Source organism: Pinus tabuliformis, chromosome 4_1, assembly GCF_031772625.1.
Source record: "Pinus tabuliformis cultivar Carrire ecotype Pingquan chromosome 4_1, CPIR1, whole genome shotgun sequence".
Classification (NCBI taxonomy): domain Eukaryota; kingdom Viridiplantae; phylum Streptophyta; class Pinopsida; order Pinales; family Pinaceae; genus Pinus; species Pinus tabuliformis.
Genome location: NC_142303.1, coordinates 130777267 through 130849355, shown reverse-complemented (window position 1 = coordinate 130849355; position 72089 = coordinate 130777267). Strand labels below are relative to the sequence as shown.

Genomic DNA, 72089 nt, shown 5'->3' with positions numbered 1-72089 from the left:
TTTCTTGAATGGAGATCTAAAAGAGAATGTTTCTATGTCCCAGCCTGAAGGATTAGTTGTAAAAGGACATGAACATAAAGTATGAAAACTTGTGAAATCCTTGTATGGCCTCAAACAAGCACAGCGAGCCTGGTATGAAAAACTAACTGAGCATCTTCTGAAACTCAATTTCAAACATTATGATCTTGATGATGCAACTTTGTTTATCAAGAAGGTTGGAAAAATAGTTGTATATCTTGTGGTATATGTAGATGATCTTTCGATAACAAGGAACAATGAGAGCTACATTGCATCCATAAAGAAGGAATTGAGGAAAGGTTTTGAAATGACTGATTTGGGCTATGTTCATTACTATCTTGGTATTGAAGTAACTCAACATCCGAAGTCCATATTCCTTTCTCAAAAGAAGTACATTGGAGATCTGTTGAATAGATATGGCATGACTGAATGAAATCCTCTAACTACTCCAATGGAACAAAACTTAAAGTTCACATCCATTGAAGGAAAAGAATTTGAGGATGCAACAAAGTATAGACAGCTTGTAGGAAGTCTCAACTAACTAACTACTACCAGACCAGACATTTTGTTTGCTGTAGGAATCCTCTCCAGGGTTATGCAAAAGCCTTGTGAGGGACATTGGTCTACTGCAAAAAGAGTTCTAAAGTACTTGAAGGGAACTCAATACTTTGGAATCAAGTATACACAGGTGGGCGACTTCAGCTTGATTGGATACTCTGATTCAGACTTCGATGGATACAAAGAAACTGGGGTATCTACTTCGGGTTATGCTATGAGTCTTGGATCAGGAGTTGTCTCCTGGAGATCATGCAAACAATCAGTTCCAGCAGATTCCACAACAGAGGTAGAATATGTGGCAGCAGCTGAGGCAAGAAAAGAAATTGTGTGGCTCAGGAAAATTCTTGAAGATTTGCAGGTAAAACAAGTACAATCGACTCCACTCATGATTGGCAATAAAGTTGGCCAAGAACCCAAAGTTCCATGATCGAATGAAGCACATCAATACAAAATATCATCTGATTCAACATCATGTTGAGGCCAAAACAATCCATCTTCGCCATTGTTCCACTAATGAGCAAATTGCAGACATCTTCACCAAAGCGCTTGGAAGACAAAAGCTTGAAAAATTCAGAACGATGCTTGGACTCACCAACATCCCTTCAGATTAAGGGGGGGAATGTTGACACCTAATCATAGGGATTGGGTGAACAAATGTAATTAGTGTAAATAAATAATAGAGGAAATGGAGAGGCATCGGGAGATGAACTGAACAGTCACTCCCTCTTGTATATAATAATAAACAACCTAAATGAATAATACGATTACATTTGAGGAGTTACCTCCTAGTCTGACAAATTTTTATTTTTACATTTTTCATTTCACGTGGTTTATATCTCACAAAACATATTACTTATTGAACAGTGAAAAAAATGGCCAAAAATAATGAAAAACAAAGAGGTAAACTTTGATGATATATATACAAATCAACTTTCATGAGATAGCATTTGAATAAAACTTATTATACAAATTTATATAGTTAAAATGATATATTTTTATGTCATAAAATATTTTCTCTCAAATATACTTTTATCTATTATAATTTTGTTTTAATTTTCTTATATTAGATTATAAAAGTTTTTTATAATGTTCTGATGGTGGTTCCAAAAAATGAATTTCTAGATAATAATAATAATAAAAATATTAAATTATAAAAATAAAAGTTGTAATGTTAAAATAAAAATTAAAGCAGTTTTATAGAATTTTTTTTCTTTTCTTTTAAGTATAGCTTTATTTATTTTTCTTTTAAATATAGTTTTATTTGTTTTAATTTTTATTATACTAGATTATTAAATAAATTCTATACAATTAAAATAAAAAAACAAACTAAATATGGTAGATTATATATTTTTTCCAAATATAATTTTATTGGTTTTAATTTGCTTATATTAAATTATAAAAAGTTTTAAAATCAATGAAAATTTATTGGTGTGCTTTATTGAAGCTCATTCAAATTATTACTTTTTCCACTTAAATTTAATTCTTCCATGTAACATGATAACAAAAATTTAAACTAAGTTACTAATCGATATGAATAATAAAAATGTCCATTACGAGAATTGCCATCTTGGCTTGAAAAGAAAGTCACAATGGGAAACACAGTCGAGATTATCCAAATTAATTTCGAGTTGCTTTGCAGCTGTCAAAACTGAACATCAAATTAGTACAATGAACAATTTGGTTGTCCAAATACACTGTTCCGTTCTGGCCCTTTTAAGGTAAGCCAGAACAGAACCCAACCCCAAAATCTAACCTAATGATACAATTCAAATGAGGATGGGGAAACTAAATTCGTCGAATTCTTCCAACTCGTCAGTCTTGGGAGGATTACATAATGTGCTACACTCGCCCACATTTGAAGAATTACGACACTCGTCAGGGTTTGGAGAGTTACATGGTGTAGTCCTTGTATCGTGCTACTCGGAGTTTGCAGTCCTTGAATCGTGTTGTCGTGCGTTCTTCTCTGGTATTGTCTGGAGAATCACCTGCGTTGTCACATAAAAATAAACTGAGTCTAAAGAGATCTGAAATGATAAAATAATTTGTTTGATGACTTTGAGTATAAGTTTACGATGTAAGTTCGATAAAAGTTAAAAGAGAGGTACCTCTACACGAATGCGAATTTTCTGGTGTTTGATTTTTCCCAAGTTATTGAATTCCTGTTCGGCGGCCAAAATGTTTGGTGACAGGTTCTCCACACTCCCATCGTTATCTGGGTGCACACAAATCTTAAATTTAGATTTATATTCCGTCAGATTAAAGCCCAACATTACATATTAAATCACATTATGCTGAAAATCGAACATCGGAGACCCAAAAAAACATTTACCCAATTTATTTACGAAACTAATACCTGCACAATCTTGAAGCAGAGAATGGCGAGATTCATCAGGATTATAGCAGCCGAGGAGGACTGATATGCAGCAGCCCATAGAACGATTCTCCTCGGTGCAACAACTTTCAGAATTAGAGTTTTCTAATACTGAAAAAAATTCAAGCGAAATTATGTTATAACATGAATGAATGAAGCAATGGTTGGGCCTCATGCATAACACACAAATTATATGGAACGGCTATGCCTTGCCAATCCGTTACGATAAATCAGGAGGCTACTGTCGATGAACAATCTGTCGAGTGTAGAAACAAAGGCCTCATGCATCTCTAGCCACCCTTCGGCCATTGACGACACAATGTCGCCCTGGAAGAAGGAATTGGGCGCGTAGGTCTCCTGCTCGAGGCCCAATTGTATGTGAACATTTACCACAAATTTCAGCGACTCCGGCATCGGATCGCTCTTGCAAATGACGTATTCGGAGAGCTCTGTGTTCATTTTTCGGTCTTCCGTGGGCTTGTAGTAGCTGAAGGCCATCAGGTAAGCGCATGAGCTCCTCTGGCTGTGAATGTGCCAAACTATTCTCATTGCTAGCACAGACATCACAGCCGCAAGTTCCAGAGCCGAAGTAGGTATCGAACAAGAGTGAGCTCACCCCTCCCATGATTCGGCTGAGAGATATGAATGATTCTTACAATCCATCTCTGCTTGATGAATTTTTCAATTAGCATACCACCGATATATCTGTGTTCATTTCACATCGTTTCAGAAATTTCGTGGGAAACATGGGCGCGGAAATAACATTTGAATTTTGAAATTTTGGGCACCCAGGTTGCATTGAATGAGTATAGTACACTGTCTTATCCACCGTGTGACAGGGTGGAACGGAGCAGCCGGGAAAGCTATGGGGCATAGTTGCCGGAAAATCATGGGAGTCCATGCAGCTATGCTTGCCATGTTCATGCCCATGCGAATGCAGAGATGTATTTCGGTTGACCAAATGTATTCTTAAGAGTCTTAAATACCCAATAGCATGGGATTTATTGGTTGCCTAAGTTTAGGAGTCATGGGGTAGGACCTATCGCCATCGTTTCCAAGTAGGTTTTTCAGCCTGCCGCTTAATTAATGCCTCCTAGTAGTACGCTGAATATTTGTTGGGTTTAGGCCTATTTAAATTCGGACGTGTGGGACAAATTCCCTTCGTATGTGATGTGTGGGACAGATTCCCTTAGCATGTGGTGGTTGTGCTATCGGTTTTTTTCATAATATTTAAATTAACAATGGTTGCAGAGGGTGCCAAGAGAGGCCGATAGAAATGCTAAATTGAAAGAATTGTATTTTGGTTTAAAATAATAAATGTTATAATAATTTAATTATTCAAACTAAATTTAATCAATAAATTGCCCATGTGGGAGATGTTAGAGGCACACAGCGCAGCGTGATTCCAAAAACTAAGAAATCTTTATTATAAATTTTATAATAAAATTGAACGGCCACAATTGGAAACATGTCAGTTTGACAATATCGTGAAGCTTAAAGTCCGTATTGTAAGAGGCATGTGTGAAGTGTGTAATAAAGCATGAACTCAAACATTTGCATTCATTGTATGAAATTAAAATCTTTAATTTTAAATTCAAAATTGTAGGTTGAACTATCCATTTAAAAAATAAATAGTTTTAATTTAAATGTTAGAATATAATAAATGTTATTATATTTTTATAATATATTTTTAAATATTATTATTATGTTAGTATTATATATAATAGTGTGTATTTTAAATTAATTTAAATATAACATTTTTTTAAGAAATTTATTTTTTTATACTAAATTATATGATATTTATTTTTATAGTTATATATTAATCTATAATTTTATTAAAAAAATGTGTTTTTTCATCAAATATAATAAATATAAAATTGTAATTTTTAATTGAAATTAATCCATTATAGTTATAAGTTATAAAAATGTGTTTTTTCATTAAAGCAAGGGTTCCCTAAACCTTGGACTGAGAGCCTCATTATCCCTATTTTTAAAAGTGGGGATACAAATAACCCCTCTAATTATCGGAAAATTATGATCAGCCCTCTCTTAGCCAAGTTATATGGTAGTATTTTGGAAAAGAAGTTAAGCATATGGCTTGAAAGTGAAGGTAAGTGGGCTAAAGGCCAAGCAGGTTTCAGAAGGCATCACTCAACAACAAACCACCTCGTTATGCTTAGGATCATTGCGGAGGAATGTCATAATGATAAATCCAATTATTTTTGTTGCTTTGTGGACTTTAGAAAGGCTTTCGATACGGTTCCTAGATACAACCTTTGGAATAGATTAAAAGAGCTAAAGGTTCCTCTCAAGTTGAGAGCTGCCGCTATAAGGTTATACGAGAATGTAATTGCCAAGCTAAAGAGCAATGAGGGGTGGTCGAAAGATATTAAGTGTAACATCAGAGTTAAACAAGGTTGCCCCCTCTCCCCTACCCTATTTGGCATTTACATCGATAAGCTCGAAGGCTATTTAGAGGAAGCAGGATGTGATGGCACGATCTTAGCTGGGATAGTTGTCATCCTTCTTCTCTATGCTGATGATATTGTTCTTTTCGCAAGGTGCCCATCTAATCTTGATAAGCAACTCAGGCTTCTTAAGGATTTCTGCTCTACCATGGGTATGACTGTTAACACTGACAAAACAAAAGTTATGATTATCAAATCCAAGAAGGACACTTACACTAATTTTATGTATGATAATAATAACTTTGAGGAAGTGTATTCTTACAAGTACCTAGGAATTGATATTCATCACAAGCTCAACTGGAACAATAGCATTGAGAAAAAGATTAATGGGGGGTGGAAAGCTTATTTTGGTCTTGAAAATAATTGTAAAACAACAAACCTCATAATGTGGGATAAAAATAAGTTCCTCTTTGAAACTTTAGTCACTCCTGTTATCTTATATGGCTGTAAGGTTTGAGGTTGCAGCATCTCCAGAGAATCATGGAGAAAGATTGAGCAAATCCAGAAGCGTTTTATAACTTATAACCTGAAAATTAAAAGTAATACACCCTATCCTATTCTCCTTATAGAAGCAGGTCTTTCCCCTATTGAGAGCCTAGCTATGATTAGGTTTCTGCTGTACAAGCACAAACTCAATAACATAGACGATCATAGACTTCCTAAGCTAGCTTTAAATTCCAGCCAAAACCACCTAAGGCTCAATCGGGGGTGGCATAAAGACACAAGGGCCTGGTTAAACTATTGGGAGATCAACGAGAATGATGCATTGCAAAACATAATTAACATTAAAGATATTGTTACTTCTAAGTTCAAAAAAAAAATGTGGTGTGAGAAAGATTTAGCAGCTAAAAGAAAATTAAGTTATTATAAGAAGGTCATCAACCCCACCCTAGAAGATCAAAAGTATCTCTCTATTTTAACTAGCTCAAAGAAGAAAATTAATATAGCAAAGATTAGAACGAATTCTCATGAGCTCCATAGTGAAACAGGTCGTTGCGCAGTTCCTAAAACGCCATGGATGGAAAGGATCTGCCATGTAAGTGAGAATACAAATGTCGAGGATGAAAACCACTTCCTCTTAGAGTGCCCCGCGTATAACCACATTAGATCTCAGTTTCACAATCTTTTTTACAATACTGACCTTCCTAGCCTTTTACAATGTCAAAATTATAGTGAGCTCGAGAGGCTTCTCTCCAAGCTTTTTGAGCATAGGAATAAAATCTTAAATCAAAATAAACAATTTGTTTCTTTAGGTCCGATAGACCAATGTTTGGTCTCAGCGGACGTTAACCACCATCCTCCTCCTCATCATCATCATAATAAATATAAAATTGTAATTGTTAATTGAAATTAATCTATTGTAATCATAATAATTGATTGTTTTTATGTAATATTGTATATTTCAAATTAATTTCAAGAAAATGATATTCTAAGTTTGACAATTCTTTTTTTTTGTAATGTATGATATTTAATTTTATAATTTTATTTTTTTTACTAAACTATTATTTTTTTGGAAATTTATAATTTCTCAATTACATATTTAAACATACTCTACCATAATTTTATTTATTTATTTTTATATATTATTATGACGAGTTTTTTTTATGTGATAATTTGTATTTTAAATTGATTTAAATTTCGATATATTTAATTTCCACATTTTTATTATCAAATTAAATTTCAAATTTCAAAATATTTAACAAGCTCACTTTTGTAATTTAAATGGCATATTTTGAAGTTTAATATTTAATATTAAAATATAATAAATATAAAATTGCAATTTTTAATTAAAATTAATGGTTTGTTTTATGCAATATTGTATATTTCAAATTAATTTCAATACAATGAAATTTTAAGATTGATATTTTTTTCCATTATACAATATTCAGTTTTATAATTTCAATTGTTTTTGTTAAATTACTATTTTATTGAAAATTTATGAAAATTTATGATTTTTCAGTTATATATTTGAACATAATAAACTAAAAAAAATAAAAAAAAATTAAGTTTATTTAATTTTATATAATATTACAAAAAAATTTGTATGTAATATTGTGTATTTTAAATTGTTTTAAAAATTTATGTATTTAATTTCCAATTTCGTATTATTAAGTTAATTTCAAATTTTAAAATTATTAATATTTAGTAGACCCACTTTTGTAATTTATATTTCATATTTTGAAATGTTATGTTTAGTATTGTAGTGATATCTAGGCATTGTTTTCAAAACTTGTAATGGGTGTCTTATAAGTTCGTGTATGTACAATATATTGTACCTACACCTATAGATGTAATATACAAAGGGTGTACGGATGTAAGAGATGAATACACAAGCATACCCCTTTGCCATGCATGCTAGATGATTTGGATAACTTGTTCAATATAGTGTATGGACCTTTGTTATATAGTTGTTAAATAGTTGGAGTAGTGGGTCATGCTTTGGCTAGATGCTCCTTGAATGGATTGTGTTGGTTGTAGATTATATGAGGTGCTTAAAAAATAGAAGTTTTACATTTAATGGAGTTCATCAAGAAGTTGGATGAACCATGTACATGAATGACATTTTATTGTACTAACAGTTGCAACAGTTAGGTACCCATATATTTCAGTGAATGCTTGTTCCTTTATATGGACTTTAACAGTTTGGTGGGGATTACATGAATTAGGTGCAAGATGTAAGTGGTAGGTTGGACTTTTGAAATCAAGAGGTTACTCAATTGATGGTGGAGAAGATTTAAAGTGATAAATGTGTGTGTTAGGAAATAATTATTAAAAATACATTCTTTATGTCATTCAATTTGTTTTGGGTTTAAGATGTTCTTAACATGGAGATAAGGTTAACCTTTATATTTGTTTCTGAGATTAAGTTATCATGAAGAATATATGTTTTGTTTCCCAAATTAAGCTAGCATGAAGAATTTTTTATTTAATCTTGTAACAAAAATGAAAGTTAACACATATTACAAATGGTTGTTTGGGAAACACTAGTATGTAAAATTGTGAAAATTTTGATTACTATTTTAAATTCTATATTTTGAATGTAAGATTTAGAGTTTTATTTTATTACAAATTTTGTGTGATAAAAATGAATATCTTTTTTGTAAATCATTACTTTGAATGTAATTAAAATTAATGTGTTCTAAAATTTATAAATAAAAAATTATGAGTATGTGTTATTAAAACCTTTTTGAAATTATGTAGCTGATATCCAATTCTAAAATTTAATTATGAATATGCATTTAAAAGTGGGCTTTATTTTTTTATAAGATGATCTTCCCAAATCTTCTATTTCTTAGCCATATCTTTACACTTTTAAAAATAGCTAATTAAATATTAAATTACCCTTACAATTAAATAATTTTAAAATTAAATTTTCACTCTCGAATGAAATTTTGCATTCATCAAATTATCTTTAAATCAATATCTATTTAACAAACAAAAATGAATTTTATTAATAAAATTAAGTGTTTGTATGAAACTTACTACACGTGGAGAACCCTTCAAAATATTTTTCCATGTGAATTTGGTGGAATATGATAGAAACCCGTTTACATTATATTTCAAGAAATAAAATATCCTTCAATGTGGAAAACACAGATTATTTAATAATTAGTATGATTTCTTCAAAAACATTTATAAAAATAAAAAGTAAATGTACAGAAACATAGAACACCATGTGACTACCACCTTTTGTACAAGAGCGATTTGATTGATTTATTACGTTCAAACTTAAGCAATCGATAGTCCCAATATAAGCATTTTGAGAGTCCCAATGTAAGTGTTTGTCCTGCCTGTGACAAGGTTCAAGCTGGGAAGCACTTATTCCCAATACCTCTACATAGTCAACATGACATATGTTCGTTTCAGCAAATCCAAGACTACACGGGGTCACCGCCTGGCAGAAATTAATAATTAGCTGTGACTCAATTCAGGATAATTACATTGGTAGCACATTATATTTAGTTAGGTGTATGTTTCATGTTGGTGATGGTCGAGCTTGTTACATTTGGCAGGGCAATATAACTCTTGTGGATTCCGAGGAGGACCAGCTAATCTGAAAATTTTATGGGCGTTTTCATTCTACTGTACTCTCTTTTTTCATTCTACTGTCTTCTCCAAAAAAGGAAATGAAGGAATTCTTTTGTACTCTCTTTTATCATTCTACTGTCTTCTCCAAAAAAGGAAAGGACAGAATTCTTCATATCAGGAACCTGCAAGGAAGGAATCCTTCATATCAGGAACCTGTAATTTCGTTAATTAACCCTAAGTAAGTTCGTTCATTAACTTGAAGTAAGTTCTGTCATATTCAAGACCACCTCTACATATGTTGTAGATTAAAGGCCGAGTAGAATTATTCTCAAAATTCTAGATAGTAAGCACTTATTTTGAGCTACATTATGCTTGATCTTGACAGGAACCTGTAATTTCGTTAATTAACCCTAAGTAAGTTCGTTCATTAACTTGAAGTAAGTTCTGTCATATTCAAGACCACCTCTACATATGTTGTAGATTAAAGGCCGAGTAGAATTATTCTCAAAATTCTAGATAGTAAGCACTTATTTTGAGCTACATTATGCTTGATCTTGACAGGCTTTTAAGCCGGTTAAAATTATTATCAAAACTCAACACATTCAATGCTTATTTTGAGCTCCATTGTACTTGATCTTGCCGATTTTTTCAATTCCTTTGGTCTTTTCCTTTTCTCAGCTTGTAATTTGCCAAAAGCATAGACGTTCAGTGCTTATTTTGAGCTTCATTGCACTTGATTTTGACCCTTTTTTCATTTCATTTGGCCTTCTCCTTTTCTCAGCTTGTAATTTGCCACCTAAAAGCATAAACAAACTTTACAAAGAAACGACAGCCAATTTTGAACCTTGCTTAAATAACTTTCAGAGGTAAGAGCTTTTCAAAGTTTCCTATTATGCGATCAAAGTTTAGAGCATAGGTTTTTTCAGTTTTATTTTTGTGCAAGTGTTTGGACATGCCATAAAAGAATTACCAATGCAGGGAGCCTGGTTAAATCTGAGCCAGTGGCTAGAAAATGCTCTTTGCTTCTTTCGCTTCACATATGTATACATGCTCAAAAATGGATTGAATATATGTATGTAAATACAGGTTTGAAACCCCTTACCCATGTTAAAAGACGTAGAATTTTCTATTTTAAGAAATAATGAGCAATGGTTAGCTACAAAGTAGAGTATTAAGACTTATACTTTTAGAGTTTCACGCAGCCAAGGCTTAAATATCACGAACTTTACTCCATACTTTGATGAGTTTCCATTTTTACATGCGTGCCATGACCTTGAGGTAGGTATGCAGGCACCCAGAGGTAAGAATTGAACATATGGCATTGGTGAGCCATTCGGGTACTTGAGGTAGCTATGCTGGCACTCGGAGGCAAGGATCGAACTTAGCGTTGGTGGGCCATTCGGGTACTTTCTGAGCAGTAGGCATGGGGGCACTGAGATGCAGGATTTTAATTTATCCCACCGTAACGCTTATCCAAATGTTACAGACCCTAACCCATCTCCATGCTCTCCAAATGTTACAGACCCTAATCCATCTCCATGCTCTAATTAAGGCCTGCCATTTTAACATTTGTTGGTTGGGCTGTAGGAATTTATCATAATTATATAGGTTCGAGTCTAAGAATGGGCTATGCTTGAGAATTCCACTCTTGCCAAAAATTATGACATATTCTTCTTTCTTCATGGATATGAATATTTATTCAATTCCAAACGGAAAAGAACATGTCTAACATTCAGGAAGAAAGGGGGATCCCTTGAATTTCTTGTATTTTCAAGTTTTTTCATGGATATGTAATTCCACAGGGAAGAAAACATCTGTAACCTTCGCGAAGAAAGGCTGACCACTTTGCTTGTATTGTCAAGTTTAGTCCCTTTTTATGCTCTGCTTCTTTTTCTTTTCTTTATTTTTGTTTCCTTATAGGAACACTATTGTACCTATTCCCTTGAAGCATAATATATAGGGTGGACAGACTTGGTTAGAAGTGTTAAATACGGGGATGTATAATTAACTTAAATTTGCGATAAGCCCAATGGGCTAGTTTAAGTGGTTGCTTTGGATTGATTTGGACCGACCAGTTTCAAGTGGAGATTGTTGCAAATTTCATAGGTTCAAGTCCAATAGAATGTGACAAATCATTTTTAGGATTTCCTCCAGCTCTACTTGAGTTATGCATGCCTTTAAAAGGAACTTCTAAACCATTTGAATGAAATGGACAGCTGGAATTCATATATGTTTTTGGAGGACCAAAAGGATGAACTATATCAAAACTTTGCCAGTTAGATGTAGTGGTAAAGCCCACAACAGATGCTGAAGCGATCTGCAGTCCTAATTACATCTTACTTAGGTTCCAAGAGAATGATTTTCACGGTCGTGCTGACAAAGAACATCTCATTAGCTTGATAAAGAACATCTCATTAGCCAGTGGTAATGCATTTAAAAGTTCATATTACGATTTTGTGAAATTTCCTTGATGTTTTCTCAATTTTTTTATTTTCAGTTTCCAGTTTTTGAAGTTGGGACAGGTTTTATCTTTAGATTCTAAATAGCTCTTGCACATGCACAACGTTTGTGGCCATGACTCTTTGTAAAAATGGCCTTCGCTTTCATTACATTGTGGGTCATTCACTTTGTAGCTTCAACCTCCTTGCTAAATTTATAAAGGTGCTCAGTCTCGAGTCTTGATTCCCTTGGTCACTCATGAGTCATGGGTGATTTTTTTCTACAGTTTGTTTGCATATTTAAGGGATTGTAAGGTAACCTTTTTTTTAATTACCTTGTATTATTAGGGAATTCCTTTATCAAATCAAATCATTTTGAAAATGAATGAATGGCACTCTTTGAACTTTGGTACTCCCTAGTGATGGGTGATTTTTTTTACAGTTTGTTGGCATATTGAAAGAATGGCGAGGTAACTTTTTGTTTTTGTTTTTTTACTAACGTTGTATTATTAGAGAATTCTTTAGTTAAATAATTTTGAAATTGAATGAATAGCACTCTTTTAACTATGGTACTTTACTCTCTTCTTCCTTTTTGTTTGTTTGTGCTTTATAAGTGATTATGGTAGCTTCATTTACGTTAATATCATTTGTGGTTGGATGGCGAGATTTTATTTTTATTTTTTTGGCATCAGTTTATTCACTGGTAATCTTATTTCTGACATAAACCAAAAAATTGTTTATTGAATCTACATGTACAATGCCTTGGCTATACTTGCAAGGGTGGTAACTCCATTTCAGACATTTGTTAATTTTGTTTCTTTCGGTTCCGAGAATTGTTTCGTCTTCATCTTACATTGATGAATTAGCTTGTTTGCCTGAAAAATGAACTATAACTAATTTTATTGAACTATCTCAGCAGTAAACTCAGAAATCCAACAATGGCTTATTCTACCGTTGATGAAGAATCCGATTTTCTTGGAAATGATAATTTACAACGATTATACAAAAAGAAATCAAAAGGAAATAGATGGAATGACTAATAACAACTCATGCGCCTTACTGATAAGTATTAAATGATGAGATGTGGAGATGATTACAATTATACAAAAAGAAATAAAAAAGAAATAGATGGAACGACTAATAACAACTCATGCGCCTTACTGATAAGTATTAAATGATGAGATGTGGAGAGGATTACAATGAAGAACTTGAAAGCACACATGTTAAGAAAATCCCAGTGGCGAAATTTTTTAATGACCTAAAAACAAACACAAAATAAAATTATAATCACAGAATTGAAATTAAAAATGTCTGACCATTGCTACCTAGAAGTTTAAACACTAAACCTGGGAATTATAATTACAGAAATGAAATTAAAAACATCCGACCATTGCTACCAAGAAGTTTAAACACTAAACCTATGTCTACAGTCCCAGGAGGTTCGATCCTGGCCAAAATACTTCATTTCGTTGTGTTTATTGATAGTGCTGCCATAAGTTGCGTTGAAAGGAATGAGAAGAACGGGAGAGGAGCGTGTGATATTGACACGTGTGAGATTCTAATCAAAGCCCATATCGAGAAATTAAATACTACCATGAGAAAACGATGACATGGTGCGATTTAGTTACATTTACTGTCTCACAGTTAGCAGGGAAGACGCGTATGCCTAACTGCTTTCTTAAATTGGAGTTGTGTCATTATGGTTGACATAAAACATCGTGTTTAAAACTTAGTATTCATCGCATTCAAGGCTAATGTAAGGTACACGATGAACTGACAAATGTAACAAGCACAACAAAAATGCAAAAAAAAGGTATACGATGAACTGACAAATGTAACAAGCACAACAAAAAGGTAGACGATGAACTGATTCAAAAGAAGGCCTATCGGCCTAACTAATTAGTAATCCTTTCGCATGTGGTTTTGCTATCAGCCCTTTTCATAATATTTAAATTAATAATCCTATGGCAACTCAACTCCCCATAAATTAATTAATTTAAACTTCAATTAAGCTTTAATTAATTAATTTGATATAATTTAAATTCTACACACCCACCAACATATATAATTTAATAGTTTTAGATGTTTTAATGAATATATCCAATTTGTTAAAATATCATATATATTTGTAATTTCCTCCCTTATGTGGTTAAATAATATATATTGTATTTGAATTTGTAGTAAATTATTAATTAATTAATTAATTAATTATATATATATATATATATATATATATATATATATATATATATATATATATATATATATATATATATATATATTCAATGGTGTTAAAAGATGTTTTCGTAATATTTAACTTTTTGGCTTGGTCAAATAAAATAAAATTTTAAAAATTAAATTAAAATAAAAAACAAAAAAAATAATAATTATATTTATAATTCTAATTATAATTAGTGTAGATAGTGTCACCACTATTCCAAGCATTCCAAATAACTAGTGTGATATGTTTGAATTCTGGAAAAATAAAATCTAGTGGAACATGAAATCACTTCAGTGTCTACGTGATGTCGGTTGGTTTTTCCTAAGTACATGTGCTGGGTTGTATGGCTAGCACGCAACAAAGAAATATTTGATGGTGAACGTCCAAACTCCTCTATAACAACTATCAAGGCACTAGACCTACTCTTTAAATCTATCACAGCTCAAGGTTATGATCCATTTGAATTGGAGGACTTGTCACCAAGCGAGCACGATTGGCTAAAACTAGGTAAAGTCTCACATCATGTTGGAAGCTTCAATCATAAACTAGTTGACAAAAAAGTCATTTTGTATAACAATGGATAATGAAGAAGTCCTAAATTAGAGGATAAGAAAGGGAAATTACTTTATGTTTTTTTATGTAGCATCGAAAGGTAATCCATAGGAGGCAGGAGTGGGAGAGGTTATTTATCGCCCTAATGAAGAAATATAGATTCAATATGCTTGGGCTTGTGGAGTGCTACAATTAACAAATTTTTTGGCATTGTGGCACTGGGGCTAGAGCTAACTATTTCAAGGAAAATTCAGTAATTGATGATGTTTGGGGGCTCCATGATAGTCATCCAACAATTGGTTAAACTCATAGGGAATTCTAGCCTTGATCGACCTCCAATTATGTAGAGGATAAAAGTGCAAATTGTGAAATTTGAGAAATTTAAGTTTTATAATGTCAAAAGGAAATTGAATTCCAATGCAAATGCCTTAACTAATAAAGGAGTCTCCATGGAACAAGGGCTTTTGGCCCAGGATAATAGTAATGGTATTTGTAAACCTTTGCCATGAGATAAAAAATTATATGTCAAGTATATGGTGCCATGATTGGATCAAGAACAAATAATGGAAGGATGACTTATTAGGAGGCCCTATGATCTCATGACATACCTTTCCCTCATCTCGCGATCCTCTAGAATCATCCCATATAAAATTGGCGACTCTTCTTTAATGTCGGGACTTGGGCCTCTTAAACACTTGGACGAGAATATAGATGATTACACGGCTTGGGACAACTAGAAGCAAGGACGTAACCTTGGTAAATTCAAGAGGGAGTTACGCCGTGTGATGGGCTTTGGTATTGCAACAAAAATGTTGCAACTCCTAGGGCTACCAGCTTTAATCTATCAACCCGAGCTTCCTAAAAAGTTAAGAGGTAACAATGTTCTATGCATAGTAAACTAAGCTCTACTCAAGTTGCTCTAAGACAGTGAACCGAACTAAGGTGTACAAATACCATTCTACCAACTAAATATAGATCTTGTAGGAATGAAAGAATGTTGCATAAAAGGAAGTTTTAATCTACTTGCAGGAATGGAAAATATTGCGTAAAAGTAAATGTTAAACTACTAGCAGGAATGGAAATGTTGCATATAAGTAAATTCTAATCTACTTGCAGGAATGGAAATGTGAATTAAAGTAAATTCTGGTCTATTTGCAAGAAATGAAAATTCTTGAAATGGAAACCCTAGCCTAGGAAATATAAAACAGAGAAAGGAAACCTAATCTAACTTGCATAAAGTAAAAAGCACGAAATAAAATCTCAATAAGTACATTCAAAAGAGATCATATCCTAGTAACAAAGTTCACTAAGTGCTTCAAAAATTAATCATGTAAACCATCATTGTAACATTCAATTCATGAACATGTTTACTAACCCTAATTCGAGAAATGAATTGCAGTGGTGAAGAGACAAGTCATAAGTGGTCTCTACTCTTCCTCAAACTTGGTTTCAAAACCTAGGGGCATCATGCAAGGACATGAGTAAAAAATATAGCTTAAAGAACAATTTTGGTCAAGTTTGGAGAGCTTTTACACAGTGTTATAGGAGCGACAATATTGGTACAGGATGTTACAAGATTGCCTTGTTTTACTACAAGAATTAATCTGAGAGCATTATGAGGACTTAAAAACAGGTATGAAGGTGAGGAAAGGTAGTGGAAGGTGGAATAATAATGTATGTGGTCGTTTCCAAGTTCAGTACTCCTCAGGAGCCCATCTTGCATAAGGAGAAATGCACACGATGGCCTTTAACAAATCTGAAAAGACTTATCGGTGAACAATGCGGTTGAAGAAGTTGTTGAGGAAGGAGGGAGGGTGTTAATAGTAATATGAAAAGAGGAAATGACAATGCTATGCCCTAAAACCCAACATTATGACCTGCACGTTGCAAGTATTACCCAATCTTGGAAAACATCTAAAGCATGCTAACAATGTCAATTGCAGAAATTTAAACTAGAAAGGAACATTAGGGGAAATTTCATCCAAAAAGTGCCCTTGAAATTTTCATCTAATTTCCATGTCATAATAACTTATCACACCATCTTATATTTGTGTCAAATGGTCATATTTTTCATCCTTGGTGGAAAGAAGGACAGGTGCATTCTTGGCAGACTAAAGGGAAAGCCAAAAAGTAGAGCTGCAAATTGGAGGTCAAAATGAAAGGGAGAACTGAAATTTTGGAGCTGAAATCCAAAAGCAAGTGCCAAAATTCAGAATCCGAAATCCAAGAGGAAGTGTCAAAGTTCGGAGGCCGAGATCTAGAAGGGATCCAAAAAAGGAGCCGAAATATTGGGAGTCGATTTTCGAAACAATATATATTAGAGATAGACTAAGAATATTAGGGGATGATATTAGAAGGACCGACAGAAAGGCATATTGGGACTTCGGAATTTCAGAGGTCAGAAATAAGGGACCTTAGTGATTTATTCAAAGACCGACTAGATATCAGAACCTCAGAGAAATCTAATTTCAGAAGCCTAGAGCTTTCGGAGCCTCAGAGTTTCGTTCTCCTTAACAATTAAAATTCTTTAGAAGCCCCGAGGTAGTGAGGAAAATAGAATTACAAAGGAAATCACATGAAAAAACAAGAACCGAGGGACCCCTTCCTCTCTCCTTCAAGAAGACACATGGTGGTAGGTGATTAGCTCCGAGAAGTAGACATGGCAGATGATGTCGGCATGAAATTATCGTACAATGGATACGTGGCAGTTGGTTTCAACATTTTTGAGGGTGTAATGTGGAAAATATGGGTGACATGTGTCACCACTTAGGAGGTACCACGTGGATATGATGACCTCAACGTGAGATCATCTCAGAGGTCAAAATTTCAGAGGAGAGAGATTTTGTAACCCCTATTTAAATTTTTTTTATAAAAAGTTCTAATCTGATCAAGGGCTCCAATGTATAATTGGCACCTAGTCATGGGAACCCAAAAGAACCAAGGGTTTAGAGTTTGGATGAGCACCAAGTGCTATGAACCATAGTGGGGATGTGAATAGTGGAACTCCTGTGCAATTTATTTTTGAAAAGGATCCGATGAAAGGGTTCCCATGTTGAATGAAATTTGGTCATGAGGACCCAAAGGACCAAGGGCACAGAGTTGGGATGAGCACCTAAGTGATATACAGAATATTGGAGGGAGGTGGAATCAAAACTCTGTTTTTAATTGGAAATTGGAGAACTTATGATGAGAGGAGCTCCAATGGGGAGAGGCACTTTGTTGCAAGCATTTAAAAGAACTAAGGGTAGAGCACGATTACAAAGGGAGATAGGCCCTTGACAAGAGCCCAAAGGATTTATAACCGAAGCGTTGAGCCTACGATCACAACAAACAACCCTATATGGGAGAAACGGTAACGAGGCCAAACATAGAAGGGGGTGAAGTCATCGAAACTCTGTGAATTCGTAAAAATTTTCTAAAGAATTTTGTGACGAAGGAAGGCTCCAATATTGTATTCCCTAAGCGCTAAATCGATGGTCACAGGTGGTGTTTCTATGGTATATGCACAATAAGGAGATAAGCACATAAGGGCTCGAGGAATCAAAACTTTATATTTTTGTGATATCAAGTTAAAGGAAGTTACAATGAGTAAGTGCTCTGAAGTTGCACTATGCTAATATTACAAGATGTATTAGGCCCTGATAGTGTCGCACATAGGTAATAAAATATGGATGGGTCGGCAACTAAGTTGTAGAGCACCTCCCAATGCCACCACATCAAATCATGGCTAGTTCCAAAGTGAGGAAATTCAAGCAGTTAAAGGGAGAAAGCAACAAGCGTATTGGCAGGTAACCATGGAGGAATATTATGGCAAAGGCGTGGCCAGATCAGAGGCAATCAAAGGAATTGGCATGGGAGATATTTTGATGTGTCAATCGTGACACCTCTTGTTTCTCATTTTTTGGTTAATATTATGTTTTCAAGAAAAGAATCCAATCTGTTATGCAATCATTAGTACAACTAGGCTATCTGCATGCTTAAACAACTGGAAAGTTAAGAGAACTAGCACTTTAAAGATATTTTGTAACTATTTTGTGGACTCTCTCCCTATAAAGAGGGAGGAAAAAATCATTAGAAAGGTTCAATATTTTCTGGTTCTGGAGGTTTTGTATTTTCTGGTTCCAGTGGTTCTATTTTCTTATCTTTGAGGCTATAACTATTTTTTTTGTTGCATATTTTGCGAGTTCGGGCCATATGACATGTATTTTCATTCTCAAACATCAATGAAGAATCTCTAGTGATTCGAATCAATTGGGATATGTAGTATGTGTTCCTATTTTGTATTTCACTTCATGTGTGTTTTTCTTCTTCAGAAATTATGTAATTGTAGCTACCTAATTCACTCTTAAATCCCATATTTACTTATGTTATATTGTAGTAGATGGTACCTGTGAAATTACAGATTTCCCTATGTTATGTGATAGCAGGCAATACCTGTGAAATCACAGATTTGCTAATGTTATGTTATAGCAGATGGTACTTGTGAGACATGGAGATGAAAGCCTTATAATGTGCTCCATAATTTCTGCACTTCATTCCTTTTATCCTTTAATGATTATACTGAGATTTGTTGCATAGGATTATGTGTTTATTGAGCCCTCTGCACTGAGTTCCTTCCTTTTTTTTCTCCTTCCCATCTTACTGCAACAAAAAAATTTTAAGCTGCGTTCTCTATGTGTCAGCCATTGGACCTTAAACATTTCTTCTTGGGAATGATACCTTGCTCATGTGTATACTGAATCTGCCTTTGAAAAAGGAAATTGAACCAACTTTAAAATCATTTTACATTCATATCTTGAGACGCACCGAATTATCTTCAAGAGAGAGTAAGATGTCCTAGGCAATGACCTCTCCTCAACTCGGGGTTTATCTCTAGGAGCTACAACACATAAAAAAAATGTGTTGAACACGTTTTTTAATCTATCTTCAATTTTTATCAATGTGGGTATTCTCAAAAGCTTGCATAATGGATACTCGTTGAATGCGGGATTCAATTCCTTGTCCAACGAGTGTCTACACTTGAAATTTGAGTAAACCCATAAGGAGGTAAGCCAAAAGTACGATTAAAAAGGGTAGTTTTCTTCTTTCCCCTCCAAAATTAAAAACTCTTGTTTTATTATTTTAACTATTATTTTCTTAATTTTCCTTAGGAAACCACTTTTAGGCTGAAATTTCCTGTAATGTGGATGAGTTGAATTTTATTCATGATCTTCTTACTGCATGAAAAATGAAACCTATCTTTTTGTGCTTTCCAATACAAGGCTTACAACCACACTATCTAAGAGAGATGATTGGTAAATTTGCAAAGGAAACTATTCATATAAACACAACTTGCAAAATGGAAATATTGCTAACCTAAATACAAAAAAGAAAGATGTGTGATAAAATGTACAAAGGGGGAGACTAGAGTACTTAGGTTGGGCCTTGACCTAAGGGAACTGGGCCCTATAGAACACACTTAAATTCAAGACAATACAAGAATTCTCATTGATCTAAAAAAGTGCTCAAGTGCATGGAAATGAAAATGACAAGTACAAGCTTCCTAGCTCTAACAGTCACTACTCTTCTCTAAAAGTTTGAATCCTATTGAGCCCTTGGGCTTCTTTATTTCTACAAAAATGGTTGAGGGTAAACCTCCTTAGAAGGAGGGTTTCTTACCTCCAAATCCCTATAAAGGTGGATCTAGTTCCATCAGATACTCACAATCCTTGAGTGCATTAGTTGTTCAATAGATCCTCCAACTGTATGTGAGTAAATATAGGGACCAAGTTAAGTTGTAGGTGACTAAATTTAATGGAAATGCCTCCCGCATCTCCTCCAACTTTCTGCAATAGGTACATAATAAATGTACCCTTTTCCTGCACATTAATCATGTTAGACCACAAGATATGATAAATATCATTTAATCTTCCTAATAAACACATTATAATAAAAATGGTGTTATCCAATGCAAGGAGAGAGGTAAATGTATGTTGAAGGATGACCATATGGAACTTTTTACATACATGTTATTGAGGCCCATCATCAACCCCCTTGCTTCCTTAGGAGTCAACTAAGAGTCAAAAAATAAAAAAAAATACTTATATTAACTTTATTGGTCAATCTTCCAACTATAATACCCTTCATTATTTGTATTCTAAACACAAATATTCCTTATTATATTAAATTCTTCCCAATGTACTTCTCCCTCCCTTCCACCGCCTCCCCCTGCCCCTCCTCTCTCTCACACACACACACAGACACGCACACACACACATATAACCCCTTTTAACACAAACCATCTCTCATATCTTTCCTTTTTTTATCTTTTAATTTGATTGGTTATTTACAAACGGTGGTAAATAATCCAATATTAAATGTTCAAAATTAAATGTTCAGTCCTTTGTTGATATTATGCTAAGTGAAATGAGGATTGTCTCTATTGAAGCACTTGATATGGTGTGACTTATAAGCTATTTAAAAAGAGTAGAGAAAAATGAGGACAATTGGTCTAAGATTTTCTGAAATGACATTTTGTGCAAAAGAAAGAAGACTTGGATGTGGAAAAATATCAAATGGTTCAACAAATGGGGTATTTACCTGAACATGTGTCCCACTAAAGGTAAAGAGATAAATATTTTTATTATTAACAAGTTCCACAAGCATATTTTGGATGAAAGGATAAGGAGAAAGAAAAAGCATTATATTGAAGAGTTCAATCCCACCTGCAATCATCATAAAAAAACATACATAGGGGCCACTATATCATGGAGAGTCAATATTCTCATTGCTCAGTTAAGAACTAACTCTTGCCTACTCTATTGTGAAAGACATTGAAAAAGACCAAAAAGTTCTCATTGGATAGTTAAGAACTAACTCTCCCCTACTCTATTGTGAAAGACATTAAAAAAGACCAAAAGAAATTTAGGAAAAAAAAAGTGTGTACTTAGAAATGAAATTAGAAGCACTCATCAGTAAGTTGAATTGGAGAAGGGATAAAATGTATGATTCTATTTGACACCCCACTTGTCCCATAAACAATTTTTGACCTGACTAATATTAAAATTAATTTTTCCTTTCTTTCTATAATATTATTTTAATATAAATATATATAATACAAAATTATAGTTGTGAATCGTAACCTAGCTTATTCAAAACAAAGTAATTTTTCCATTCGCTTAATCGTCCAACTCAATTACGCGGTTGGAGTTTATCCTTATATAAACCCTAAGAGAGCTTGACACACAGTCAACCTGAAACTCAGGGTGACTGCAACCGCTGTTATTTTCCCCAAAAGGATACCCAAATGTAAAGCCCCCACATGTATAATTGCCACAACATTCCTCGTAATGACTGTCGAGACATGATGTCGAGGAGTAGATGAGGAGGAGCAAAAGCGCAGGTGCAAGATGAAGAAAAAGATAAACAGAGCTAGTCATTGAATTGGGAAAAAGGAGGTACTGATTCTCATGCTCTGCTCTGTTCTTCTGTTGGAGATTATAAACACAGCAATAGGGAGAGGTGGTTGTTGAGGGAAAACGGCATGCAATTGCGGGGAATATTTCAAAGTTAACAAGCCAATTGGGCTTTGGTAGTTCATTATTATCTAAAATGGCGAGTCTGCAATTTCGTGTCATTTGATATGAATTATGGTAAGTAGAGCTGGGGTTCTGCAAACTGGGAGGCCGTTTTTGAGGGAAAACGACATTCAATTTCAATATTTCAAGTCAACAAGCCAATTGGGCTTTCGTAGTTCATTATTATCTAAAATGGCAAAGTCCACAATTTCGTGTCATTTGATATGAATTATAAAATGGCAAGTTTGCAATTTCATGTCATTTGATATGAATTATCACCGTTGTTTCCACTGTCCATTAAGTTGGGTTTTTCAGGCTTGGTCAAACTTGGACGTGTGGGACAGGTTCCACGTGTTGCATGGTTACCCCTTTCCATAAAACTTAAATTAATGATGCGATAACAACTTAAAGCCACGTAAATTATTTAATCTAGATTATAAAATTTTCATATTATTTATATTCTACTTACCAACTAACATATTATTTATATGCTAGAGGCCAACTAAAATATATATATTTGAATGGTTTTAGATGATTTAATTAAGCCAAGTTGTACCGAGAGAGATGGGGAAGACACAGGAAGGTAGGAGAGAGGAATGATGAGAGAGATGACTTATGAGAAAGTAGGAGAGAGGGAGGGATAGAGAGATAGAGTTTGAGGTCGAGAGAGGGAGAGAAGAAGAAAGACATAGAGAGGGAGTGACAAGGGAGAGATGGAGAGAGAGAGTGTATGTTTATGGGTGAGATAAAGAGACAAAGAAGGAGAGATAGAGAGAAGGGGGGGAGAAGGAGAGAGAATGAGAGAGGGAAGGATATAGTAACATAGTTGGAGAGAGAGAGATGAGATAGAGAGAGTGATAGCGGAAGAGACACGATTGGAGGGGGAGAGAGAGAGAGAGAGTGGGAGGTAGGAGAGAAATGGAGAGAGAGGAAGAGAGTGATGGGGGAAGAGAGATAGAGGTAGGAGAGGAAGTACGAGAGAGGAGGAGAGAGGGAAGGATAGGGGGATGGGGTTGGAGAGGGAGAGAGGGAGGGAATAATAAATACTAGAGAGTGAGAAGTGGAGAGAGAGAGGGAGTGACAAGAGAGAGATGGAGAGAGAGTGTGTATCTTTGGGGTGAGATAAAGAGACAAAGAAGGAGAGATAGAGAGAATGGGGGAGAGAAGGAGAGAGGAGAGAGGGAGGGATATAGTAACATAGTTGGAGAGAGAGAGAGTTGGATATGAGGACAACTATCTTTTCTTTTCCTCTATTGTTGAATTTCTTTGGTTTCATGTCGGGATGAAGCTTCCATCAATTAGCTTCATCATGTCCCTCGTAGGAACAATGTTTACATATTGTTTTCTCTCCTTCTTTCTTAATGGATACATTTTTCTTTCCTTTGAAACACTTTTCTTTCTCTTTGCGCTTAAATGGATTTTTACTACCCTATTACGGAGTGTTTTTTCCTCTTGCCTCAAGATGACTGGCTTGCACACACACAACATCTAGATTATTGGGATTAAACATCAAAATAGTATGCCTAAGGTAACTGTGTAAACCCCCTATGTACTTCAATAATGTGTTTTGTGATTGCAAATATACACCTAACACTAGAGACCTTTTTCCTGAATTCTTGGGGTGTAATCTTGCACATTTTGACCTTTAAGTTGTCTAAAGTTCTGCCAATTGATGATGGCCTTCTGCATATAAGCTAGAGGGTATAATTGTATTTTAATTGCAGAAATAAAATGAGACCAAGAAATTGAGATCTTACCATGTTTTTTTTATCTCCTCTTGTGTCTTTGATTCACACCATACTAGTGTTGCACCCTCCATTCTCAAGAAAGTTAATTGAATTTATGTCATCCTCTTGAAGGTTTTGAATTCTGCAACAGACGTCCAACCGACGAATCCAATTATCAAGCTTCTCTACATTCACTTCACCATTATACATGGGTAGCTCAAATTTAACATCAAGTTTTAGTACGGGTGATTTACCAGTTCCTTTTGAGGTATGTTGATGAGTATGAGTAAGGGTTGTGTTAGTGGAAGAGGGTAAAGATACTTGTGAAGAAGAACATGAAGAAGATAATGGAAAGGGTGGAGGTTTACCTCCATTTCCATTACCTCCTCCTGAAGAACCTTCTCCTTTGGGGGGTTTGGAGCTTTCACCCTGTAGCTTGGTATTCCTCTCTTCATAGAGGACCTTCACCATCTCTGTCATATCAAAGAAAGCCTTCCTGAAGACCTTCTCATCTTCTGTCATGTTTGTAGGTTCTCCTTCATGCGTCATACTCACTGGAGCTTCAACTACAACTTGAGGAAGAACTGGTGTTGGAGATTGTGGCAACTTTTTCCTCCTTCTCCTTGACCCAACTTTAGAGCTTTCAACCAACTTCCCTTCTCCTCTTTTGAGTTTTAACCTTGTAAGCATGACATAAACTTGCAAACAGTTAAATCCTTCTTTCACAAAGCAAACCTAGTGTTTTGGTACCAAAATGATTTGATTAAGAATATTAGTTTTGTTGTACTAAGATCCTCCTCAGATTATAACAAAATTCTATTCATGTGCTTAAGGATTCAGGAGTTTATTGCAAGTGAAAATGAGTTTTTATGTTAATTTTATGAGAAATTTTAACATAAATAAGAGACTAAACAACACAATATAAATGTACATAACATCACCAATAACACAGCACAGCATGAACATGATGAAGGAGTTCACCCCTCCCGGGCAACATCTCCTTGGTCCAGCATCCAATGGCTTGAGCCTCTCTATTATGCTCAAATATGTGTTTACAATGCTCAAATGCTTCTGTAACCTGCTCTAATGAGTCTAGAATGTCCAAAAATGGCCACTTAGCCTCTTTTTTCACCCAATTTGGCCGAGAACTGGAGAAGTTATGACCTCTCTTAGTTTCTCCACTATTCGCTCTACAATTTGCCCAAAATCTAGCACCGACCCTCATTTTCACCCCAATTTTCACTAACGAGCCACCAAATCCATCAAATATGGGTGGATTTGTCAAACATTTAATTTGGCCGTTGAGGCCTCAAATGCATAAATTTAGGGTCATATGGGGGTGGGAGGGGGTGGGGGGGGCATGTGCCCAGGGGCTAACCCCTGGCAATGGCCCCTTTTCCTCCGGCGGTCACGTAAAATGGTGGCGGTTAAGAAGTGGCATTCACATGGGGCGGTTAAGTCCACGCCCACCTCCAAACAATGTGGCATCAAAGTTTAAATCAAGCGCGCCATGATATGTTGTTAAGAACCATGCGCATGGTATGTTGGTAAAGCAGTTGTGTCAGTGTCAGAAGGTTGCGGGTTTGACCCTTGCTGCTTCTGCTTAGATTATAACATCAATTTTGGAGGCCTCCTAGGCTGCCACGTGGTGGCCTCCGGCTGGGCCACGTGTCAGCCTGCGGTTGGCCATCATTTCAACCAATGAAAAACCACAAAATACGACCAGTCAGGATGTGCCACTTGGCATGATTTCATTAGCCAAGAAGCACTTTGACCAAGTCAATGTCCACATCACCTCCCCAGTCAATGTCCACATCACCTCCCCAGTCAATGCCACATCAATAGTACGGACTACTGACTGGGCTGTCCTTTTTTTTTTTAAATTTTCTTGTTTGGGAAAGTGAACATAACTCGTTTCTAGAGTCATACGCAACTCGTTTCCAGGTTCCACACCAATCCGACCACTTTGAAATTTGAGCTATTTTGTGAGCTCCTGATCAGGCTCTCATTATGTTTTTACTTGTAAAGGAACGAACAATGTATATATGACCTAATAGATGATAATGCAACAAATGATACTGAGGGAACAATGATTCATAGTGATTCTTATATAAGTATGAGACCCCTATGCTTCAATCTGTTTCTTACACATGTAGATTACATATTCGTGATATGTTTGACAAAACACCTGTCATGGCTAGTAGGTGTATGGTTAAGGGCTTGTTCTATTATTTACATTTGAATCATTATTTCCTTGTTATCTCTCTATTCTGAAGGTGTCGTTCAATTCTAGGCAATGACCTGGGCTCTAGGCTTGAAAAAGTGGCTCAAATCCTAGGGACGTTGGCACAACACTGGGAAAAATAGTCCCTAGACGCTGACTTGCCTTGGCATGAGAGAATTCATAGCCTCCTGGACACTGATAGGTCCATATCATGGGAGCATCTAGGGTTCAAGTGGTCTAAAACATTAGTGGGACCTGGGGGCTAGCTATCTGAGTAGTTGGGATGGTTCTTGGGAGTCATGTAGCTAATGTGGAAGGTCTGTATGTTGTGTTTTCGTCGATTCCACTTCCTTAAGGTCATATAGGAGGTTGAATCTAATCATAGTAGCCTCTCGTCACATGTTTACCCCGGTTGGCTGGTTACTTGGGTAGATGTGGGAGGAGGGTGTTACATATGCATATTTAACTCAGAAGTTTGGAAGTGATACAAGAGTAGTGGTAGAGAAAAATCAATTACTTAGAGAATTATGTTTGAAGAAATCAACTATCTTTGAGGATTTTTGGAACTTAAAGGTATTATCTGAAATTTGTTAATCATTATGCACACATTATCGACCAATTCCTATCTCTCTTGAAGAAAAGCTCATTTGTATGGAATGGTGAGGTTACTTTGGCATCCTCACTCTTAAAGGATGTCATGTCTTCTGCACTAGTATTGACAATGCATGATTTTTCGAAAACATCCATAGTAGAATTTGATGCATTAGGAAAAGGAATTGGAGTATTGTTGATGCAAGAAGGGAGACAAATGGAATTTGAAAGGAAATAATTCAAGGGAAAATATTTCATGAATGAACACATGAAAAACAAATGGAAGCAATTCTACATGCAATAAAAAATAGTAATAGTGTATTATTTGGAGACACCTTAAGGTCAATATCGACCATGAAATCCTAAAATACTTTATGGAGAAAATATTGTCATCAAAAGCGAAACAAAAATGGGTAGAAAAAATATAAGGGCTTGATTTTGAAATAATCTGCATGAAGGGGAAGGACAATGTGCTAGTAGATGCTCTTTCTAGAATATAAGAAGCCTCAAGTTTATATTATATTACATATTCTATTCAGTATGGTTGGCAGAAGCTCACCATGAATGGAAAAATCACAACAATTTAAACAAAATGTCTAATGTATAAAGGAAGAAATGAATTCTATAAAACATTGGGACTAGAAAGAAGATATACTTTGGTACAAGAATATGATATTTTTTATGCCTTCAATCATAATTGAAGAAATAAATATTAAGAGAATCCGACAAATATCTAATGAAAAGACATGTAAAGTTCATTAAACTATTTTAAATAAGAAATATATATATATATATATATATATATATATATATATATATATATATATATATATATATATATATTTTGTTATTAATACTTATTATGTATTTTTTTAACTTATTGCACATTAAATTAACATTATTATGTGTATGATTTCCATTATGTATAACCAATAACCCTAACATTACATTAAAAAAAATACAAAAAATACTTATATAAATTTTATTAGTCAATCTTCCAACTATAATACCATTCATTATTTATATTCTAAACATAAATATTCCTCATTATATCAAATTCTTCCCAATGTACTTCTCCACACACACACTTTTATATATATATATATCACAAACCATATCTTTTCTTTTCTTTTTTCCTTTTAATTTGCTTGGTCATTTACAAACAGTGGTAAATAACTCAATATTTTAAGTGAAAAAAAATTAAAAAATATTAACAATTAAAAAATTAAAGCATTTGATTACAAAAAGTTCAAAATTAAATGTTCAGTTTTTTGTTGATATTATGTTGAGTGAAATGAGGATTGTCTCTATTGAAGTACTTGATATAGTGCGACTCATAAGCTATTTAAAAAGAGTAGAGAAAAATGGGGACATATTGTCTAACATTGTCTTAAATGACATTTTGTGTAAAAGAAAGAAGACTTGGATGTGGAAAAATATCAAATGGTTCAACAAATGGGGTATTTACCTAAACATGTGTCCCACGAAAGGTAAAGAGATAAATATTTTTTTATTATTGACAAGTTCCACAAGCACATTTTGGATAAAAGTATAGGGAGAAAGAAAAAGTATTATATTGAAGAATTTGATCCCACTTGCAATCATCATAAAAAGAGTAGAGAAAAATGGGGACATATTGTCTAAGGTTGTCTTAAATGACATTTTGTGTAAAAGAAAGAAGACTTGGATGTGGAAAAATATCAAATGGTTCAACAAATGGGGTATTTACCTAAACATGTGTCCCACGAAAGGTAAAGAGATAAATATTTTTATTATTGACAAGTTCCACAAGCACATTTTGGATAAAAGGATAGGGAGAAAGAAAAAGTATTATATTGAAGAATTTGATCCCACTTGCAATCATCATAAAAAAAAACGTACATATGGGCCAATATATCATGGAGAGTCAAAATTCTCATTGCTCATTTAAAAGCTAACTCTCGCCTACTCTATTGTGAATGACATTAAAAAAGACCAAAAAAAGATTGAGAAGAAACAATATGTACTCAGAAGTTGAGAACACTCATCATTAAATTGAATTAGAGAAGAGATGAAATGTATGATTCTATTTGACACCCCACTTGTCCCATAAACTATTTTTAACTCGATGAATATTAAAAATATTTTCTCCTTTCTTTTTATAATATTATTTTAATAAATATATATAATACAAAATTATCCTCGTGTGAATCGTAACCTAGCTTATTCAAAACAAAGTCATTTTTCCATTCACTTAATCGTCCAACTCAATTACATGGTTGGAGTTTATCCTTGATCATATCAGTGTTTAGATCAGTCGATGTATGACTAGGCACTTAATCCAAAGATGGAATAGTCACATGACTGAAATTGGGAATCATGGATGGTTGGATGACTAGGCATTTAGTCCAAATGGAAGAGTCAAATGATTAAATTTGGGAATCATGGGTGGTTGAGTATAACTATTATTTTTTTATTTTAGTATATTTATATATATTTATAAAATTGGGAATCATGGGTGGTTGAGTATAACTATCATTTTTTTTTATTTTGGTATATTTATATTTTTATTATTGACAAGTTCTACAAGTATATTTTAGATAAAAAGATAGAGAGAAAGAAAAAGTATTATATTGAAGAGATCAATCTTACTTACAATCATCATAAAAAAATATACATATGGGCCAATATATCATAGAGAGTCAAAATTCTCATTGCTCAATTAAGAACTAACTCTCACCTACTCTATTGTGTAAGACATTGAAAAAAACCAAAAAGAAATTGGGAAGAAACAATGTATATTGAGAAATTAGGAGCACTCATCATTAAATTGAATTAGAAAAAAAATGAAACGTATGATTCTATTTGACACCAGACTTGTGCTATAAACTAATTTTAACCCAGTGAATATTTTTCTTTTTCTAATATTATTTTAATTTAAATATATATAATACAAAATTATCCTCGTAATCATCCAACTCAATTACGTGGTTGGAGTTTATCCTTCATCATATCAATATTTAGATCAGTTGATGTATGATTAGGCACTTAGTCCAAAGATGGAATAGTCAAAGGACTGAAATTGGGAATCATGGATGGTTGGATGAGTAGGCATTTAGTCCAAATGGAAGAGTCAAATGATTAAAATTGGGAACATGGGTGGTTGAGTATAACTATCATTTTTTTACTTTGCCATATTTATATACATTCATAATGGTTATTATAACTAAATTATTTTACTTTCTATATATAGTTATTATTATAACTAAATCATTTTACTTTCTATGTTTATAATATAATTGTTATTATAACGTAATCATTTTACTATGTTTATAATATAATTATTAATTATAACTTAATTATTTTACTTTCTATATATAGTTATTATTATAACTAAATCATTTTACTTTCTATGTTTATAATATAATTGTTATTATAACGTAATCATTTTACTATGTTTATAATATAATTATTAATTATAACTTAATTATTTTACTTTCTAGGTTCATATTCTATGTTTATAATATAATTGTTATTATAATTAAATTATTTTATTTTCTAAATTCATAATTTTTATGTTAATATTTAATTATCATAATTTTTAAATTTATATTTTCTTTAAATTTTATAAATATAATTTAAAATAAATTTAAAATTTTGATTTATTAATAAATTTTATTTAAAATTAAATTTATTTTATTCAATTTATTTATAAAATATTAAAAAAAATTATTTACACATTTAAAAATATTATGTAATATACTTTAAACAACATAAAGTTACTATCCTACTTTAAAAAAAATTACAAACCAAAACTTAAAATACTTAGAAGGTCCCTATCACATCCGATCTTGATTACTTCCCAAAAAAACTGATATTTTATATAATTAAATTAGAAGAATTAAGTTCAATACTCATAAAATAACTTACCATAATATAATTTTTTTTATATATTAAAAATAATGAACTACCAACCAAAACTTAAAATACTTAGAATGTCCCTATAACATCCCATATTGATTACATCCAAAAAAGCTGATATTTTATATATTTAAATTAGAAAGATTAAATTCAATACTCATAAAATAATTTAGGATTATATAATCTTTTCTTTATATATTAAAAATAATAAATTACAAACCAAAACTTAAAATACTTAGAATGTCCTTATCACATTCCATCCTGATTACATATTAAAAAAAAAAACGGATATTTTACATATTTAAATTAGAAAGATTAAGTTCAATACTCATAAAATAACGTACAATTATATAATCTTTTCTTTATATATTAAAAATAATAAATTAAAATAGATAAACATATATATAATTAAATGAGATACACTATCTCCCGATATATGCCCCGATTACAAAATTTTTATTTTACACTCTACACTCATTTGTAACGTTATGAAATCTTATTAAAAATTCTTAATACCTATTACAACATAAAAATCATGTTTCCCTATAGAACCAAATGCGATGCTATTTTTGTTGGCACGCATTACAGAAGGGTCGCAAGTAACAATGCTACCATAAAACGACATTGAACAAGAATTTAAGTGGAAGATAACAATGGATTTACAGGTGCAGCGGTGGAGGAGGAATTGAACGGCAAGGGAGGATTGGCCACGTCGTCTTCATTTCCTTCCAACATTTGAACAACCCTGCTCATACTCGGACGATCTATGGACTTGTATTGAATGCACCAGAGCCCAACTTTAGTGAGTTTTCTCGCCTTCTCCTCATCTTGTGCTGCTATTACTCCTCCTCTTCTTAGTCTCATCCCCAAGTCCCCAGTTTCAAGCAGCTTGAAAGCCCACTCAGGAAAGTAAAACTGGCTGGAATTGGTAACCTTCCAATCGAAGTTCTTTCTACCCCCAACTATTTCTAGCAAAAGCATTCCGAAACTATAGACATCTGATTTATCCGTAACAGGACCCAGTTCTCTGTCACAAACCTCTGGTGCAACATATCCTGGCGTCCCTCTCCCGGCCGTCATTGAGATATGGTCGTCTCCCTTTCCACAAAGTTTTGCGAGACCAAAGTCAGAAACTTTTGGCGTGAATTCCGCATCCAGCAATATATTGTGAGGTTTGATGTCGAAGTGTATGATGCGCTTCTCGCAATCTTGGTGTAAATATGCAATTCCACGAGCCACACCCAAAGCTATAGCATACAATTGTTCCCACATTATGACTTGCGGCCTCTTCTCTTTTGCGGCAAATATTACTTTTTCGAGAGACCCATTGACCATGTACTCATATATCAGTGCGCTTGCAGGATTTTCGAAGCAATACCCCAACAGCCGAACCAAATTGACATGATGGATCCGTCCAACGGTGGCGACTTCATTCATGAATTGAGTCTCGCCATGCCTATGCCGGTCAAGAAGCTTGACAGCCACTAGAGCACCATTCTGAAGCTTCCCTTTATAGACCACACCAAAACCCCCTTCTCCCAACTTTTCTGCAAAGTTGTTTGTCATCTTCTTGAGTTGCGACTGCGAATATCTGGTTGGCATTTCATAAGCATATTGCTCTAGGAATTTCTCCACCTTTGAATCAGAGCTACGGGGAGGACGAAGAGGTTGTTTTCTCCTCTTGGCACAATACCATAAAAAAAGTACTGCTATCGCTATCAACGCAAGTCCCCCAATCGAGCAACCTGCGTAGAATGAAGAGGTTGAAATCAATATGCTCTTTGTCTAACCCCTAACAGAATAATGGATAGAAATCATATTCACCTATTTTAATCGCTGAATTTATCGAACGTCCTGGATGTTGAGGACCTGCAAGGATCCACATATTTTGGTAAGAGAACGCATACTCGACAGATCCGGAAACTCACAGAGAAGGCGAAGAATTCAAACACTTACTTTTGTAATCAAATCTGTAGAAGGTGATTGGGAAACCTACCATTGCGGGGGCATTCGTCTGGCTGGATTGTGCCATCGCCACAATAGCAAAGAAATATTGTCGAGTTCGATCTGTCATAACCACAACTCCCATTACTGTTCAAACAAGTGTCACAGCGTCGATCACTGTCCGGATCGACATTCCATGTGACCTTAAAACCCTGCGCTAGTAAAGTCCCAATGTTAATGGGCTCCTGAGAGAGGTAACTCTTATTACTCGGTAGTTGAAGATGGGTTGAACAGAAGCTTTCCCCCTCTGAGTCTAACTCTGTAGTTAAACTGTAGTACCAAACATCACCACAAAAGCTGGAATTAAGCATTTTTAATACATATTTGTTCCCATCAATTTGCTCGCAGTCCCTCCAAAATGTCAGAGTGGTGTATCCATCCGCCAGAGGAAAAAACTGATAGTCATACCCCCATGACTGATTGTAGTTACTTAAAATATTGCATGATTCACCCCCATGTATCGAGATTTGGTCGTTAATGACAGTCATGGTATGATCGCTGTTATTGCTCAAGAAAAGGGGCTCCGATATGCGATAATTATTTCCATCAATATAAACGCTAGGAGAGTTCGACACACAGCGAACCTGAAACTCAGGGTGACCGCAGCCGCTGTTAATTTCCCCAAAGGATACCCAAATGTAAAGCCCCCACATGTATAATTGCCACCGCATTGCTCGTAATAACTGCCGAGACATGATGTCGAGGAGCAGAAGCGCAGGTGCAAGATGAAGAAAAAGATAAACAGAGCGAGTCATTGAATTGGGAAAAAGGAGGTACTGATTCTCATGCTCTGCTCTGCTCTGTTCTTCTGTTGAAGATTATAAACACAGCAACAGGGAGAGGTGGTTGTTGAGGGAAAACGACATGCAATTGCGGGGAATATTTCAAAGTCAACAAGCCAATTGGGTTTTGGTAGTCTGCAATTTCGCGTCATATGAAGTATCGCCGTTGTTTCCACTGTCCATCAAGTTGGGTTTTTCAGGCTTGGTCAAACTTGGACGTGTGGGCCAGGTTCCACGTGTTGCACTGGTACCCCTTTCCATAAAAACTTAAATTAATAATGCGATAACAACTAAACTCCACGTAAATTAGTTAATTTAGATTATAAAATTTTCGTATTATTTATATCCTACGCACCAACTAACATATTATTTATATTTTACACGTCACCTAAAATATATTTAATTCAATAGTTTTAGATGATTTAATTAAGTCAATGTGTAGCATCATGCACTATTTAAAAATTATGAGAAATTAGTCACTTAGGACTGTTTCCCATAGAAATGGTCATAGATGAATAATTTACTTAAGGGAGTTGAATCCCAAAAAATAATATCTAATATAATGCACCCCAATACTTAACTAACATATTATTTATATTCTACACACCCATTAAAATATATATAATTCTGTTATGAAACCAACTCAAGAAAAGATAGAAAAGAAAGATCAATGCCTTAGAATTCAGCCTCTTCGAGGGAGCAACCTCCTTGACATTACATAAATGAACAATTCTTGGGTGATACAAATGACAAAACCTCCTTTCTACATATAGGACTCTAAGGAGTCACAATATAATCCAGCCGACCTAACAATAATAATATAAAGCCACAAAAATAATAATAGAGGGATTCTATGGGGCACATAAATAACAATATGGGGGTAATAGGGGCACAACAATATAAATAAGGGGTATAACTACAATAGTAATGGGGTAATCACTAGTATTATAGGGACCCAACATGCCCCTCTCCTCCAAAAAAGTGTTGTCCTCAACGCTTGAACAGTTCTGGATACTTCTGCATAAAATTCTCATCCTCCCATGTGGAATCTTCAGCGGATAAGTTCTTCCACTTGATAAGATACTCTGAAATTGATCGATTTCGTAGCTGTCGAGTTCTTGTTTCTGTCACTGCTTCCGGTTCCAATATAATTTTTCCTTCCTCGTCAAGTTCTGGCAATATTGTTTGAACTGGGAGCTTGTCGCCTATAACCTTCTTTAAACATGAAACATGGAAAACTGGGTGCAATCGAGAAGCTGCAGGAAGCTCCAATTTGTATGCCATAGTACCAATCTTTTCCAACACCTTGTACGGACCATAATACTTTGGTGATAATTTATTATCCTTCTTAGCTTGCTTTAGGGACATTTGCTTATATGGTTGTAGCCGTAGGAATACCCAATCACCTACATCAAAACTTCTTTCACTGCGATGTTGATCTGCCTGTTGTTTCATTCTATTTTGTGCCAACACGAGGTTATCCTTTAAGAGTTGGAGGACTTGTTGTTGATGTTCGATGTGATGTTCCACTGCCTGAACCTTAGAATTTTCTCTTAAATATGATGTGATTGATGGTGGTTGGTACCCATAAAGTGCCATAAATGGGGTCATTTTTGTTGCTGTATGGAAGGAAGTGTTATACCACCATTCAGCCAGAGGCAACCATTTGACCCATTGTGTCTGTTTATCAGATACAAAGCAACGAAGATATCCTTCCAAACATTTGTTTACTATCTCAGTTTGCCCATCAGATTGAGGATGATAAGATGAGCTATGAGCTAACTGAGTACCAAGACAAGAAAATAATTATGTCCAAAAATTTCCAGTGAAAATGGGATCTCTGTCACTTACAATAATCTTTGGGTTTCCATGTAGCTTTTGAACTGTTTCCATAAATGTAGTAGAAACTGTACTGGCTTTAAATGGATGTGATAATGCACAAAAGTGTGCATACTTGGTAAGTCTGTCAACTACCACCATGATGACACTCTTTCCCTCAGACTTGGGTAAACCTGTGATAAAATCCATTGAAACCTCCTCCCAACGTTGGCTTGGAATGGATAAAGGTTGTAATAGACCTGGTGTCTTAATTGTTTCAACTTTATTTTGTTGGCAAACCAAACATTCCGCCACAAACTTTTGAATATCTGATTTAAGGCCATCCCAAAAAAATTCCTTCTTAACCCTGTGGTAAGTTTTTAAAAATCCTGAGTGCCCTCCTAAGGGAGAAGTGTGCAATTCCATAAGAATCTTTTGTTTTAGCTGGGAATTCTTACAGAGGTATAAGCGATCTTTGTACCATAACGAATCATTTTGCCAGCTAAATGTATCAGAAGTACTGGAATCTTGTTGTAGCTTTCGAATAAGTGCCCACACTTCTTCGTCATTCTTCCATTCCTCCTTTGCTTCGTTTATCCAATCTGGTTGGATAATAGAAATGGCACACAACAATGCTTCCATATCCTCATCCTTTCTTGAGAGTGCATCTGCCACCACATTTTGCTTCCCTTTTTTGTAGATGATTTCAAAGTCATAACCCAACATCTTTGTGACCCACTTTTGTTGCTCTTCAGAGGATAATCTTTGTTCTAAAAAGTATTTAAGGCTATCATGATCCGTTTTTACCTTGAAGTGTCTTCCCATTAGGTAGGGTCGCCATTTCTTAAGTGCATGGAGTATTGCCAACATTTCCTTCTCATAAATAGCTTTGCTTAAAAACTTTCCCTTGATTGGACGACTTTCAAAAGCAATGGGTCTTTCATCTTGCATTAGAACAACACCAATTCCATTTCCTGAAGCATCACATTCCACAATAAAGGTTTTTGTGAAGTCCGGTGTAGCTAAGACCGGTGCTTGGCACATTGCCTCTTTAAGATGTTTAAAGGCCTTTGTTGCTTCCAGAGTCCATGAAAATGAATCTTTCTTCAATAATGTTGTTAGAGGTGCTGCTATTCTCCCATAATTCTTAACAAACTTGCGATAATACCCTGTCAACCCAAGAAATCCTCGCAGATGCTTTATGGATGTGGGGATTTTCCATTCCTTAATGGCTTTAATTTTGCTAGGGTCTACCTTAACTCCTTCATGAGATACAATATGACCCAAATATTCCACCTCCTGGACTCCAAAGAAACATTTGGATCTTTTTGCATATAATTGTTTCTCCTCCAATAGTTGTAGCACCTTGTCAACATGTTCAACATGATCCTTCCAAGACTTGCTGTAGATTAGTATATCATCAAAAAATACTAACACAAATTTTCTAAGGAATGGTTTGAAAATTGAATTCATCAAACCTTGAAATGTTGAAGGTGCATTGGTAAGGCCAAAAGGCATGACCAAAAATTCATAATGACCCTCATGAGTTCTAAATGCCGTTTTCGGAATGTCTTCAATCTTCATTCTGATTTGATGATATCCCGAACGAAGATCCAACTTGGTGAAGTAAATTGATCCATGCAATTCATCCAGTAATTCATCAATGACAGGAATGGGGAACTTATCTTTAATAGTGAGCTTGTTGAGCTCCCTATAATCTGGACACATGTGCCATGATCCATCCTTCTTGTGCACCAATACTACTGGAGCTGAGAAAGAACTTTGACTCGGTTGAATTATACCAGCCTCTAGCATTTCTGCAACCATACGTTCAATTTCACTTTTTTGGACATATGGATATCTGTACGGCCTGATGTTTGGAGGAACACTTCCTGGAATCAGATGAATAGCATGATCATGATCACGCATAGGTGGGAGACCTTTGGGAGTCTCAAATACCTTGGAATGATTGTCCAGGACTTTTTGGAGATCTGGAGAAATAGATGATTCCAATGTGGAAACATCTAGCGAACATAATTGTGCAATTACACCTCTTTGCTCCTTTTTTAGAAGCTTTGTCATGCCATTAGAGCTGATTATCTTTCTTGGTTTCCCTGCAATACCCCTTAATTCAACTTCCTTTCCTTCCACAGAAAATTTCATGAAAAGTTCTTGAAAATTAAAAGCTATTGTACCCAAGGATTGTAGCCATTGGACTCCTAGTACAACATCAGCACCTCCCATTGGAATGGAAAGCATTGGGCTAGTCAATACATATTCTCCCATGGATAGCTTGATATTATGGCACTTTCCAGAACAATTTATTGTTCCTCCATTTGCAATCATCACTTGACACTCTGGTGCTGGATATAGGAAGCAATTCAATTCTTTTGCTACCCTACAATGAATAAAATTGTGGGTGCTTCCTGAATCAATCAACACTATTACCTTTTTCTTCTTGATTTGTCCTTCTATCTTGATGGTTTGAGGAGTGGTAATTCCCGCCAATGCATTACAAGATATGGTCGGATTTATTTGTTCTTCATCTAGGCTTTGTTCCTGGAATATATCCTCTTCTTTTGACCTTTCTTGCTCCTTTTCTTCTTCCTCTTCACAATCTATGTAGAATAATTTCTTCTCAGCACACTTATGACCTTTTGTGTATTTGCTATCACAATTGTAACAAAGCCCTTTTGCTCTTTTTTCTTCCAATTGTTGTGGTGTCAACCTTGTAGGTTGTGGAAGACTATGGGCAACAACACTTCCATCTTTATAGTTGTGAATGGTATGCTTCCTAGTTGCCATAATTTTGCTTTCCATTTTTCTTGCTAACCTGAATGCCTTCTCTAATGAATCAGGTTCCCAAAGGCGCACATCATGTTGGATATTATCCTTTAAAGACCTTATGAACACATCAATCCTATGCTCCTCTGGAATATCTTTTACCCTTATGTTCAATTTTTGGAACTCCTCAATGTGCTCCATTATTGAACCCTTTTGTTTGAGACTTATCAATTGGCTAAAAAAAGTGTTGCTTTTTGTATCCTCATAATGTGCTATCAATTCTTCCATAAAAATTGCCCAAGTGATAAATTGTTTACGAGAACAAAGCCATTGATACCATACAAACTGATTTGGTTCCAAATATAAAGTTGCCATACGTACCTTTTGTGTGTTTTGCACATTATTGAGATCGAAGAATTGCTCCATCTGTAATATCCATGTGGCGGGATCCTTGCCATCAAACTTCCTCATATCGATTTTTGGAACATGGTGAGTCTTCGATCCAACAGTAGAGTCTATGGAATCATGATTAACATTTCTTTTGTTCTCATCATGAGTTTCCTTTAGTACTCTTTCACCCTTAGTGACCATTTCTTGTAGCAACTTATTCATATTTATCTTCAATTCTTCCATCTTATCATCCATGCCATCAATTTTAGCGTCCATGCCATTCACCTTAGCTTCCATGCCATCCATCTTAGCTTCTACGCCTTTCTTTAAACAGTCCATCTTAGCTTCTACACCTTTCTTTAAACCATCCATCTTAGCTTCTACATCTTTCTTTAAACCATCCATCTTAGATTCTGTTCATTTTTGTGCAAGGGACAGTTGTTGCACTTGGTCTTGTAATTTTGATATATCATGTTGCATTTATTCCTCTTCTTCATGAGTCATGCTAGAGCTTTCAGGTTCCTTACTTGGTGTTTGCATTTTCTTTCCTCGAGGCATCAGTTACCGATAATAATGCTCTACTATGCCCTTTGAATTCCTTCAAAATAAATTTTCAAACCAAGCTTAAGCAAAAATTTAAAAAAATCTACACACCTTTTTTCACTTTGTAGGAGCTTGATATTTCCTCTGATGTATCTCTGTACTTTCCAATCATCTAGTTCTGAAATTGTGACCTGTAGTAGCTCTCTGTGTCCTCTTTCCAATGCCACCAGTCTGATCCAAATTGGATTCTCCAAGAAAGAGTTATGCACAATCTCCCAAGATGACCTGATTATAGACCTTTACAGAAGAGTGAACTTGTATGAAGTGCCACGTGTACAATTTTCGACCTTTGGTTCTGAAAAAGATATACAAGAAACTACAGTCCATCCTCTTTTTGTACCTTCTTATGAAATTTCAATCCGATCCCCAGAGAGAAAGTTATGACGATTTTCCCTAGGTCACCTGTTTTGAATGTAATTCAGGAGTTTGCAAAAAGACCAACTTCCTCAGAGCATATCTCCGCAAATATCGCGCGAAAAGATCTGAAATTCAGACCCAAGGTTCAGCGCGATTTCTTCTCAAATGGTTTTTTTTTGCGACTTCTGAAACGTCACAGAAAAAAAGTTATAGCAAAAATGCCACGATGACCTATTTGGAGCAGCGAAACCCTAGAATCCAAAGCTCTAATACCAAATGTTATGAAACCAGCTCAAGAAAAGATAGAAAAGAAAGATCAACGCCTTAAAATTCAGCCTCTTCGAGGGGGCAACCTCCTTTACATTACATAAATGAACAATTCTTGGATGATACAAGTGACAAAACCTCCTTTCTATATATAGGAGTCTAAGGAGTCACAATATGATCCAGCCGACCTAACAATAATAATATAAAGCCACAAAAATAATAATAGAGGGATTCTATGGGGCACAGAAATAACAATATGGGGGTAATAGGGGCACAACAATATAAATAAGGTGTATAACTACAATAGTAATGGGGTAATCACTAGTATTATAGGGACCCAACAAATTCAATAGTTTTAGATGATTTAATTAAGTCAGTTGGTAACAATTCGTACATGTAAGAGAATTTTCACCTTGGCTCCTCCCACATAGTTTTGAAAATCTATAGTCTATAATTAATATGTCTTCCGGATTAATCACATGTTATAGAATGGGTCGACATTTCGAACCAACTAATGTGGTTTATCCTCATGACAAATGGTGAGAAAATCAGTTTTAACAAAAGTTTAAATAGCAGAGAAGCATCCACATCTTGAAATAGCTATTAGGAACTAGCCGTTAAAAACTAGCTGTTAGGAAAAAGGATAGTTAAAAAATAGTTAAGGGGAAAATTATATTTAAAAAGGTAGTTAAAAATTTAATTAAAGGAAAATAATATTAAAATATATCTTAATTATTTAAATATAAAATCAAACTAGAGTTTATAATAATAAATACCAAAACTAAAATAAATTGAGAGACAATTATAAATTAATAATATATTTTAATATCAAAGTTTATATATATATATATATATATATATATATATATATATATAGATAAAGATAATAAAAACAAATAATAATAATAGCCTTCTTATAATAATAATAATAATAATAATAATAATAAAAAATAATGAATAAATAATAATAATACTAAATAAATAAATAATAATAAAAATAATAAAAACAAATAATAATAATAACTTAAAAAAAGGGAAACTATCAAGAGGAGAGGGCAGGAATCTAGCTCCTGCTTAATTTCCAACTATCATCTCGATTGAGGTTGAAAGATTGCTTCTCAATCTCAATGGCTTTTCTAAGCTTCCGATGATGGAAATGATCAACCCTAGCGATGACCTGAGAATTCTCGATTTTGCAGCATATTCAAATTTGTAGTCTTTTGTTTGAGGAGTGAGTAGTGGCTCCAACGCCCCACTATCGGGTTAGTGATGTAATGGTGTATGGATGTGTCTTGGAACTTTTACTTAATTCATAAGCATATTAACAAACCATCACGTTTTCACACATGTATTGTATTCGTTTGTAAGATTATTTTTTGGATGCTTGTAATGCATGTTTCTTTAACCTGTATTAAGACAGTTGAACTATTTCAGTTGTTCTATTATATATATATTGTTGGAAATGTGTTGTATTAGTTGTTAACATTGCCTTTCCCGTGTGGACCATTCTGTCGGACACTCGACAGATTCATTCTCGTAAACTTGTTATAACGATCGTCAAACTCGTGTGGACTATTTCACTAGGTGTTGTACGTGCTATCTCTTCAGTTTGTGTTTTTGACTGCAACATCTGTGTGGACTACTCTGTTGGAAGTTGCACATGTCCTGTTGTGTTATGTGTTTCTAACAGAGTTGGGACTATTCCCTTTCGACTTCAGTCTCACTCTCACCCTCTCCCTATACAGTGAAAGAACCTTGACACAAGCGACACTAAGCACTCACTAGGCACGCAAACATCGTTGTTTGAAGACAAAGTAAACCAATCTCATGCGCTGACAAGCAAGATCTAAGGAAAATCTTTAAGATAATGGAAACTGGGCTATCATACGAGATGGGACTCCTACACCAAATGGTGTGAGGTCTAGTTGGGACTTCATACAGGGGATATCCACTGAATGTTGGTGGGTCCAACACCGTCAACATTTCCGGTGCTAGAAGGACGGTCGCCAATTTTTTATGGATGAATGTCCTCTCACCCCCACCCATCAATCATCTGGTCAAGGAAATAACTCGCACTCCCTCTCACCTACGTGGAACTTTGAAATTGCTTACTCCTCACCTCCCAGATGTGAACACAAAATTTCGTATCAACACCTCCGCTCTGTCCGTCCCATCACCCGTCAGTTTTCCAAAGTAGTTTGTTATGCAACCAGCTCACAAAATAGAAGAAAAGATAGATCAACGCCTTCAAAATCATCCTCTTCGAGGGGGAAACCTCCTTTACATTACACAAATGAACAATTCTTGGATGATATAAATGGAAAAGCCTCCTTTCTATATATAGGAGTCTAAGGGGTCACAATATAATCAAAGCCAACATAACAATAATAATATAAGGGCACAAAAATAACAATAGTGGGCTTCTATGGGGCACAATAATAACAATATGGGGACAATAGGGCACAACAATAATAAGGGCTACAATGACAATATTAATGGGGGAATCACTAGTATTATAGGGACCTAACATGCCCCTGTCGTTCAAAAAAGTGTTGTCCTCAACGCTTGAGTAGTTATGGATGCTTCTGTATAAAATTCTCATCCTCCCATGTGGAATCTTCAACCAGTAAGTTCTTCCACTTTATGCGATACTCTGAAATTGATCGATTTCATAGCTGTCGAGTTCTTGTTTCTGTGATTGCTTCAGGTTCAAATATGATTTTTCATTCCTCATCAAGTTCTGGCAATATTGTTTGAATTAGGATCTTGTCACCTATAACCTTCTTTAAGCATGAAACATGGAAAAATGGGTGCACTTGGGAAGCTGCAGGAAGCTCCAATTTATATGCCATAGTACCTATCTTTTGCAACACCTTGTACAGACCATAATACTTTGGTGATGATTTATTATCCTTCTTAGCTTGCTTGAGGGACATTTGTTTATATGGTTGTAGCCATAGGAATATACAATCACCTACATCAAAACTTCTTTTGCTACGATGTTGATCTGCTTGTTGGCTCATTCTATTATGTGTCAAAGTGAGGTTATCCTTTAAGAGTTGGAGAACTTGTTGTTGATGCTCGATGTGATCTTCCACTGCTTGAACCTTAGAATTGTATCTTCAATATGATGTGATGGATGGTGGATGATATTCATAAAGTGCCATAAATGGAGTCATTTTTGCTGCAGTATGGAAGGAAGTGTTATACCATCATTCAGCCAGAGGCAACCATTTGACCCATTGTGTTTGTTTATTAGATACAAAGCAACGAAGATATCCTTCCAAACATTTGTTTACTATCTTAGTTTGCCCATTAGATTGAGGATCATAAGATGAGCTATGAGCTAACTGAGTACCAAGACAAGAAAATAATTATGTCCAAAAATTTCCAGTGAAAATGGGATCTTTGTCACTTACAATAATCTTTGGGTTTCCATGTAGTTTTTGAATTGTTTCCATAAATGCAGTATAAACTATACCCGCTTTAAATGGATGAGATAATGCACAAAAGTGTGCATACTTGGTAAGTCGGTCAACTACCACCATGATAACACTCTTTCCTTCTGTCTTGGGTAAACCTGTGATAAAATCCATTGAAACCTCCCCCCAACGTTGGCTTGGAATAGAAAAAGGTTGTAATAGACCCGGGGTCTTAATTGTTTCAACTTTAGTTTGTTGGCAAACCAAACATTCCGCCACAGACTTTTGAATATCTGATTTAAGGCCATCCCAAAAAAATTCCTTCTTAACCCTATGGTAAATTTTTAGAAATCCTGAGTGCCCTCCTAAGGGAGAGGTGTGCAATTCCATAAGAATCTTTTGTTTGAGTTGGGAATTATTACATAGGTATCAGCGATCTTTGTACCATAACGAATCATTTTTCCAGCTAAATGTATCATAGGTACTGGGATCTTGTTATATCTTTTGAATGAGTGCCCACACTTCTTCGTCATTCTTCCATTCATCCCTTGCTTCATTTATCCAATCTGATTGGATAATAGAAATGGTGCAAAGAAATGCTTCCACATCCTCATCCTTTCTTGAGGGTGCATCTGCCACAACATTTTGCTTCCCTTTTTTGTAGATGATTTCAAAGTCATAACCCAACATCTTTGTGATCCACTTTTTCTACTCTTCTGAAGATAATCTTTTTTCTAAAAGGTATTTAAGACTATCATGATTCGTTTTTACCTTGAATTGTCTTCCCATTAGGTAGGGTCACCATTTCTTAAGTGCATGTAGTATTTCCAACATTTCTTTCTCATAAATAGATTTGTGTAAATAATTTACTTTGATTGGACAACTTTCAAAAGCAATGGGTCTTTCTTCTTGCATTAAAACAACAGCAATTCCATTTCCTGAGGCATCACCTTCCACAATAAAGGTTTTTGTGAAGTCCGACGTAGCTAAGACTGGTGCTTGGCACATTGCCGAGCTTTAAGATGTTCAAAGGCCTTCGTTTCTTCTGGAGTCCATGAAAATGCATCTTTCTTCAATAATATTGTTAGAGGTGCTCCTATTCTCCCATAATTCTTAACAAACTTGTGATAATACACCGTCAACCCAAGAAATCCTCGCAGATTCTTTATGGATGTGGGGATTTTCCATTCCTTAATGGTTTTAATTTTGCTAGGGTCTACCTTAACACCTTCATGAGATACAATATGACCCAGATATTCCACCTCTTGTACCCCAAAGAAATATTTGAAGCTTTTTCCATATAATTGTTTCTCCTCCAATAGTTTGAGCACCCTGTCAATATGCTGAACATGATCCTTCGAAGGCTTGTTGTAGATTAGTATATCATCAAAAATACTAACAAAAATTTTCTGAAGAAGGGTTTTAAAATGGAATTCATTAAACCTTGAAATGTAGAAGGTGCATTGCTAAGGCCAAAAGGCATGACCAAAAATTTATAATGGCCCTCATGATTTCTAAATGTCGTTTTCGGAATGTCTTCAATCTTCATTATGATTTGATGATATCCTGAACGAAGATCCAACTTGGTGAAGTAAATTGATCCATGAAATTCATCCATAATTCATCAATGACAGGAATGAGAAATTTATCTTTGATAGTGAGCTTGTTGAGCTCCCGATAATCTGGACAGATGCACCATGATCCATCCTTATTATGAACCAATACTACTGGAGCAGAGATAGAACTTTGACTAGGTTGAATTATACCGGCCTCTAGCATTTCTACAACCATACGTTCAATTTCACTCTTTTGGTCATAGGGATATCTGTAAGGCTTGATGTTTGGAGGAACACTTCCTAGAGTCAAATAAATAGCATGGTCATGATCACGAATAGGTGGGAGGCCTTTGGGAGTCTCAAATACCTTGGAATGATTGTCCAATACTTTTTGGAGATTTGGAGAAATAGATGGTTTTGATGTGGTAACCTCTAGTGAACATAATTGTGCAATTAAGCCTCGTTGTTCTTTCTTTAGAAGCTTTGTCATTCCATTAGAGATGATTATCTTTCCTGGTTTCCCTGTGATACCTCTTAATTCAACTTCCTTTCCTTCTGAAGAAAATTTCATGAAAAGTTCTTGAAAATTAAAAGTTATTGTAACCAAGGATTGTAGCCATTGGACTCCTAGTACAACATCAACACCACCCATTGGAATGGAAGTATTGGGCTATTTAATACATATTCTCCCATGGATAGCTTGATATTATGGCACTTTCTAGAGAAATTTATGGTTCCTCCACTTGCAACCATCACTTGACACTCTGGTGTTGGATATAGGAAGTAATTCAATTCCTTTGCTATCTTACAATGAATAAAATTATGGCTACTACCTGAATCAATCAACACTATTACCTTTTTCTTCTTGATATGTCCTTCTATCTTGATACTTTGAGGAGTGGTAATTCTATCCAATGCATTACAAGATATGGTTGGATCCATTTCTTCTTTCTCTAGGGTTTGTTCTTGGTGTATATCCTCTTCTTTTGACATTTCTTGTTCCTTTTCTTCCTCCTCTTCACAATCTATGTAAAATAATTTCTTCTCAGCACACTTATGACCTTTAGTGTATTTGCTATCACAACTGTAACAAATCTCTTTTGCTCTTTTTTCTTCCAATTTTTGTGGTGTCAACCTTGTTGGTTGTGAAAGGCTAGGGGAAAACAATGTAATCTTTGAAACGGGAACTAATACTGTTACCCGTTTCGTAGAGATAGCAAAAAAGTGACCCGATTTTGAAAAGGGGTGATGCAGAACACACATGTTTTTTTTAGAGCATAGTTTTTGGCACTTTAATTTTTTTTATGTACATTACGTTTTAGAATGGTAGTGATTTTCATGCTGATTTAAAAAAGCGGGTATTCTGCATCAGACCCTTTTTTTAAAAGACCTATTTTTTGACTTTAAATTTTCTAATGTATGAAATGTAAATAATTATTTTGTAAATTTAAAATTTTTTGAAGTGGTCGTTTTCTTCATATTTTCTTGTTTTTTTTTTTTTTTTTTTTTTTTTTGTAGTGAGGTTTTAATTGTTTTGCATTTTTAAATTAGAAGGTCGATATTTTGGATTTCAATATTCTACATATTTATACATCCTTAATTAATTTTTCAATCTACATGAAATAATTGTTTCTAAAAAACAATATTTTTTAACAATGGACATAAAAATAACCATTTTTAACATAAATATAACTAAAAAACTACACGTTTTGATAATTTTTTGCTAGAATTGACATGTCAAAATCACAATTTTTATACGAAAATTTTAACTAAAAATGGTTAAATAATAGTTTTTTTTTTTATGAATTTCATGTTAAAAAAATAATAATAATCACTTTTTTTTCAAAAAATAATGATTAAATAATTCTTCAGGTTCTGTTGCATTTTTCTAAGTGGAAATCACCAAAAAATGAACAAATTAAATTAATGCCATTGAAATTCAAGAGCCCAAAGATTTTTAGGTTCTGTAAACATCCTACCTCTGGTCAAGTCTTGGTGCTATGAACATCACAACTTCGTATTGACCCTTTTAACTGGAAAACAGTTTCAAGCCATGGCCTTGATCCTTTAAAAACATAATATTATTTCCTTTAATGTAATAGGTTGGGCATTTAAATATAAGGTGCTCTTTTGTTTCAAATGTTAGAAAGAAAAACCATAATTGTTTTTATCCTTATAGATGTCTGCTTTGCCTTGACTTGTAGTTGATGTGATCTATTGAATTAAAAAAATATCGAGTCCACTAATTTTTCTCTCTTGATGAAGTTTACATGATATTGATCATAGTGTTTTTACCATTGCATATAAGATCCAAATTCTTGTTTTTGTGGTTCTAGAGAAACATGTAGACAAATATTGGAGAATATGAGATTATTGCCTTATTTTAATAGATTCATTAAAAATCATTTTTATTCATTTTGTAGTGTATTTACATGTAAAAAGTCTCATTATTATTTTATCTAACACGAGGAAGTTTGAATATGGTGGATTCATCAACGAATAGCCCAAGGCGAATGCTTCCTTTATCTAGGGAAAGAGCATTTGTATCCATATTGGATGATGAAAAAGAAGGTAGATTTGCTTTATCAAACAAACAAGGTGCAAAGCTTTTGGAGGTTTATAGATTTGTGGGCTCTATCTCGACCATTGTGGTTGCAAGTGAACCAACTTGCTTAGAAATACTTCTTAAGAGGATTTATGAGTCACTCATTTAGTCACAATTCATAGTTCATTAGTTGAACATTTTAAAATAGAAATAACTCCCATTACAAATGAATTGTTTTTAGATTAAAAACTCTTATGTAGATACCTTATTATTTAATTTCGTATGCGTATAGGATAGAAGAGTAAGTTAGCCCTATCGAATGCTTGTTGTTGTTGGAAAATGTAACTAGGTTCGGTCTTCATAATTGTACTTGAAGTCAAAATGTAATATATTTGCCAAAAGAAAAGAAAAAATAATTTTTATTATTTTTGAATTGGCTTATTAAAGCATGGGTTTCATGCTTGGGTCAAATGTATAGGTCAAGCCTCCATTGTAGGCTTTAGGATATTTGTCAAAGTCAATTTGTTTATCGATTAGAAGACTCCTTTATCATCAAGTCAGCCTCCTCAACGACTCCTTCAAGTTGGCCTCAAAGAAACAGTCATAAAATGATTCATGTCAGCCTACAATAAAGACACATCTCTTCATGGTTCATGTTGGCGGCTCATTTAGTATGGTCATACCACTATATATACAAGCCTGTGAATCTCAAGTTCGGATTTCAGAGTGCCTACTTTCGGTGATTACATAGAAATTCAAACAGAACTTCAAAGACATAATTCGGGTGATAAGTTCGGATATCACAATATGATGACTTCAATTTGGTGCTACTTCAGAAGGAGAGACTCTTTACATAGATAAACTCATAGTACTATGACTTCAATTCGGTGCTATTACAGTGATGCTCTCACAGTTTCTCGGTGCTATTATAATGATGCTATTACAGTAGATAAAGGAGCTTAGATTGTTTGTAGAGGTGTTCTCCTCGAAGACAAGTGTGAAGAAGAATGACAGGTACAGGAAGCCATTATGAGGAAATTCATTTAACTGCCATCTCTATCGATTTTCCAACATGGTATTGGAGCTATGGTCAAAGTCAAAGGCAGTTTGAAGAACACGTATATAACCTTGAAGCATTCTCAGCGTTGTCAAGATCCTTGAAGGTGACAAGTGATATTTCAGTGCTGCCACAGGGAGAAACAATTCGGTCTTTTCAGAATAGGTTCAAAATTATTTCGGTGGTGACACAGTCTCTTCATTTCGTGGCACAGTCTCTACATCTTGGTAAAGGCTATACATCGCTCCACAGTTCAGAGAAAATCTCACATAAATCTCAGAAGGACAGGTTCAAATACATCTGAAATGGAGTTCGGATGTCACAAATTAAGCTCTCGATGATGAAACAAAAGTTTGGATTTAAGAGAACAAGTCGTCGGTGCTATAATAGAGATTAGAACTTCAGAGAGGGCAGAGGGTTCGGTATCATTACTTGGATAGGATATCTATGCTTCCACAATTCGATATTATGTATACACAGTTCAGTATTATGCCTCCCATAGTTTGGTACTGTTATAAGCTCGGTGATACTATAGTTTGACGACTCTTGGATGGTAATTCACCAAAGTATCCAAGTGAAAGAAAGGCTTGCAAAGTCTATTTTCGGTGATAATCGTGATTGGAGCGATTCTCAGAATCGCCCAGCCACCGCCCCGCCACCACCCGAGTGGTGGCGGGGCGGTGGCTGGGCGATTCTGAGAATCACCCCAATCACTATTATCACCGAAAATAGACTTTGCAAGCCTTTCTTTCACTTGGATACTTTGGTGAATTACCATCCAAGAATCGTCAAACTATAGTATCACTGAGCCTATAACAATACCAAACTATGGGAGGCATAATACTGAACTGTGTATACATACCTCTCTAGGTGTTTGAAATTGTAGTATAAAAGTTATTGATTACTTAGAAAAATCCTTAACACACTCACTTTTCTTATTCTCCTTCCACTCGATCTTTTGGATTCTTATGCTAATATACCTCCCTGTTGAGTTGTTTCTCCTTCTACCAAAATTTTGTTCATTGTATCCTAGATAATTCTTTTGCGTTCCATTAATTCACGTGAGTTTAAAAGTATTCACTCACATTTCATATCGTATGACTTATTGACAACTTATATTTCCAGATTTTCTACATTACTCATCACAGTAAATATAACAGAAATAAGAGTTTGTTAAAAATTGGGAAGATTGCAAAGTTAGAAAATGTATTGAACGTCCTTCACGACTTCTGTAATGACATTAAAATTTTGTAAGAGTATGGATGGCATTTATGCGATTGCAAAAACAATTAGTAATGTTCAGGTCAAGTACTTCTAACTTCTCTCTTAGAAATATTGGGTTAATGAAAAACTTTGATGCATATATAGCTTCTTACTGCTAAAGCATTCGTCAAGACTGAGTCAAAAAAGTTAATATCAATCAAGGTAACAACCTTCTAATTTATTTTTGTCCCAGTTCCCTTTTAAAAGGTATCTTTGTCTCTCATGACGACATCATTTAGGCTTCTCACAAAAATAAAATGTTCAGATTTTCAATTCCAAATGTTTGAATTTATGAATGGTAACTTTCTTGAACTCCGTAAAATTCATTTTCTGGCGCACATATCCTTGCAACCTGCTAGTGAAGTTAATTAACTTCAGAATATCAAAATAACTTTCCTCAGTTACAAACAACTACACATTATTAACAGAAAGGAAACACCACAATGTTAACAACCCTCTGCCTTCGACATAGTGATACGAGACCTTGAATTGGCTTAACCTATAGACTTTACAATGTGTAACCCAGTATCACAGTCTCTTCATTTCGTGGCACAGTCTCTACATCTTGGTAAAGGATATACATCGCTCCACAGTTCAGAGAAAATCTCACATAAATCTCAGGAGGACAGGTTCGAATACATCTGAAATGGAGTTCGGATGTCACAAATTAAGCTCTCGATGATGAAACAAAAGTTTGGATTTAAGAGAACAAGTCGTCGGTGCTATAATAGAGATTAGAAGTTTAGAGAGGGTAGAGGGTTCGATATCATTACTTGGATAGGATATCTATGCTTCCACAGTTCGATATTATGTATACACAGTTCAGTGTTATGCCTCCCATAGTTTGGTATTGTTATAGGCTCGGTGATACTATAGTTTGACGACTCTTGGATGGTAATTCACCAAAGTATCCAAGTGAAAGAAAGGCTTGCAAAGTCTATTTTCACTGATAATAGTGACTGGGGCGATTCTGAGAATCGCCCCAGTCACTATTATCACCGAAAATAGACTTTGCAAGCCTTTCTTTCACTTGGATACATTGGTGAATTACCATCCAAGAGTCATCAAACTATAGTATCACCGAGCCTATAACAGTACCAAACTATGGGAGGCATAACACTGAACTGTGTATACATACCTCTCTAGGTGTTTGAAATTGTAGTATAAAAGTTATTGATTACTCAGAAAAATCCTTAACACACTCACTTTTCTTATTCTCCTTCCGATTGCTCTTTTGGATTCTTATCAGTGCTTCTTTTGGATTCTTATGCTAATATATCTCCCTGTTGATTTGTTTCTCCTTCTACCAAAATTTTGTTTATTGTATCCTAGATAATTCCTTTTGCCTTCCATTAATTCACGTGAGTTTAAAAGTATTCACTCACATTTCATATTGTATGACTTATTGACAACTTATATTTCTAGATTTTCTACATTACTCATCACAATAAATATAACAGAAATAAGAGTTTGTTAAAAATTGGGAAGATTGCAAAGTAAGAAAATGTATTGAACGTCCTTCACGACTTCTGTAATGAAATTAAACTTATGTAAGAGTATGGATGACATTTATACGATTGCAAAAACAATTAGTAATGTTCAGGTCAAGTACTTCTAGCTTCTCTCTTAGAAATATTGGGTTAATGAAAAAATTTGATGCATATATAGCTTCTTACTGCTAAAGAATTCGTCAAGACTGAGTCAAAAAAGTTAATATCAATCAAGGTAACAAAATTCTGATTTATTTTTGTCCCAGTTCCCTTTTAAAAGGTATCTTTGTCGGTCATGAAGGCATCATTTAGGCTTCTCACAAAAATAAAATGTTCAGATTTTCAATTCCAAATGTTTGAATTTATGAATGGTAACTTTCTTGAACTTCGTAAAATTCATTTTCTGGCGCACATATCCTCGCAACCTGCTAGTGAAGTTAATTAACTTCAGAATATCAAAATAACTTTCCTCATTTACAAACAACTACAAATTCTTAACAGAAAGGAAACACCACAATGTTAACAACCCTCTGCCTTCGACATAGTGCTACGAGACCTTGAATTGGCTTAACCTAGAGACTTTACAATGTGTAACCCAGTATCACAGTCTCTTCATTTCGTGGCACAATCTTTACATCTTGGTAAAGGCTATACATCGCTCCACAGTTCAGAGAAAATCTTACATAAATCTCAGGAGGACATGTTCGAATACATATGAAATGGAGTTCGGATGTCATAAATTAAGCTCTCGATGATGAAACAAAAGTTTGGATTTAAGAGAACAAGTCGTCGGTGCTATAACAGAGATTAGAAGTTCAGAGAGGGCAAAGGGTTTGATATCATTACATGGATAGGATATCTATGCTTCCACAGTTCGATATTATGTATACACAGTTCAGTATTATGCCTCCCATAGTTTGGTACTGTTATAGTCTCGGTGATACTATAGTTTGACGACTCTTGGATGGTAATTCACCAAAGTATCCAAGTGAAAGAAAGGCTTGCAAAGTCTATTTTCGGTGATAATAACGATTGGGGCGATTCTCAGAATCGCCCAGCGACTACCCTGCCACCACCCTGGTGGTAGCGGGGCGGTGGCTAGGTGATTCTGAGAATTGCCCCAATCGCTATTATCACCGAAAATAGACTTTGCAAGCCTTTCTTTCACTTGGATACTTTGGTGAATTACCATCCAAGAGTCGTCAAACTATAGTATCACCGAGCCTATAACAGTACCAAACTATGGGAGGCATAATACTGAACTGTGTATACATACCTCTCTAGGTGTTTGAAATTGTAGTATAAAAGTTATTGATTACTCAGAAAAATCCTTAACACACTCACTTTTCTTATTCTCCTTCCGATTGCTCTTTTGGATTCTTATGCTAATATATCTCCCTGTTGATTTGTTTCTCCTTCTACCAAAATTTTGTTCATTGTATCCTAGATAATTCCTTTTGCCTTCCATTAATTCACGTGAGTTTAAAAGTATTCACTCACATTTCATATCGTATGACTTATTGACAACTTATATTTCTAGATTTTCTACATTACTCATCACAGTAAATATAACAGAAATAAGAGTTTGTTAAAAATTGGGAAGATTGCAAAGTAAGAAAATGTATTGAACGTCCTTCACGACTTCTGTAATGACATTAAACTTATGTAAGAGTATGGATGACATTTATGCGATTGCAAAAACAATTAGTAATGTTCAGGTCAAGTACTTCTAACTTCTCTCTTAGAAATATTGGGTTAATGAAAAACTTTGATGCATATATAGCTTCTTACTGCTAAAGCATTCGTCAAGACTGAGTCAAAAAAGTTAATATCAATCAAGGTAACAACCTTCTGATTTATTTTTGTCCCAGTTGCCTTTTAAAAGGTATCTTTGTCTCTCATGACGACATCATTTAGGCTTCTCACAAAAATAAAATGTTCATATTTTCAATTCCAAATGTTTGAATTTATGAATAGTAACTTTCTTGAACTTCGTAAAATTCATTTTCTGGCGCACATATCCTCGCAACCTACTAGTGAATTTAATTAACTTCAGAATATCAAAATTTCTTTCCTCAGTTACAAACAACTACAAATTCTTAACAGAAAGGAAACACCACAATGTTAACAACCCTCTGCCTTCGACATAGTGATACGAGACCTTGAATTGGCTTAACCTAGAGACTTTACAATGTGTAACCCAGTATCACAGTCTCTTAATTTTGTGGCACAGTCTCTACATCTTGGTAAAGGATATACATCTCTCCACAGTTCAGAGAAAATCTCACATAAATCTCAGGAGGACTGTTATGAAACTAGCACAAGAAAAGATAGAAAAGATAGATCAATGCCTTAGAATTCAGCGTCTTCGAGGGGGCAACCTCCTTTACATTACATAAATGAACAATTCTTGGATGATACAAATGAAAAGACTTCCTTTCTATATATAAGAGTCTAAGGAGTCATAACATAACCAGAGTCGACATAACAATAATAATGTAAGGGCACAATAATAACAATAGTGGGCTTCTATGGGGCACATTAGTAACAATATGGGCACTACATGGGTACATCAATATAATAAGTGGGTTGTACTAATAACAATAAGGGGTTACACTAGTAGTATAGGGGCCTAACATGCCCTTCTCCTTCAAAAAGCATTGTCCTCAACGCTTGAGTAGTTCTTGATGCTTCTGTATAAAATTCTTGTCCTCCCATGTGGAATCTTCAGCGGGTAAGTTCTTCCACTTGATGAGATACTCTGAAATTGATCGATTTCGTAGCTGTCGGGTTCTTGTTTCTGTGACTGCTCCAGGTTCCAATATGATTTTTCCTTCCTTTTTAATATCTGGCAATATTGTTTGAATTGGGATCTTTTGCAAGTTTTGAATAAGTGGCCATACTTCTTTGTCCTTCTTCCATTCATCCCTTGCCTCGTTTATCCAATCTGGTTGGATAATAGATATAGCACAAAACAATGCTTCCACATCCTCATCCTTGAAGAGTCTTCCCATTCGGTAAGGTCGCCATTTTATAAGTGCATGTAGTATTGCCAACGTTTCCTTCTCATAAATAGCTTGCTTTAGATGTAGCAGTAAAAATACCCAATCGCCTACATCAAAACATTTTTCACTATGATGTTGATCTACCTGTTGTTTCATTTGATTTTGCACCGAAGTGGCGCTATCCTTTAAAAGTTGGAGAACCTGTTGTTGATGCTCGATGTGATCTTTCATTGCTTGAACCTTTTTCTTCTTGATATGTCCTTCTATCTTTAGATTTTGAGGAGTGGTAATTTCTTCCAATCCTTTACAAGATATGGTCGGATTCATTTCTTGACGCTCGATGTGATCTTTCACTTCTTGAACATTTTTCTTCTTGATATGTCCTTCTGTCTCGCTAGTTTGAGGAGTGGTAATTCCGACCAGTGAATTACAAGATATGGTTGGATTCATTTCTTCTTTCTTGATGTGATCTTTCAATTCTTGCACCTTTTTCTTCTTGATATTTCCTTCTATCTTGAGAGTTTGAGGAGTAGTCATTCTTACCAATAGTTTACAAGATATGTTCTGATTCATTTCTTCTTTCTCTGGTGTCGGGTCCTAGCATGTATCCTCTTCTTTTGATGTTTCTTGATCCTTTTCTTCCTCCTCTTCATACTCTATGTAAAATAATTTCTTCTCAGCACACTTATGACCTTTAGTGCATTTGCTATCACAATTGTAACAAAGCCCTTTTTCTCTTTTTTCTTCCAATTGTTGTGGTGTAACCCTTGTAGGTTGTGGAAGGCTAGGAGGAACAACACGCCCATCTTTATAGTTGTGAGGGGTAGACTTCCTTGTTGCCATAATTTTACTTTCAAATATGTCACAAAGCCCTTTTACTCTTTCCAATTGTTGTGGTGTTGCTCTAAAGAAGGTGTTGCTCTTTGTATCCTCATAATGTGCTATCATTTCCTCCGTGAGAATTGACCACGTAACAAGTTTTTTACGAGAACAAAGCCCTTTATACAATAAAAATTGATCCGGTTCTAAATATGAAGATGCAATACATACCTTTTGTAACAGTGGTACACCATGTAGATCAAAATATTGCTCCATCTGAAGTATCCAATTTACCGGATCCTTGCCATCAAACTTCCTCATCTTGCTTTTTCTTGATTTTAGGACCTCGAACTTGAAATAGCTGTAACTCTGTACTTGCGGATATTTAAGTTCTAAAATTTCTACCTGTAGTAGCCCTCTGTGTCCTCTTTCCAATGCCACCAGTCTGATCCAAATTGGATTCCCCAAAAAATAGATATGCACAATCTCCCAAGATTACCTGATTATAGACCTTTCCAGAAGAGCGAACTTGTATGAAGTGCCACATGTCAATTTTTCGACCTATGGATCTAAAAAACGCATACAAGAAACTAAAGTCCGTCCTCTTTCTTTACCTTCTTACAAAATTTCAATCCAATGCTCAGAGAGAAAGTTATGACTATTTTCCCCAGGTCACCTATTTTGAATGTAATTCAGGAGTCTGTAAAAAGACCAACTTCCTCAGATCATATCTCTGCAAATATCGCACGAAAAGCCCTGAACTTCGCACCCAAGCTTCAGCGCGATTTCTTCTCAAATGGGTTTTTTTTGAGACTTTTGAAACGTCATAGAAAAAAAGTTATAGCGAAAATTCCACGATGACCTGTTTGGAGCAGCGAAACCCTAGAATCCAAAGCTTTGTTACCAAATGTTATGAAACCAGCACAAGAAAAGATAGAAAAGATAGATCAACGCCTTATAATTCAGCCTCTTCGAGGGGGCAACCTCCTTGACATTGCATAAATGAAAAATTCTTGGATGATACAAATGAAAAGACCTCCTTTCTATATATAGGAGTCTAAGGGGTCATAACATAACCAGAGCCGACATAACAATAATAATGTAAGGGCACAATAATAACAATAGTGGGCTTCTATGGGGCACATTAGTAACAATATGGGCACTACATGGGTACATCAATATAATAAGTGGGTTGTACTAATAACAATAAGGGGTTACACTAGTAGTATAGGGGCCTAACAAGGACAGGTTCGAATACATCTGAAATGGAGTTCGGATGTCACAAATTAAGCTCTCGATGATGAAACAAAAGTTTGGATTTAAGAGAACAAGTCGTCGGTGCTATAACAGAGATTAGAAGTTCAAAGAGGGAAGAGGGTTCGATATCATTACTTGGATAGGATATCTATGCTTCCACAATTCGATATTATGTATACACAGTTCATTATTATGCCTCCCATAGTTTGGTACTGTTATAGGCTCGGTGATACTATAGTTTGACGACTCTTGGATGGTAATTCACCAAAGTATCCAAGTGAAAGAAAGGCTTGTAAAGTCTATTTTCGCTGATAATAGTGACTGGGGCGATTCTGAGAATCAGGTTCAATTGTCTTCAGCAAACGTTTCAGCCATTTCTTTTCAAGCATTTCATCAGCATGATGTGAATTATCTTGATTGATTCTGGAAACCAAATCAAGTTCTTCAAACACTGTAACCTCATCCTCTATCACTGTAGCAGCTTCAAAATTCTGCCCCACAGTTCTCTCTTGGCTATTTAGGCAAGCCAACTCTTTATTGTCACCCATGGAAACAAGCTTCTGCATATGAGACATGACTATCTCATCTTCTTTCTGCAATAGTTCTTCTTCCTTCAAGACAATTCCAAGTGATGGGATGTCTTCTACATCACCTGCATTCACAAAACACTTGTTAAAATTAAAAACATGAGGCCTTGGTGCCTCTTCTTCCTTTGGCAACATTTCAGGTTGTTGCTCTGTTTTCTCCTTCTCCTCTGTCAGCATATCAGCATGCTGATTCGAATTCTCAGCAGAATTCATGAGACTATCCATTAGTCTCTCTTCCACACCATCTATTCTAATGATGCCTTCCTGCTCTTGTCCACTGTAGTGAACTTCTTCTCCCTTAACCTGTTGCTGATTATCTTCACTTTGAAATTGTTTTCTTTCTATTGCCTCTTTACCATCTTCAAACAATCTCTGCTCAATCTCTTTAATCACATACTCATACTCATTCATGTTGTTTAATGAACCTGCAAACAAATTACTACATCTTCCTGCTTCCATGCCTACTTGAGACACATCTTCTTCAGAAGCTATGACTGCAACTTATGTTCTACTGTCAGGTTCTCTCATCAGTTTCTCTAGCAGTTTAATCTCCTCTTCACACTTAGCAAGCACTTCATCACAATGCTATTTGCTTCCAGCTTCATCCTTTACATGCTGTGTTACAGTATTAAAACACTGTCTTCCTTTGATCCTTATAGTCTCAAGGTCTTTCTGCTGTGGCAAATCACTACTTCCCTCATTCAAGAGGTCTTCTCCATCATACTCTATTTTTCTAGAGTACTCCTCCAGACTTTTGACATCTCTAAAAGGCTGTCCATCCTCTTCAAAACACTCTCTTGTTAGTGTTCCTTTTTCCTTTACTAAGTCTTTCCCATAGACTTCCTCTTCCTTAACATCTTTCAGTAGATGTTCTTCTTTCCTACTGTTTGTCTCAACGGTTTCCATGGCTATCTCCACTGTGCCTATCATCATAGTGAATTGATAATCCTTTACTATGTTTTCAGCTAACATAGTCTCTTCCTCAAGTTTTCCTTCAGTCCCTGGCTGTTTATCTCCTCTGAAGATATCTTCAAATGGCTGTTTTTCTCCTGCAGTATCTGCCATCATACACAAACTTTCAGTTTTAAAAATGTAAGACCCTATGGTCTCACTTGATGGTTCAACCATCATCTCTCCTTGTTGTTCTAAATCATTCATATGATTCAGAAATTCTTCGATGGTCTCCTCTTCAATCTCCTCAAGCCCTTCACTTAGTTTCTTGACATCTTCCACCAGCTGTATATGAGATCTATCTACCTCATCTTCTTCCAGAATAGAATTTAGATTCTGCTGGATAATATTAGCCAATTGTCCTTCACCTGCAAACATACACAAATTGTCAGATTTAAAACCATGTGACTCTTCGGTCTTACTTGAAGTTTCAGTCCTCAAGTCTTCATCTTCACTATCTCCCAGAAATTCTCCTTGTTCTGGTTCACAAATGGATTCTTCCATTTCAACTTCCTTGAGTTTTCCCTTCAACCACTTCACTTCCTTTTGTTGCAGCCTTCTCTGCAACTTATGCCACTTGACTGGCTTCTTACTTAAGATCCAACCTAGTCTCTGGCTTTCCTCAAGCATTCTCCTTAATGCATTGAGTTGTTCTTTTAATTTAGCAACCTCTTTGTCAATTTCCTCTTGACTCATCTTCTTGCCATTTACCTTGGCATCCTCTTTCTTATATCCTCTACTGTGGCTTTTTCCTGAACCTCTGCTATGACTATCAGTAGTCATTTTCTTCTCTTCTTTCTTCATGAGCTCCTTTGCAACAAGCCTCTGCAACAGCTAGTCCTCCTGGCTGCAATCTTACCTCACTAAGCTCTCCTCACTTAGTCTTTTGGTAAGCAAGGGTCCTCTGTCTGGAACCTCTTCCTGAGCAACACCTTTGCTCCTTCTAGGCTTCTGCAATCTCCCACTCTCACTTGAGAACACTTCAGTTGTCCTCTCTATCCAATTTCTTATTGGATTCTTCAAGTTCACTGCCACTTCTCTATAAGAGTATTCTCCTTACTCTGTCTTTAAGAACTCACTTGGTTCTTCTCTCACAAATTCTCTTGCTGTCACCTGTGCATTAGCATAAAAACACACATTCTTAAATTAAAATAGAACATAACATATTACCTCCATTCTTCTGCACCTTGAATGGCTTGTCCTCTGGTTGGGTTCTCAAGTCCCTTTTTCCTTCCATTAAGCAATCTTGCTTTCTCTTTCCTTTAAGGAATTCTCTATTCCTGTTCGCTCCAAGATTCTGCTAGAACTGCTACAATCTCCCACTGTAGTCTTTTATCATTCAGCTCATTGCCTTTTCCTGTGTGCATGTTCCTCTTCACAGAAATCTTCCCCGCTTTATTTCTGTTCTGATATTAATGCTGCTTTAACCTCAATTCTTCTCAGATACCACTTTTCCTCTCTAGAATCTTTCTCCCCGCAGGAACTTTCCCTGCTCTGATACCACTTGATGAAAAGAGATCTTAGTCATAGGCCAAAACCCCCTTTCTTAACTAAAATCCAACCCTTGAACCTGTGGGTTAAGACCCACAAAGCCTCATCGGAAGTGTTATAGGCTATAGGCCCTTCATAACCATGGACTTACAATTAAAATCCCACTTTATAACTTTATCGCACTTTTATACTATCGGAAGCCACCACCCATCCGCATATACATCTATCTTAAACATTGCCATATATAAGTATTAAAACCCCGCTGAGCCTTGTATAATGATGGACTTACATTAATTTCAAATCATGCCTTAACTACCCTTCGCAAACCTTACAACATAGGCATTAAGCCTTAAAACCCCCGTGGCCACATATATAAAAATACACGGGAAACAACATAAATCCCCGCTCCGATTCATAAGCCCGGATTTCAAAGATTATAAGCCCGCCTTTATAATGATCGGCGGGTCCGGCTATCGGCGCTCGCAATAAACAATAGACTCCAACCTCCGACGCGATGCGGACCCGACACCCCCCTTATGCTCCTTCCTATACTGATTTCGGATCCGTCATATCGGCGGATTCATATCGGCGGGTTTGTAATGTAAAGGGTTTGCGGACCCGACACTCCTTTAGGCTGCTCTCTATAATATTTCAGGCCCGGTTATTGGAGCGTACAGTCCTAAACCCTTGCGGACCCGATAACCATTAAGCTCCACTCTATAATATTTCGGCTTCGGGATATCGGAGCTCTCCCACTTAGTCGTACCAAAGGCTCCTTTCGGACCCAAAATCCTTATACGCTGCACTTTAAAATACTTCGGCTCCGATATGTCGGAGCTTACGCTTCAGCAGTTCCGAAAAGCTTCACTCCTCCGATGCGATAGTTAGTCAGACCCGATATACCATGAATTGAATCTGATAAATATTCAATTTTGGAACAGTGTTCCGCTTATAGGAAAAGATCTGTATTCTATGTGTAAACATAAATATACACTGGACTTGATAAGAGGTCTTAGAGAGCCTACAAAAGCAACAGTGAAAGGGAAACCACCCTGAATGCATAAATCAAGTGTCACGTGGGAAAATTAAGATAAATTCATCATCTTCAAACCACAGTAAAACATGTTAAACGATACACGCAGATATACAAGTTTTCAATTAACAGAAAATCTTTAACGCAGATACACAGAGAAAGAAACTTCCCAAGGATCAGGAACTCTGCATATATTAATATGAATGCATGAATTACATTGAGAGACTTCGGTCTCATACATACACACACAGAGGCCAGATTTTCCTCACTAATGGCCTTCTCTCTCACAGGCCCGATTATCAACACTGGTGGCCTCTTCCTCTTACCCGTAGGCTTACATACATATATATGAATCAGATCCTTGAAGCCTAACGCTTCGACATGCATGCATCTATGACAAAAGCCTCTTGAGGCTTTATTCCCTCTTTTCTATGTTTTAAAACAGAAAGCCTCCTTATCCCTTAATAGTCCACATTCATTGCTTTTATGCCTAAAATCTCTCCCTATTTTCTATTCATTTATTTTGAGAATATCTAATTAAATCACACTTAAAAGCCTAAATATTAAACTGACTTGGAATTAAGGAAACTAATTCCAAAAATGCATGACCCCCTATGTCTACTATTTACAATGATTTCCCTTGGGCTGAATGCTCCTGCATCATATACTAATCTCACACACTGCTCCAACACACTGTAAAACTGTGCAAATATCAAGGAATGAATTCCTTCTGCATGCAAGATATTTTCTTATAGGAAAATTCTAGCAACTGATAGTACATTGTCCCTACCTTTAATCTCAACTAGGCCTTTGTCTGAACTGACATGCATGATTTATTTATGAGAGAATATTCAGTTATCTAGAGTACACTAGTTTCATGCATGCATGCATTAACTTACTGAACTCACAATCAGTTCCACAAGCTGTTTGGAACTAATCTAACTAGACTTAATCAGTTAACTGAGCTAACGAATTACAACTCAAATACATCTCATTCTTATCTCCTTAATTAAGGGATAACTTCCTCAATCAAAGGGATAACTGTTGCATGACTTCACAAAGACTTCATGTTTGAATTTGTCCAACTAATTAACTCAAGATGAATTAATTAATTATTTTTCAAACAGCTGGTGGGACTAAATTCGAATTTTAATTTTCAATTTTAATTCAAGGACAAATTAAAATTGGAATATCCTGAAATGATATCTTTAGCAATGCTATTTTTAGCATTTCTTGTTGCTATCTTCAAAACTCCCTCTCAATAAGAAAGGGATTATCTGCCACCCCGATCCCGTCTCTATGGAACTCGAATTTACACTTTGACAATGCCTTAGTCAAAATGTCAGCATCTCGCTCCTCGGTCGAAATATATTGCAAAAACATGATCCTCCTCGCCACACAGTCTCTGAGATGATGATACCGAATGTCAATATGCTTGGACCTGTCATGAAATACTGGATTCTCAGAGAGTTTAATACAACTCTAATTATCACAATAGATCACAGCTGGATCCATCCTTTGATAAAACAAACCAACTATAATTTTCTGCATCCAAATGGCCTCACATGTTTCTTGACTTGCATCCATGTATTCAGCCTCTGTTGAGCTGAGTGCAACTGACCTCTATTTCCTGCTGTACCAAGAAACTGTAGTTGAACCAAGGTTGAAAATTCCTCCTGATGTGCTCTTCTGATCTGATGGACTCCCTGCCCAATCTGCATCTGTGAAGCCCTGTAGCTTCACTCCCTCTGACCATCTGTACCATAATCCATACTGAGATGTGCCTTTGAGGTATCTCAAAACATGCTTAGCTGCCTTCCAAAACAACTTGGTAGGCTGAACCATAGCTTGACTCAGCTGGTTCACCGCATAGCACAAATCTGGTTGTGTGTTCACTAAGTATATTAGTGAACCCACAAGCTGCCGATACACATTAGCTTCTACTACTTCTCCTAAAGTAGCATCCTCCTTCCTCCAGTTATCTGCAAGAGGACTCTGCATGGGCTTGCACTTCTCCATGTGGAATCTCCTGAGTATCTCATTGGCATACTTGCCTTGAGACACAAACAACTCACCATCCTTCTGCCACACTTCCATGCCTAAAAAGTAGTGCATGAGACCCATGTCTTTCATCTTGAACTCTCTTGCAAGGTCCTCCTTGCAAGACATGATCAATTGATCATCACCTGTCAATATCAGATCATCAACATAAAGAAAAATGATCAAATTCTTACCATCCACCATGATGCGATACAAGTTTGTGTTCACTTCACTCTTTGTGAAGCCTAACCTGGTAAAGTAGTTATCGATCCTAGTGTACCAAGCACGAGGTGCTTGATTAAGCTTGTACAAATCTCTCTTGAGTCGGAATACATGTGACTCACGATCGAAGGTCTCAAAACCTTCCGGCTGCTCTATGTACAGCTCTTCCTCAATCTTTCCATTGAGGAAGGCAGTCTTCACATTCATCTAATGGATCTTCCAACCCATCTGTGTTAATAGTGCCAACATCGATATGATAGATGAGTACCTTGCTACTGGAGCAAAAGTCTCATCATAGTCGATCCCCTTGACCTGTGAGAAGCCATGGGAAACAAACCTTGCCTTATGCTTTTCCACACTACAATCAATAGCTTGCTTTACCTTGTCAAGCCAACAGGAACTCACAACTGACTTGTTCTCCGGTCTTGGAAAAACATCACAAACACTATTTCGAACTATGGAGTCATACTCCTCCACCATAGCATAAACCCAAATCGTCTACTACACTGCTTCCTCAAAGGAAGATGGCTCACTCTCAACACATTCCCCAACAAGGGCCATGTATCTAGTGTACCTATCAGGTGACCTCCTCTGTCTATGTTGAGAAGATGGTTCTCCCACATTCTCTCTCGCATCTGACAACAATCTGTCAGCTTCTCTCGTGTGCTTCTGCCCATCTCTGGAAGACTCTGCTTGAGTGGATGTCTCCACTCCTGGAACCTCTGCATGCGGCTGCTCTGCATCAGTCTGAGGCTCCTCCTCCTTAGGAACCAAAAGTTCCTCCACAACCTATAGTTGGAGTTCCCTCTCAAGGGAAACTCACATGGCCTTCTACTCATCAAACTTAAGATCTCTGCAAACCACTATCCTTCGACTGGTAGGCAAATACACCTGATAGTTGTGGGGTGTATCAGTGTACCCCACAAGTATCCCCAACTCTGTTGTCGGCTCAAGTTTCTTCCGGGCATCCTTGGTCACATGGCAATAAACTGATGAGCCAAAGATCCTGAAGTGACCCACATTTGGTCTCTTCCCGAAGAAATCTTCCTCTGGTGTCTTCATACCAAGAATGCGATGCGGGCTTCTATTTTGCAAATAGACCATTGCGTTGCATGCCTCAACCCACAAATGAAGTGGTAGGCCTTGGTCATGCAGCATCGCCAGAGCTGCCCCAACAATTGTTATGTTCTTCCTCTCAGCCACCCCATTGTGCTGTGGGTTATGAGGTGCCGTCAACTCCCGTTTAATTCCTTCCGTTGCACAGAAGTCCTTAAACTCGTGAGAGACATACTCTCCACCATTGTCACTTCTTAAGGCCCCGATCTTCTTTCCTGATTCTTTCTCAACCAAATCTTTGAACTCACAAAACTTTGAGAAGGTTTGATCCTTCTTCTGCATGAAATAGATCCAACATTTATGAGAAAAATCATCAATGAAAATCACATAATACCTTTGTTTAGCTGCAAAGGCTATTGAGAATGGTCCACACACATCTGTATGAACTCGCTCCAAGATTGCTTCAGCTCAACTATCTCGATCATGAAAGGAAGACTTGGCGTACTTTCCCAAGTTACAACCTTGGCATGTGTCCACTTGCTCAAGTTTACCTTTGGGAAGTCTGGTAGAAATTTGTTGCATTATCTTCAAGGCCCCATGATGCAAGTGGCCCAACTGCCTATGCCATAACTTGCCAATGTTTTGGTTTTGCACCAATTCTGCTTTCGAACTCAATGTATCACAGTCATCTGCCTCCAGCTTGTAGAGATTATTTACTCGAATCCCAATCCTCTTGGTCTGACCTATGGCTGTGTGTCTCGGGAACGCCTTTCCTTTACTGAAGACTACATCATAGCCTTTGCCTTCCAACATTGCAACCGATTCCAAGTTTCTTCAGTCCAGGCACATACTTTACATCAATCAGGGTGAGAGGAGCTCCATGCTCCCTTTGAAAAACAATTGTACCTTCACCTGAAACACGGTACTTTCCATCATCGCCCATCTGTATGTGCATCTTAAGGTCTTTCTCCTCCAAGGTATTGAATAAACTCTTATCGCGGTCATGTGGAATGAGGCTCCACTGTTCAGGTACCAAACATAACCCATCATCAATGAAACCATACATGCGATGAGGGTAAAATCCAATTCAAACTGAGAGGTCAGTGCCTCACCTTCTAATCCTTTGGAGGATCCCTTCTTGGATTTCTTCAATGGACAATTAGTTGCATAATGGCCCACCTCATGACAATTAAAGCATCTCACTTTATATTTTTCAATCTTCTTCCCACCATGAGAAGAACTCAATTTGGAATGGGAAGCCTTCCCTTTCCCTTTCCTTGCCTTACTCGCTAAGGCTAGATTTTCTTCATCATCATGCTTAGATGAAGAACCATCTCTGGTGCTCCTCTTGATCTCATCTTGCATCAGATATGATCACAGTCGTTCCCAATCCAGCAGTTTCTCTCTTCCATTCACTGAGTCCTGGTAGCTATGCCAGCTCTTAGGAAGATCGAGGAGAGCAAGACTCACCATATCATCATCAGCTGTCGTTATTCCTACACTTCCAAGCTCATCTTTGTAGGTGGTGAACTTGTTCAGATATGTAGAAATAGTGTCGCCCTTTTCACACTTGATTTTCCGAAGCTTGTCCTTGAGCGCCAGTTTCCTCTGGTCACTGCTGTTCTAATATAAGTCCTTCAATGTCTTCCACATTGAGAATGGATTCTCCTTCCCATGGAGACTCGAGACAATATGGTCTCGAACTCCCTCCAAAAGAATCCTCCTCGTCTTCGCCACACACTTTTTCCATTCCGCCAATTCTTGGGCATTAGCTACTGCTGGCTTGGGGATTTCTTGATCAATGAAATTCTTCAAGCCATTGTCTTCTAATACTGCTTCCATATGATCCTTCCATGCTATATAATTCGAGCTGCCATCCAGTGCATACTCAAGTCTCAAGCCATTGAACGCCATTGGTGAACTTTGAGGTGTGATAAGAATTCGATTTTGTACCTGCAATCAAGAAATTCAAACTTCGACTTTTCCCTTCTTAGTATGTTGTTCACAGCTCTGATCACCTTTGCTCTAATACCATGTAGAAATTCTCACTGTAGATTAATATGATTATGCAATGTACTAAAGCAAAATACTTAATCTACTTCTACAATCAAACTTGCGGAAGCTTAATCGATTTGAGCAAGATCAAACAGAACACATATAATAGAGAAGAAGAATCAATCACACATGAAACACAGAAGAATACTCTAGGGAAAGCCTCAGCTAAAAACCTTGCTCTCTATATTATCATACAAGTGGAAATATCTCAAGATTACACAAAGCTTTAGCTCTCATAGCTATCTAGCTCTCAATACAATCCTTGTCACTGCTCATAAATGGACTAGACAACTCATATGCCTTTCCCTCTATCCTCCAAGCCTCCTATTTTCTTGCACTATTTTCCCTGGGTGTTCCTGCTGTAACCTTGTGTGACACTGATCTCACACACTGCTCCAACACATTGTAAAACTGCGCAAATCTCAAGGAATGAATTCCTTCTACATGCAAGAGATTTTCTTATAGACAAATTCTAGCAACTGATAGTACATTGTCCCTGCCTTTAATCTCAACTGGGCCTTTGCTTGAATTGACATGCATGAGTTATTTATGAGAGAATATTTAGTTATCTGGAATACACTAGTTTCATGCATGCATGCATTAACTGTCTGAACTCACAATCAGTTCCACAAACTGTTTGGAACTAATCTAACTGGACTTAACTCAGTTAACTGAGCTAACTAATTACAACTCAAATACAACTCATCGTTATCTCCTTAATCGAGGGATAACTTCCTCAATCAAAGGGATAACTGTTGCATGACTTCACAAAGGCTTCATGTTTGAATTTCTCCAACTAATTAACTCAAGATGAATTAATTAATTATTTTTCAAATAGCTGGTGAGACTAAATTTGAATTTAATTCTCAATTTTAATTCAATGACAAATTAAAATTGGAATATTCTAAAACACTATCTTTAGCAATGCTATTATTAGCATTTCTTGTTGCTATTTTCAAACACATCAATCCTATGCTCCTCTGGAATATATTTTACCCTTATATTCAATTTTTGGAAGTCCTCAATGTGCTTCATCATTGAACCTTTTTGTTTGAGATTTATCAATTGGCTAAAAGAAATATTTATTTTTGTATCCTCATAATGTGCTATCATTTCATCCGTAAAAATTGCCCAAGTGACAACTTGTTTACGAGAGCAAAGCCATCGATACCATACAAACTGATTTGGTTCCAAATATAAAGTTTCAATGCGTACCTTTTGTGTGTTTTGCACATTATGGAGATCGAAATATTGCTCCATCTGTAGTATCCATGTTATGGGATCCTTGCCATCAAACTTCCTCATATTGATATTTGGAACATGGTGGGTATTCGATCCAATGTTAGAGTCTATGAAATCATGATTAACATTTATTTTGTTCTCATCGTGATTTTTCTTTACTACCCTTTCACCATTAGTAAGCATTTCTTGTAGAAGCTTTGTCAAATATGTCTTCAAATCTTCCATCTTAGCTAGCACATCTTTCTTTAAATCATCCATATTAGCTTGCACACCATCCATCTTAGCTTCCACTTCATTCATCTTATCTTCCACTCCTTTCTTTATACTATCCATCTTAGCTTCTGTTACTTTTTGTGAGAGTGAATTTTGTTGCCCCTGGTCTCGTAATTTTGATATATCATGCTGCATTTATTCCTCTTCTTCATGAGTCATGCTAGAGCTTTTAGGTTGCTTACTAGGTGTTTCCATTTTCTTTCTTCGGGGCATCAATTAATAATTTTTCAAACCAAACTTATGCAAAATTAAAAAAAAACTACAGACCTTTTTTCACTTTGTAGGAGCTCGATATTGAATCTATTGTATCTCTATAATTTTGGATCTCCAAGGTCTTAAATTATTTCATTTAGTAGCCCTATGAGTCCTCTTTCCAACTCCACATGTCTGATCAAGATTGGATTCTCCAAGGAAGATTTATGTCAAATCTCCCACGATGACCTGGTTATAGACTGGTTTAGTAGAACGAATGTGTACGAAGTTCCACATGTCCCTTTTTCAACCTTAGGACCTAAAATGCATTAAAAATATGCTACAAGTCATCCTCTTTCTGTAACTTCTGATGAAATTTCAATTGGATTCTCATAAAGAAAGTTATGACAATTTTTCCCAGGTCACCTGTTTGAGATATAATTTAGGATCCTGACAAAACACTAACTTGCTTGGATCATATCTCCAAAATTATAGCGAGCCAAGATCTGAAATTTGGACCTGAGGTTAAAATAGATTTCATCTCAAATGGGTTTTTCTTTTAGGTTCTTAAACGTCGTAGAAAAAAAATTATAGTGAAAATTCCATGATGACCTGTTTGGAGCAACGAAACCCTAGAATCCAAAGCTCTGATACCAAATGTTATGCAACCAACTCACAAAATAGAAGAAAAGATAGGTCAACATCTTCAAAATCAGCCTCTTCGTGGGGGAAACCTTGTTTACATTACACTAATGAATAATTCTTGGATGATATAAATGACAAAACTTCGTTTCTATATATAGGAGTTTAAGGGGTCACAATATAATCAAAGTCGACATAACAATAATAATATAAGGGCACAACAATAACAATAGTGGGCTTCTATGGGGCACAAAAATAACAATAGTGGGCTTCTATGGGGCACAATAATAACAATATGGGGATAATAGGGGAACAACAATAATAAGGGCTACAATGGCAATAGTAATGGGGTAATCACTAGTATTATAGGGACCTAATAAAATCGGACTAATCCCAACAATACAAGATCTTCCATACTCATCAAAGAAGTCAACCACCACTCCCATAGGAATTGTTTTCTCATTAGTGGAAGAATAAGTTCTTTCCACACTCGAAGGTCTGGCAAATGTTGTTAATAACGGAGGTGAAACTCCATTCTTCCAACAGGGAGAAGATGACACCCTCGTGATCTTGGGCTTAGACTCTAGTACAAGAGGCGGAGGGGAGGGCAGTAGAGGAGGCAAAGGCGGAGACCAAAAAACAGACTCAGAGCCAGAACCATCAGATTCTGAAGAAGAGGAGGAGGAAGAAGGAAAAGAAGACATGGCTAACCAAAACTTGGAATGGATGACTCAGGGACCATTGGATCTCCCGGGCGCTTTACACAGTATGCCAAAGCATTCAGAGAGGATGTTGACCAAGTATGACCTTGATAGAATAGTGAAGGTAGAAGGCCACTTGGACAACTTCTCCCTGCAACTGCAAACACTCGAGGTATGACACGATGACGTTGCATGCAAATTTTTTCTGTGTACCTTAGATGTCTGAGCAACGGTATGGTATCACAACCTTCCTGTCGATTCCATCCATAACTAGGGTATGTTCAAAATAATGTTTTTATAAAAATTCCCTGACGATAAGACCCCTGCCATGTTACTCAAATATTTTGGTAGTCTAAAGATGGAGTAGAAAGAGAAAGTGAAATATTTTAATTAGAGGATTTTACGCATATTGAACAAGTGACATTGAAACCCTTACTCATCTTGTCAAGAACTTGACAACAAAGGTGTTTGAGCTAAAGCAACAAACAATTGAGACATCTGTGAGTAGCCAGCCTCCTAGACAATAGAAGGGGAGCATGTCATTAGGAAGCAACCGCTTCCCGACTAAACCTGCGCAGAGCTCCAGATCAGTGTTCCAGACGGAACTCTGCGCAAACTCAGAGTTTTTCTCATTCCATCAACAATATCACCCGGAAGGAACTTGTTCGGAATGGAAACAAGTTGTGAAATCAGTATGCAACAATATGATAAATGTGGTAAACCATGTGTAGTGTCAACCGGAAGATGAAGGTGATGAGGAAGATGTTTCATCTAATGAGGCACCCAGTACTGGGTAGGTGATCAACATGTATCAATGCTCACAAGCAGCACAGAAAAGGAACACCGAGAAGCATCCCCCAAATAAAAGTGGTTGATACAATCTCAGAAGTCAAGGGGCTCCCCCCATGATTTTGGAGATGAAAGAAAAGCTTGAACTGTTGAGGAAGGTTGACCCACCAGCCATCCCAAAGCAGAAAACACAAAGCAAGCTTGGGAAGACAACTGCAAACAAGAGTACATCCATGAGTAGTAAACTTCAGAACACTCCATCAGACAGTACGAACTTGAGTATAACGTTGTACATCTCGATGAGCTTACCCACTCTTGATTACAATATTGTAGAAGATATGAAGAAAACTCATGCAAACATCTCTTTGTTCGAGTTAGCTAAGATCCAAGGTTAGCGGGATATTCTGCTGTGTGCATTAGGGCAAAGATCCACAGACATCATAGCCTCTACTAGCAAGGGAGCAAGCACATCTCTCGATTCACTCACAACTGTGCTCAACACACTTCGGATGGAAGAAGCAAACTTTGTTTTCCCTCCATTATTTCTTTCATTTGAAATTTTTAATTGCAATGTTCATAACTTTTTGGTTGATTTTGACGCATCATCCAATGTCATGCCACTCTCCATTGCCAAGAAGATGAATGCGCAATGGAGCAAGACATCTATGCAAATCATCCAACTAGATTGAACATGCGTACCAGCCATTGGTGAACTTCGAGATGTGATCATACGATTATCTCATGACGATCGAGTTCACCAGTGCATCAACATTTTCATTGTGGACATACTGGAAGAGTATGGCTTACTTCTTAGCAAAGACTAGTCTAGCAAGTTGAATTAGCCTTTGCTATAGATTGGTCACACTTATGGCTTTCGTACCAAGGAAAAATAGATCAGATTTGGGTGTTATCCGAGAGATACATGAAACACAATGTCACTCCCATCAATGGTGAGAAAAAACCGTTGGCTTTCATGGAACTCATGTTCGGCAACTGCCTCTTGGAAACACAGCTAGAGTGTTACCTCGAACAACCAACTCCAACCCCACCATACATGAAATTGGGTCTCCTTCCTTGCCCAACTGATGGAAATAAAAATTTTATAGTACATTGTAACACTAGTAGCAGTAGCAGTAGCAGTAGTAACCATAGTACTAGCGAATCAAGCGGTCCTTATACAGATGAGTTATGGACCATGTATTTTGATGGATCAAAGACACAAGATATCTCTGGAGCCGGGTGTGTCTTTATATACCTGAAGCATAGGAAACATTTAATCTCAAGTCGCTTGTAGTTTGAGTGCACAAATAACATTGATGAATATGAAGAACTTGTATTGGGTTTTCACAAAGCCATTAGCCTCAATGTTGCTACGCTCAAAGTGGTAGGTGATTCAGAATTCGTGGTACGACAGGTACGTAACAGTATACATTATTTATCACCTCATATCAAAAGTTGCCAGCAAGAGGTATGGTGACTAATATCTAACTTCCAAGCTTTCAATATCATTGTTGTGCCAAGAATGCGCAATGAAATTGTCGATGCCTTAGCAAACATAGCTGCTAGGATGTCATCGCTTAGGGATAGGTTTACTGTTGAAATTTTGTATAAGCCTTCTATCCTTGATAACATAACTAATCTACGTGTTTTTTATGATGATCAACAGATACTACACTTCATGGCTAATGCTGATGTGTTCAAGGATGCAACGATTGATGAAGATGAGCACGAGCAGTCTCTGCAAGCTGCAGCTAATGACAATAAAGAAAACCTCATCCCCAAGGGTGTGGTATCTCTTGAAAAGCTATATGACTTGCAGAACCGCTTTCAAGGGCCAAGGAACAACAAAAACCATAGTTCCACTATGATGTATGAACAAATTAGCTTGGGGACGGAACACGATTTGAAGTTCGTCAATCTTGGTACTTGTTGCACACTGCAGGAGCGGCAAGCCTTTGTCCGCTTGTTCAAATAGTACTGAGATGTGTTCACGTGGAAATAAGATGATGATTTCAAAAAATACGACACATGAATAATCCAACATGTGATCCGATCAAAGAAGGGATCAAGCCATTTTAGCAGAAAATTACATCCATCACTTGAACCCCTCATACAAAAAGATATGAATAAGTTTTTGGATGCACAAATCATTTATAAAGTTCATCATTCCATGTGGGTTTCTAAGTTAGTTCTTGTACGAAAGAATTCTGGGGAGATCTGCTTGTGCGTTGATTTCCGAAAGTTGAACCGCGCTTCGGACAAAGACAACTACCCTGTGCCGTCAATGGAGCATATTTTACAGACAGTATCTGGGGTAGAAATGTTTTCCTCGCTTGATGGTTTTTCAGGATATAACTAGGTTCTGGTAGCGGAACTTGATAGATTGAAAAATACCTTCTGTACCAAGTGGGGTACGTTTGCCTACAGGAGAATGCCATTTAGGCTCGTGAATGTAGGTGTAACCTTTCAGCGTGCCATGGGCATCGCCTTCTGTGGAATTATCAGATAGAGCGTAGTGGTGTACCTTGATGACGTGACTGTCTTTTCCAGAAAATGGTCAGACCACATATGCCACTTGAAGAAGATATTCGAGCGATGCCGAAAATACAAGATATCCTTGAATCCAAAAAATAGCATCTTTGCAGTGTTTGAGGGGAACCTCCTTGGGCACATCATTGCCAAAAGTGGGATCAAGGTTGATCTGGACCAATTTCGGATGATTACACAGATTCCTCACCCAACC

At 36.0% G+C, this 72089-nt stretch overlaps 1 protein-coding gene across 1 annotated transcript; it reads right to left on the bottom strand.

Annotated features, from left to right (window-relative positions):
* Positions 1–31151: 31151 nt before the first annotated feature.
* On the bottom strand, positions 31152–33253 carry LOC149174548 (LEAF RUST 10 DISEASE-RESISTANCE LOCUS RECEPTOR-LIKE PROTEIN KINASE-like 2.1). The gene is made up of 3 exons (XM_089422625.1): positions 32650–33253; positions 32478–32522; positions 31152–32398 (listed from the first exon to the last, which is right to left on the bottom strand). The coding sequence occupies exons 1-3, from the start codon at positions 33143–33145 to the stop codon at positions 31290–31292; spliced, it is 1650 nt and encodes a 549-aa protein (XP_089278751.1). The 5' UTR covers positions 33146–33253; the 3' UTR covers positions 31152–31289.
* Positions 33254–72089: the final 38836 nt, after the last annotated feature.

Bases quoted from the DNA above. Each gene is read 5' to 3' on its own strand.
- LOC149174548 (XM_089422625.1), bottom strand. From the start codon at position 33,145: ATGACTGTCATTAACGACCAAATCTCGATACATGGGGGTGAATCATGC. The intron at 32,523-32,649 runs GTAGGTTTCCCA...GGATCCTTGCAG, and splicing joins AGACGAATGCCCCCGCAATG to GTCCTCAACATCCAGGACGT. The intron at 32,399-32,477 runs GTGAATATGATT...CATTCTACGCAG, and splicing joins AAATTCAGCGATTAAAATAG to GTTGCTCGATTGGGGGACTT.